The sequence below is a fragment of the Squalius cephalus genome (assembly GCF_949319135.1).
Source record: "Squalius cephalus genome assembly, chromosome: 2".
In the NCBI taxonomy this organism is placed as follows: Eukaryota; Metazoa; Chordata; class Actinopteri; order Cypriniformes; family Leuciscidae; genus Squalius; species Squalius cephalus.
Genome location: NC_137123.1, coordinates 45,883,690 through 45,955,778, shown reverse-complemented (window position 1 = coordinate 45,955,778; position 72,089 = coordinate 45,883,690). Strand labels below are relative to the sequence as shown.

The 72,089-nt window shown below is 37.8% G+C and overlaps 2 protein-coding genes across 6 annotated transcripts; both read right to left on the bottom strand.

The window, feature by feature from the left end:
- Positions 1–3,723: 3,723 nt before the first annotated feature.
- Positions 3,724–26,537, bottom strand: gpank1 (G patch domain and ankyrin repeats 1). Of its 5 annotated transcripts, none has more exons than XM_079859546.1 (5): positions 25,592–25,607; positions 25,517–25,561; positions 15,918–16,192; positions 14,993–15,108; positions 3,724–5,836 (listed from the first exon to the last, which is right to left on the bottom strand). In XM_079859546.1, exons 2-5 carry the CDS (start codon positions 25,524–25,526, stop codon positions 5,386–5,388), a joined length of 852 nt encoding a protein of 283 aa, XP_079715672.1. In that variant the 5' UTR covers positions 25,527–25,561; positions 25,592–25,607; the 3' UTR covers positions 3,724–5,385. The 5 variants fall into 5 exon arrangements, with proteins under 5 accessions (XP_079715672.1, XP_079715670.1, XP_079715671.1 ...); XM_079859544.1 differs by lacking the exons at positions 25,517–25,561; positions 25,592–25,607 and adding exons at positions 25,734–25,980; positions 26,462–26,537 and having other exon boundaries at positions 3,729–5,836; XM_079859545.1 differs by lacking the exons at positions 25,517–25,561; positions 25,592–25,607 and adding exons at positions 25,734–25,980; positions 26,366–26,441 and having other exon boundaries at positions 3,729–5,836.
- An 8,665-nt stretch (positions 26,538–35,202) lies between these two features.
- Positions 35,203–67,366, bottom strand: pdcd4a (programmed cell death 4a). Its single transcript, XM_079856877.1, has 12 exons — positions 67,136–67,366; positions 66,897–66,970; positions 62,435–62,734; positions 61,989–62,086; positions 58,181–58,294; positions 45,929–46,150; positions 45,672–45,769; positions 44,720–44,834; positions 42,554–42,661; positions 38,060–38,170; positions 36,724–36,863; positions 35,203–36,584 (listed from the first exon to the last, which is right to left on the bottom strand). Exons 2-12 carry the CDS (start codon positions 66,940–66,942, stop codon positions 36,533–36,535), a joined length of 1,404 nt encoding a protein of 467 aa, XP_079713003.1. The 5' UTR covers positions 66,943–66,970; positions 67,136–67,366; the 3' UTR covers positions 35,203–36,532.
- Positions 67,367–72,089: the final 4,723 nt, after the last annotated feature.

Genomic DNA, 72,089 nt, shown 5'->3' with positions numbered 1-72,089 from the left:
TAACTTTAGTGCTTAGAGCGCTTCAAAGTCCTCCTTTTGAGCCTTTGCTGACAGTCGAGCTTAATATCCTGTCCATTAAGACAGAGCTCCTGTTAGCATTGGCTTCCTTCAAGAGGGTGGGGGATCTGCAGGCATTTTCGGTCGACGAATCGTGCCTAGAGTTCGGGCCTGGCCTTTCTCATGTTATATTGAGACCCCGGCTCGGATATGTGCCCAAGGTTCCTACCACTCCCTTCGCGGACCAGGTAGTGAACCTGCAAGCGCTGCCCCAGGAGGAGGCAGACCCAGCCCTAGCTTTCTCTGTCCCGTCCGGGCCCTCCGGGTTTATATAGACAGAACGCAAAGCTTCAGGACCTCAGATCAGCTCTTTGTTTGTTACGGAGGCCAGCAGAAGGGGAAGGCTGTCTCCAAGCAGAGGTTAGCTCACTGGCTAGTGGATGCTATCACCAGGGCTATGAGTCCCAGGGTGAGCCCTGCCCACCCAGGTTGCGGGCTCACTCCACTAGGAGTGTTGCCGCTTCCTGGGCTCTGGCATAAGGCGCCTCGCTAACAGACATTTTTAGAGCTGCGGGCTGGGCGACACCGAACACGTTCGTTAGGTTTTATAGCCTACGTGTGGAACCTTTTTCCTCCCGAGTACTTGCTACGGCCAGTAATTAGAGGGAATAGGTGTGTCGGCTTGCGACGCCATTCCGTGAACGGATACGTGCGTCTTCTTGCTCCGTTGGTTACCCAACAAACGGCTAACCTCGTGAGTTCCTCCATCACCCCCTCCGGTGCCAGGCGTTGCGGACCGCACGACACCAGGTCTGCTACCTTCAGTAAGGAGTTGCTATCAGACTGGGTGCTTTTTCCAGTGGTCCCTGCGGCGACCCATGATTGCCACGTGCAGTTCAGCCGTGTCTTCCCCTTGATAGACTCATTCTGTCATTCCTGTTGAGTACGCTCCTCACTCCTCCGGACTGGGACTACCTTCATGGACTGCCATATGTTTCACTACCCTACGTGGTTAGTACATGTGTGTATTTGAGGGCCTTCCTCTAGGCTGCCTCAGCTTCCGCAGCGTCCCCCCCCCCCCTATTATTTCCTTGGGGTCAGGCACGCTTTCCCAGTGTTATCCAATATCCACTGATTGGGTATTGCGGAACAGCAGTGTGATTCCCTAGCTAGCTCCCGCAAAATTTCTGGAAACTGCTGCAGGGCTATAGCTTAGCTGGGCGCTGGAAGGGGCCAGCACCATGGCGTTTTGGTAGGGATCCCAATTCGTCAGGGGAACTCCCCCGACGAGGCGTCGGAGTTCCCTGCTGACGAAAGGGAACGTCTCGGTTACGTATGGTAACCCTCGTTCCCTGAGTCCAGGGAACGGAGACGCCTCGTCCCGTCGCCATGCTGCTGTACCTTCACGGAGGACTGGACACCGTTCGGCTCCTCAGCGAAAAGCGTTTGTGTATGCGCTTGCTTCCGCCTTTATACCCGCACTGGTAGGCGGGCCGCGGAATGCAAATCTTGCATGCCAATGTTCATTGGCTTGTTTTAATTCACTCGAAGGAAATCGGTCTCCCTAGCGTGATCCCAATTCGTCAGGGGAACTCCCCCGACGAGGCGTCGGAGTTCCCTGGACTCAGGGAACGAGGGTTACCATACGTAACCGAGACGTTAACTTTAAGCAAAATCATTGGGCATCAGATGGATACAGTAATCTTCTAGGAAGATAAATAGAAGATACTATTTTATTAAAACTTTAAGGATTTAAATTAAACAATCTTTTCACTTTAAGAGATCATATTTAAACTTAGACTATTATGCTTTGAAATAAATTTAGTATGAACAAAACATTTGCTCTGGAAAGGCTTTAGCAGACTAACATTACATAATAATAATTAATAATAATAATCAGAGACGGACAGAGTACACAGCTACATTACTTGAGTAAAAGTACAGATACCCCTAGCTAAATTTTACTCAAGTACAAGTAAAAGTACTACAGTCAGATGTCTACTTAAGTAAAAGTACTAAAGTACTTGTTTTTAAAGTACTTGAGTATCAAGAGTACAAGAGTACATTTTCTAAATATTGCTTTACTACTGCCACAGTGCTTACATTGGTAAACACAGCAAACACTTGAAGCGAAAACTATCATTAACTTGTTCAGAAAATTGAAATAGTCTGGCGACGTGGGGCCACGCCTTGGCACATTCCCGGGATGCAATATTTTTTTTCCCAGGATGGTAGGGGAAGACTCATGAATATTCATTAGGGAAGTCATCCCTGATTGGTCTGATGACCTACCCCTAACCCCACCCCTAAACCTACTCGTCACTGGGGGTCTTATGACCTCCCTAACCCCGCCCCTAAACCTACTCGTCACTGGGGTTAAGACCAATCAGGGATGACTTCCCTAATGAATATTCATGAGTCTTCCCCTACCATCCTGGGAAAAAAAATATGCTCCCGGGATGGACCTGCTGCGTCTTCATCCATTGTTTCGTCCATGGTTTCATCTCTTATCTAAATCTGACCATGGAGTTGACTTTGGCGGAAAGCTGAAGGTGATTGCTAGGCTGTCCCAATCAGTGGCGCCTGCACAATCCAATCACATTTGAGAGGGTTTCCGAGATGTTTCTTTTTTCCTTTTTTTTCTTTTTTTTTTTTAGAAGAAGTAACGGGTACTCACAGTTATGGATAGAAATGTAGTGGAGTAAAGAGTATAATATTTGCCTCTCAAATGTACTTGAGTAAAGTCATGAGTACTCCCCAAAAATGATACTCGAGTAAAGTACAGATCCCTCAAAATTGTACTTAAGTACTGTACTCAAGTAAATGTACTCAGTTACTGTCCGGCTCTGATAATAATAATAATAATAATAATTTGTTACATTTATATAGCGTAACATTACATTTATATTTATATTACATTTATATATATACTTTTCTGGGTACGCAAAACGCTTTACATGGAAGGGGGAATCTCCTCAACCACCACCAATGTGCAGCATCCACCTGGATGATGCGACGGCAGCCATACTGCGCCAGAATGCCCACCACACACCAGCTTATTGGTAGAGAGGAGACAGAGTGATGAAGCCAATCAGTATATGGGGATGATTATATATATATATATATATGTATGTATGTGTGTATGTATGTGTATGTGTATGTATATGTGTATATATATGCATATATTCTTTTTAATTTAGAACCTGACTCTGAGACACGCACAAGAATTCCAATGTACCTGTACATTGGATGGCTGTGTATGTGTGTATGTGTGTAGTGTACTTTAATAATGTTCAACCAAGGGAAAAAAGGCCTCTGGGGGGTGTTTTGCTCGAGGTCATGGTGCAAAGAACCAGGTTGATTTTACTCCGAACCATCCCATTAATGTATCCTTGCTGAATAAAAGTAGGCTAGGCTATTACTTTAATTTATTTCCAAAAAACAAATAAATAAATAAATCTTACTGACCCCAAACGTTTGAACTTTAATGTTACAAAAGCTTTCTATTTCAGATAAATGCTATTATTATGAATGATGATTTGTGTGTAATGTGACTCTCTTTTTTTTTTTTTTGTATGACATTAAAATTATTTTAAAAATTACATTTTAAATAATGGGTTAAGAAAAATTGTGTTTATGTCTGAGAACCTTTTATACACATAACTGCAGACACTGAAATGACATACACTGTATGAAACAGTACAAATACTTTGAATGTCCCTTATTTTCCTTTTCTGTTGGCAACCCTACTCTCAACCTATCTGTCTATTAAGCCTATAAAAAACAGTCTTCATGTATTTCACGACACTTTAGCTTGTGATTCTTATTAAGTGTAGGTCATATTTGCAGGATTTTTTACTTTTCAGTGTGTGAAGTTTTTTGGCCCATTTTACCTGTAAAAGAAAACCTGCTTATGCACACCCGAATATAAAGCATTTTTCACATCCAGCCTTCCTTAATTATATATCACTTATAAATGATTAAATACAAAATAATTAGTAGTTATTAAGAGTTATGTGGTTTGGAATTGGTAAAATGTGCTTGGATAAAAAATATTATCAGAATATCAACTTGCATAATAATAATGCACGCACTGTCTTTCTGACATGCGAAATTGTAATACAACCGACCAACTCTTAAGTAGAAGTTTTCTAAGTGCATTTGAGGGCAGCACAAGGACAAACATTTCCAATACTATAATAGTATATAGAAGGAAATATAAGAGTAATAACAATAATATGGAGGATTACCAGTCAAATGTTCATATCTAGTGTAAACCTAAAACGTTCATTGAGTGCATGTACATGCAACAACTATACACAAAAAATGAAAACTGCATAATGTTAAAATCCACCATGTAAAAAAAATAAATAAAAAAATGCTTTTACACGAGATAAAAAACTGATTTGAAATTAGATTGATTTGAAATCAAAGCATAAAGAGACATGCACACATGCCAGCAAAGGAGTTAACAGAGTAAAATCAGGGTAAAGGGCTTAAATCCATAAGCAGATCACCCGTCTGCCACTCCCTTCTGCTCCGCTGCTTTGCGCATGCGTAGAAGTATGAGAAAATAAATAATTAATATGAGAAAGTTTCTCATTCTCATTATTACAAGAAAGTTATATTATAATAATGAGAAACTTTCTCATAATCATGACTTAGAATGTCATAATAATGAAAAATGAAGTCATTATTATGAAAAACTTTCTCAATATAACGAGATACTAAGTCATAATAATGAGAACATTTCTCATTATGACTTAAAAAATCATGTTTTTTTACTCATCTGTGGCGGAAACAGGCTTCCATAGTGTATGATTGCGCATGTCAACAACTAATTTTATGGAACTTCTTGTCCTTTTTGTAGCTTAAACATTCCTATAATCACCTAGTTTTACTATAATGAAAAAAGAGAAGTTAGGAAACTCAGCTAATGTGTGAGGAGTGTCATGAGCAAGTACATACATCTGGATTTGAAACTATACTTTTATATACATATATACATTATGAATGCATTAAAACTGAATACAAAATATGACAATTCAAAATTTGAAATTGATTGCATTAAATACAAAAAAAACAATGCTTGTTTATTCATGTTTTCTAATCTAATTATGTAATTATAATTTGTTGACAAAAAATTTTTCATAAAGTGTCATCCAGTTCATGTTTATTGTCAGACAACCGTTTTGTCCTCTGTAAACATTTCTACTCTTTTTCCATTTCTAGTGTTCCATGTAGGCTGAATAAAATTTGTTACTGCCAAAACTACAGTTTGTTCAACAGATCAAGTTTCAGTTACAGCAGAAAAGTAAAAAGACCACTGAATTTCACTGAAAAATAAAAATGTTTGTGTAATGAAATTCCGCACAAGAGCATGGTAGTTCAGAAGTCAAAGTTAAATGAAGAACGGTAGTTTCTCTCCCATCTCTTTTCTCTCTCTTCTTTCCTCTCAAGTTGTTTGGCACTGAGGGTTGTTTCTCTCTCCTGTCTCAGTCTTTTTTCTTTATGTTTGTGTTGCACTGCCTGAGGATCTTTGGCCTTGAAGTGAGTGACTTTAGGCTGTGGGGTCACACCATATCCCAGTCCCGCCTGATCTCTTTTTAGTACTGTGCTTACTGGATTTTTGCGGCCAGAGTGGACAGGTCCAAGACCAGAGGAGGGGTCCCACCCCAAGCGAAGCATCATTTTATAGCTAGTGCTGGAAGAGGGCAGACAGTATTGAGGGGTGGCTGGGGGGCGGAGCTCACTGAACTGATGCATTGTGGACCTGTTGTGTGCTTCAGTGTTGTCTGTGTAATCAACAGCACACACATTGCACCACTGAGAATGAACACTGTGGAAACAGACACACACACATAAGTATAAATAGGTATATAAAAAAACTTAGACTTATTAAATGTAACAGCATTTTAGTGAAAACTTTAAATAAACATAATGGAACATCATGTCAAATACCTGTGTTATACATGGGAAATACAAAAGAAAATAAAAAAGCACAGCATTGAGCATGTTTACTGTACAATCACATTGATATGCTGATAGCTCCTAAAAATCTATTCTTTTCTTTAAAGCTACACTGTGTGATTTTTACCCCCATCTAGCGGTGAAATTGTATATGACTACCCAGTGAATATTAGTTTCTGTTCCTCTCAATTCCGAGGGCGTTTTAACTCCTACGGTGGCCGTATTATTCCAAGATTAACATGGCTTCCAGTTATCACATCGTCCATGACAATAATACATTTTTTATATATAGCTTAAAAAATTGCGCCTTTAAAACTATTCATTACCTGTGATCCGTCGCAGCACAGATTTATGTTACAAGGTAAACAATACTTTTTCACCATTGACGCGAGGATGAAGTTATACTAGAGGTCGTTCTGGCGTTATGCACAACCATGCTATGGTTAGACAAGCAACTATAAAACTTCGAATTTACACAAATGAATTACAACAGGCTGAATTACCTGTCGAGAAGAAAGCAGGCAACCTCGGCGTCCGTTTTAAAATCTTTTCTCCTCATGAGCTCTTTCCATCTGGGAAAAGTTACTCCAATATTGACTATGGTCTTGCTGATTTGTCTGTCGCGTTGACGTTTTAATTCTCTCGTTCAAATGTGAGTACGCACGCACGCACGCACACACACACACACACACACACACACACACACACACACACACACCACACTATCTTTCAAATCTGCCGGCACTCGCGAGCTCGCGAGTAATCTCCCCCTCGCATTCGTCACGGTGTCACTGAGTGAAAAACGCAAAAGGCGAAGCTTGAATTTACAGGCATGTCCCTCTTTGGCTAATGTAGTTTCAAGATGGAGGGGCAACATGGCGACCGGCATTCGAACCCCTCACCTGTATGCACTTTCAGTGGCAGATTATAAACTTAAGAGAATACTTTATTACTTGAAAGAAGTAAATATACATTAATGAGCACATATATTTTTGAAAGAACTAAGTGTTTTTTGCTAAGAATCAACTAAAAAAGTTACACAGTGTAGCTTTAATTAAACCATTGTCCTGGTTTACATGCAAACCAATTAACGCCAATGCAAGTAAATTGTGTTTACAAGACTTATTCCCTGGAAGTGACTGAGTATTCCAATTGTTATGTAAGGTTTTATGTTAAATAAATAAGCAGTATTTTGTATTATTACAACGAGGAGAATATATTTTTTATTATTATTAATTATTTCACTCTAATGTTAAAACTTTGTAAGTCAATTACTTTAGAAATTAATAAAATTTAAAATATCGTCAATGTTGGGCAGAAAACCCGTATCACCATATTGCATCTTTTTTTTTTCTTTCATAAATGTATTACTATTGGTCACCCTTTACGTCTATCTATGGGGTTTGCACATTTTTAACAAATGAAAATTATTAAAAAGAGCTTGTGACTAAACCTTGTAACTCCATTGGCTTTTCAAACTTAAGGTACACCCCTCCTCTATCATCAAAGAAGTGCTGCATGCAGTTTGCGCTGTCTCTGGTTCTTTGCAGTGCAAGAATAAATAAATAACTGGTTGTTTTTTAAATAAGTACAACATTTTCTTTACTCAAGAAACAATAAAAAGCCTGTGCATAGCACTTCATCTTTTATAACATGAGATTTTGGCCAAATGACTCTGCGCACACATAACAACAGTAAACTTTATAACCTGCAACTTGATGAAAACACAATGCGATGCACTTATTGCCTCAGATGCGGCCGTTCTAATGACGGACAAAAACATGACATTCGCTGGTCAAAAACTTTGTAACTTAACTGAGCTTGATCTTAGTCAAATGCAAGTATATAATCATATAAAAGCCACAATATCAGCTTTGACAACACAGTTTTTAATTATTTAAAGAATAGTGTTTTTCAATTTCCTGAAAAGTAGTAGTTTTAGTCATACAAGATTTCTGACCGACAGCGGGGCAAAGTTTACCTATGTCACAATATGACCACATGCATTGTCGGCTTATACACCATTTAAATTTTGACAAACAAAGAACATTGTTTTTGTTGTGCTTCGGCTGTTCTTGTTCTTGTGCGGATGAATATGGTTATCCTACTGCTCTTAAAACATTCACTACTAGGCTTAAGAGATAAAAACCAGCTTAGATGGAAAGGATCTCAAGCTGACTAGCTGAAGACTTTACAGTGGCTATATACTCATTAATAGATAAAAGCCAAGCCAATGTTGATTCTCTTATTACGAGCTCAGTTGCATTCTCTTTTTGCCAGCAGACTCTCCTCTGTTCGTTTTCTTAAACGGGTGATTCCCCAGAGGTTCGAGATTTAGCGTGCACCATCAAACAAGCAAACTTGTCGCTTGTTGTGACAAGTAACCTATGCCACTCCCACACCATACATGCATGTCAAAGTAGCCAGAGCAGCTTTTTACTATTTACAGATATGAAGAGACACTTACGGGCGAGTGATGCTGTAACGGCCACCTAGTATTAAGTAGTGTTCATGACATGAATGTTGATGTGCCTTTAAGATAACTTCTATGACGTACTTTATTGTATGCGTGCTGTTTTTATGTGAGAGCGCACACACAGTGAGAGTGAGATTTATGTACCTTTTATGTACCTTTATGCAAAATCGGGTTAAGAACATGCATGTAAATGATAATGTTAACTGCTATATTTAAAGGATAATTCCGGTATTTAGCACTTTGAGTCTCTTTTCTGGTTTGTTTTGGATGAACTAGAGTGGTGGACACAGAAATTTTGACGATGGGTCCTATCTCGACTTTTTGACTCGTTTAGAATCGCCTTTGACCGCTTCAGAGTGGCTGGCTACGGGCATGCACACACATGTCCTTAAAACAACCCTTAACGTTCACCGTGTAGGCCATGTCCTTCTACAAATAAAAACATGGAAAAAAAGTGAACTGGATGTGCTACGCTCTTTGGAATCAAGACATGACATTATTATTCACCCAGCCGACAAGGGGGGCGCTGTTGTGGTTATGGGCTTAAAGAACTATGATTGTGGTATATTTAAATTACTAAATGATGAAAAACATTATCAGCCCCTCCTTCACAATCCTACTTCCAGCACAAAAAATATGATTGATGAATTTATTGATACATCTCACAAAAAAGGCTGGATTACCGATAAAGAAAAGGCTTTTTTACTAAGTGACCATCCCAACCCAGGCTCATTGGAAATACGTTACTCTGCCTACATTTTTGCAAAACCTGAAATACGTACCTCCAGGTACGTTTCCCTGTGAAACTTCCAATAGAGGCGCTAAGTGGTATCAATTTTTCCAGCCTGGTCTCATTGTTAATACGATTAGGCTAATACGTAATTTTCAAAGATAGAAAACTTACTTTTTTGTACGTTTGGATAGATGCTGAAACGTATAATATGGACGTATCTGCAACGTTTAAACGTAACATTATTACGTTTTTACAGCTAAAAAACGTAAACTATTTACGAATATTTCATATCATAAAGATATCTGTATAATTTCCCTTTTACCATTTTATAGATTATAAATGTAAGATCCCTTAACACTACTCCCACACCTAAACATACCCATTTTATAGACAATATTAAAAGGATAAAAAGTAATGGACAGATATGTGTAGGGAAATGGCTGTTTTATTAACAATATAGCATTAAAATATAAGGTGTGTTCGACATCGGCTGCGGCTGGATGTAACCAATCAGCGAGAGTAGCCGCGTGCAGGCGGGGAGGAGCTGCAAACGGAGACGTGAAGTCGGACACTTTCTGGTTCCCGTGGTGACCGCTCACGTGGTGTTTGCATACTTTACCACAGCTGAAGTGAAATAAATGCAATATTTGCCTAATAATGCACAGATGTTTCAGAGACATTTTCATTCAATACTTTATGAAGGCTACTGCTTCATACAGCGTCTGTTTGAACAAGAATAAAGTTCAATATAAGCTACTATCAATGAAGTGGAGTCTACTTTTTTTAATCAGTTTTAATTTGATAAACATGACACAATATAACATCGCAACTACATGAAAAGAGTGTTTACTGTTATAAAAAACTGATTTGTGAGCGTTAGAGGAACTAAAGGTGTTCGGATAAACACGAAACACACGTGATCGTTGTCATGCAGTGAATCCGGCCAATCGTGGAACAGCTGTGTCGTCATCAGCCCTCGTGCAGCCCAGTGCAGCCACTCTTGAGAAGCTGCGCTGGCTGAGTTCTCCGGCTACTCTCGAATCACTCTTGCGGTACTTTGATGGCATACGTCACAGTCACGTGGCGGCGGCGCTGGATCAAGTCGGACAAAATTTCTAACCGGCATGCACTGCTTCAAGTCAGCTACCGATCGGTCTGCGCAGAGCTGCATGAAGCCGAACAAGCCTATAGTTTGAGCCACTAATCCTACCCCTACCCCTAAACCTAACAATTTCTTAAAACTACGTAACGTTAGGCTAAAGTTACAATTATAAAGAAAAACAACAGACAGACACGTATAATCATAATCATATATTTATTGAGAAAACCGGTACCAAAAGTCGTTCACATGACGATGTGTCGCAGTCCTCTCTGGCAGTATATAATAGTTTTGTATGAGGTAACGTTACAGAGCAGAATTTAAGTTATTAATCCATGAAAATGTTAATCCGGTTTCGGTTCGTTGTTCACTCTGTGAAGGCGCGCGCGCGCGCTTCTCCATTTCAGATCTAGTACACCAACTTAAACACGGCATGTCGCAATCGGTGACGAAGCATGCGAGAGCCAATGAGCGTTTGATATCACTGCCGTAAAACATGTCGTAACGCTTCGGGCGCAATTTTTGAATTTGAATTCACCATGAGCGCGGGATTGACGTTTACGGTCTCTGCTGAGAAGTGGAGATGAAGATCACTGGATAAAGGGCTGAATTTGGATCTGTTTCTTGCAAACAACGTATGGATTCTAAAGATTTGGATTACATCAAGCTAATAAAATTGATGTATTTTGTGAATTTATGTTGTGTTTTAGTGTATTATGGGTCTATAGGAGAAAACGCCTTTTGTGTCTCACGGTAAATAAACCAAATATTACAAAATGGTTAAACGATTAAATAAGGTATTTGTAAGGTTTTAAAGTGTATTCTTGTTTAACACCATGTAGGCTAATCCTCCAAAACGAGTTTGCAGCAGAAGGCACGAACAGAGCGAAATGTTATTATTTATGAGTAACGATCGCGAGTGCTGCACTGGCGATTTCTTTTTTTCTGCTTTGTTTTGTCCTGCCCTGGTTGCACCGGATTGTTGTGGATTGCAGAAGCGCAGAGAACCTTCTTTTTCATTTGAACCCTTAACGTTCGTTTTCAAAACTGTGTAACTCACCGAGTGGTTAGTGACGTTGATGTTCCAAAACAAGTAGCGTAGCGAAATACAGTTTCTGTCGTGTTTTATTTGCCATTTTGTAAAATCCCATTGATTTCTGTTGGACTCATTGCTCGTTGATATTACTGCACTACCGGAAACGGAAAAGATGCTTCAAGGCCTGTTCACACCGGGACGAATTTCGCGTGCGATATTCGCAGACATTTAACGCCTCGTGACTAAACAAAGGGCGCCAATGTGAGTGGGCACACTGACGCGAAAAACGCCACGCGTAAAAGCGGCATTTTTAAAAAAAACGCCTCGGGTTCGTTTTTTTGGTTTGACGCACCGCGTCAAAAACTATCCGACCAATGAGATTGGCGCTTTTGCTCACGTGTCTGGAGCTTCTGAAGTTACAGTAAAACACAACTTGGGGGCGCTTATACACAAAACGGTCTTGCCGAGCACACATACGTAACGGCGAAGAAGATATACGCCAAGTAGCGTCTACACTGCCGGGAAGAAATAAGACGAGGAAGATGCAAGGCAAGATGAATGTAGAGCTGCTGGTCTCGTTGGTGTCGGAACATAAAGAACTATATGACAAATGCAACATGACTTGCTCTCTTCTTCTGAGTGACAAGCGAGTGTCAGAAGCGTAAAATTGCGCAGCGCTACCTTGTGTACCGGGGTATTTCTGTTTTACATTAAGCGCCATCTAATGTCAGGGAACGAATTTGCATGTTCACTCGGCTCATCTTCAGCGAAAATCGCTTGGGTGTGAACACAAAAAACGTGTTGAAAAATGCTGGCGAATAACGCGTGCCGATATTCGTCCCGGTGTGTACGGCCCTTCAGACTCAAATATCGAGCGGAAGTTTATACACGGTTGTGAGGTATCTGAAAAAATATTTCCACTATAGCAAATAACACGGATTGAAATCATACATTGCACCGATATATTTGTTTTTAATCATCAACGAACACCACTTTAAGGAATTATCCTTTAAAGTGTAAGTTGCAGGTTAAATTTTTCACGAAGTAATGCAATGTGTTTATTAAACATAAAGATAAGAACCGCCCACCATTGTTTTTTATACCAAAATGCTGATATAATATGAAAAGTTGGCACTTTTAACAGTGGTTTTAACCGCTCCCGCGCCCTTCCACTAGATAGGGCGTGACGTCATAAGAGGAACTCACTAGTAGAGTTACCGTACGCTAGCAGCTATATTCGCCTTACATAACTTCAGAAAAGTTGGTTGTATGTTTTATTTGATAAAAAAAATTATGGATAAAATAACTCCATTGTAAACATACTCGTGTGTGCTGACTTCAAGGGGACCGTGATCCTGCCTGAAATGAGAATACGCTATTCGCAAAACAAACGGGTTCAGGCACGTCAGATCAGCCGGTCGCAGGCTGTTCCACTAAACTCCAAAACGCGTTCACCTCACGGCAGCACACACTCTCCACTGCTGATTCAACTGGCATAGCCCACACAAACACAGTGATGTGTCTTTTTCTTTTCTGACAATAAACATCGCTAATTAAATCGTGAGAAATTGATAACGCGTGGATTGAGGAAGGGTATTACATGACGTTTGAGGCGTCGATGAGACTAGCGATTGCGCCTGTGCAGTGTGTGCATCTCTAACGTTGCAGGCTTGCAGCTCTGATTTGGACTGACTTACTGTAAGTAAATAATGTCTTCAGTCGTTGTCCCTCCTTGCTATTCTACATGACGGCAATATTTTGAAAAGACTTGCTTGTTCCGTTATATTATCCGGGTTAAGTTTGCACCAGGCTAGACTAGCTCTAACGTAGCTAACGCTACTCACCAGGACACCTGGCCAACCCTCCACTAATACTCCTCACACCAAGCATTAATAACTCTTTGAGTGCCATGGCTGCCCTGAGTGCCCTCTCTCATGCCTGACCGGTTAAAAATTGTAGGGCTGTGGTCCATAAAGAATTTGATGGTTTCCCACATCCTCAGTCGTTCTCCAAATAGCCATAATACAGTAAGAATCTAGCAGATGGGTTGCGAGTTCCTCTTGTGACGTCATCACCCAGTAACTGAAAAAACACGCTACCTTTGAAGAAACCCCAATAAATGTTATTTTAACGCATTTTAAGACAGAAATAATTAAATATATACATATAGAGCACTTTAATTTACACATTAATTGGCTGTGGTGGTTAACCTGCAACTTACACTTTAAAGGTAGGGTAGGTAGGAATTGTCTAAAAAACTTCTTTTCCAAATTTGTTTAAACTTTATTTATATATCAATACATAATTAAAATGTAAGTACTCTGAAAAAGAAAGTATAAAAATCGAGTGTCTGTAGACCTCTCACGACTGTTTTAAAGACAGCTCATTATTTCCATTCACTCCACCCCCTCCCTTCTGGGCTCCTTCCAAAGCCACGCCCCCAAAACACATGAACGCGCGACTCCGACCGCTGAGCTGGAGGACGCATTATTTACCTGAGACGAGCGGAGAGGAAGGAGCACAGTGCATGTAGTGACATCATGTCAGAATCACATGTAATAAAAAAATCTAACTTTATCATTATGAATATAAACAAATAAGATGTATTTTAGTACTCACTATCAAGCTAGCATATTGATATTGGTAAAGTTTAAAATATTTTTTTTTTATTCGCTAACGAGCTAGTTATATCTATACGGCAAAGCTAAAAACAGGTTGCATTGATACACGTTTTTCCATTTCCATTAGTTACACTGTGATGAAGATGAATTTCGTGTAAGATTCATAACATATATGGTGTTCTGCATGTAAGAGTTTCCATGATGAAAACATTGTTGACTCTGATGAGGACTACACTCCAGAGACAAGTACCGCATCGTCAGCTCGAGGACAGGTCCGGGGTCGAGGGCGAAGCAGAGGAGGTCGTGCAAGAGGCCGTGCAACTTGGGTCTGAGGATATTGACACGCGTTTTATTTCTTTGTTTATCCAAAGACTTTTTGTTCATTACCTTTTCTAGTACTGTCTTCCTTTTTTGCCTTGTTTGCCTTCGCTAACTGCATATGCCGGTAATGTGAATTTTGATGTGCTCTTTCTCTGCCATTGTTTTGCTATTCCTAGGTTCCGTGCCTGTTGAATTCCTCAAATCAAACGGGTTCGCGCAAGTGGGCAGATCCTGTGTGGCAAAAGGGTGGTTGCCATGGTTGCGAGAGAGTGACAGTCGCCTAAGCCAATCCTTTGTTTCGTCCCGAATGGAAATAATGAGCTGTGTTTAATGCAGATTAAACGGTCTAGAGCAGGGTTGGCTAACCCTGCTCCTGCCGATCGACTGTCCTGCACAGTTCATCTCCAACCCTAATCAAACACACCTGCCTTTAATTTGCAAGCGATCCTGAAGACGTTAATTGGATGCTTCAGGTGTGTTTGATTAGGGTTGGAGATAAACTGTGCTGGACAGTCGATCGGCAGGAGCAGGGTTGGGCACCCCTGGTCTAGAGTCACTCGATTTTTATACTCTTTTTTTCAGAGTACTTACATTTTAATTATGTAATGATATGTATAGAAAGTTTAAACAAATTTGGAAAAAAGTTTTTTATAAAATTCCTACCTACCCTACCTTTAAGTGTGAATTTCTGTTGTGTTTGGACATCTGGACACTAAGTTATAACTGTAAACCATCTAACCTGTCTGCATTGTTTGTAGTAGGTGTGTTTGTAGTCTCTGACATGCTAAACTGCTCCAGGTCTCTCACTACATCCTGATGACCTGCCTGCAGGGCCAGATCCCGAGCATCTCTGCCCTGAGAGAGAAAGAAAAAAGGAAGGAGATAAAACTAGAAGGAATGAGACAAAACAAGACATAACCAGAGATAATGTTTAGGAAATGATTTGCAAAATATTACATCAATAGTGTTTCAGGATTTTGTGTTTGAAGTAGCAGGACTACTTCCATTAGGGATCATATAGGTTAACTTAATTAGTTTAGCTTACAGACATATAACTATTTTTTAAGTAATTTTATGAATAACAATGTATTGTGTAAATGTTTCACAGCAAATAAAACTAAAACTATTTAAAATATTTTAACTGAAATAAAGATGAAATAAAACAAAATATAAATACTAGATGAAAAACAAACTAAAATAAGCACTAAAATTACTAATTGTAAATAAATAATAATAATAATAATAATAATAATAATAATGACTAAAGCTCATACAATTACTAAAAAGTTAACTAAAATTAAATCTTAAAATATAAAAACAACAGGTAATTGAAAATAATAATAAAAATTACATTAGTACATAAATGATAGTAAAGGTTATGTCATCTGCTGTTTTAAATGCTCAAGCTCTTTAATGATTCTGATTAGCTGTCAATGCTTTTGTAGTTCATTAGACGAAAAAAAAGTTCTGAAAAGTTCTTTTGTCATAGAATTTGAATAGTTACCGCAATTATACTTAGTTATCTGTATTAATTGTCCTTGAATGGGCCTTAAAAGTACTGGTAGTGTTATAAAAGTCTGTGATACGCTAATTTGATTAGTTTTTTCCTTTAATGAAAAGAGAGATTTGGCAGAGAGATTTTTTCATAATTGAATGTTATGCACCTGTTTGTCCACTACTCCCACCCAAGCAGCGCCGTGTTGAAGAAGCAACCGAACAGCCTCTGTTTTTCCTGCCTTACTTGCACACATCACACCCGTCCAGTAAAAATCATCACGGAAGTTGACATCACAGCCACACCGCAAGAGGTCTTTCAAGGCCCGAATGTTGCCCTCCTGGGCATATCGGAGAAGTTTGTGTCCATCACGCTCTGAGGTCCTGACCGGTTGGACATTAGAAGCTTCTTGTCTTTGTGCTTCTCTTCTTCTTCGACTGGGTCCTCATGTCAAAAGATAATGGGTTATCATGATAAAACTGTAGAATAATGTGTCTTAAACAGCTACAACTATTATAAATTAAAGGGGATGTCTAATGCTATTTCATGCATACTGACTTATTTACACTGTTAAATAGTTGGATTTTCCAGCTAAACATGGCCAAAATGTTAAAATACGAGTTGAACATTATTCTGTGCCAAAATACACTCCATCAGGGTTCGTATAAGTTTCGTAAAGTTTTTTTCCTGAGTATAGCCCTGTATGAAGGGCGGAATTCCTTGTATGGGCACTTTTCCTGGAAAAGCGCACGCACACATCTCATGTCGCCGATAGCTTAGCTTAGCATAATGAATGGAATCATTTGTTGCCAGCTAGCATGTCATGAGTAAAAGTGATAAAAAAAAAAAAATGAATTACTTCTTGTGGCCTGCGTATTCACAATGAGTACAAATAGCAATGCAGATTAAGACTAGGCGATTTCCTAGGCAGATATTGACTTGGGACTATATTGGGGGGAAGCACAGGCGAAGCACTGCTACTTGGGCGCAAAGATATCACACAACACCTGAAATCCCCCAACTTCCGTCAACATACCAGCGTGAATAGTAGCCGGCTATTCTTCCTACAGTAGACATAATGAATGGCGATGAACATGGCAGATTTTGTGAGAGACGAGGAGGGTGACTTCTCAGACAGTCAAGAGCCAGAACCATACCTCTATTAACCAGAGTTTTCAGAAGAAGAGCTGCATGCTTTGGAAATAGAATGACAGGAGGAGGAGGTTGCGATCGCTCAACAGCCTGAGACGTGAGGATGAGAGTCAACACGAACTGGTGGTGAGTGTGATATCTCTGCGCCCAAGTAGCAGTGATTCGCCTCTGCTTCCCCCCAATATAGTCCATAGTCAATATAGTCAATATCTGCCTAGGAAATTGCCTAGTCTTAAAGGGATAGTTCACTTTGAAATTAAATTTTGGTATGTTTTAGCTTACCTCAAGGGCATCCAAGATGTAGGTGTCTTTTTTTCCGCAGTAGTTTCAATTTTGATATTTTTAGGTCAAACCGTTCTTGTCTGTCAGTGATTTAATGCAGGTCTGTGGTCACTGTCTCAAAGAGCATGCACAGAGTCCAAATTAAAACAATTCCCCATCGTCCAAATTAAACAATTCCCCATCGTAAGTACACATTGATGGCCTAAGACACGAAACGGTTTGTGTGAGAAAACGAACAGTATTTATATCGTTTTTACCTCTTATACACAGCCACGTCCAAGTGATCTGAGGGCACGCGCGCATCCTGGTGTGTGACGTGTACGCAGACTGGTGCATAGATATATACACTAGATGTCGCCTTGTCTACGGCAGTTCATTGGAACGAATGTCTTTAAGGTGACATCTAGTGTATATATCTATGCACCAGTCTGCGTACACGTCACACACCAGGATGCGCACGCGCCCTCAGATCACTTGGACGTGGCTGTGTATAAGAAGTAAAAACTATATAAATACTGTTCGTTTTCTCACACAAACCGCTCGTTTCGTGTCTTAGGCCATCAATGTGTACTTACGATGGGGAATTGTTTAATTTGGACGATGGGGAATTGTTTTAATTTGGACTCTGTGCATGCTCTTTGAGACAGTGACCACACACCTGCATTAAATGACTGACAGACAAGAACGGTTTGACCTAAAAATATCAAAATTGAAACTATTGCGGAAAAAAAGACACCTACATCTTGGATGCCCTTGAGGTAAGCTAAAACATACCAAAATTTAATTTCAAAGTGAACTATTCCTTTAATCTGCATTGCTATTTGTACTCGTTGTGAATATGCAGGCCACAAGAAGTAATTTTTTTTTTTTTTTTTTTATCACCTTTACTCATGACATGCTAGCTGGCAACAAAGGATTCCATTCATTATGCTAAGCTAAGCTAGCTGTGGCGCTTCCAAACTAAAACAATGCATGCACTGAGACAAAAATGTGTTTGCCCACCTATCTAAATGTAGGAAAGACGGTGAATAAGCCCTATTTCAAAAAACAGTGGAGTGTTCCTTTAATATTGAAATATTCGCCAAGGAACACTCAAGTAACATTAGAACAGCCTTCTATCTGTACCGTTTTGGCTTCTTTGCTCACTGTTTTGCTATTATACTCGTGCACTAACTCGTTCACTAAGCTGAACAGCCAACCAGAGTTCCCTCTTTCACCGACGGCCCGACGCCGATTCAACATGTCGAATCGCCCGAAAAAAAGCAGACGAGGACCAATTTTTACCGACGGAGCGGAACCGTGCGGAACACACTGAGAAAATTTAGTCGGCCGACGCACAAAAACTGCCCGTCGGCTTGGTGTGTTCCAGGCCGTTCCACCCAAATTCCACCCATTTGAACATTGTTTTTTATTTAAAGTGGGTCATATATGTAGTCGAAATGTAAAATAAATTTTGAATTTGGTGCCTTCGTGACCGAGGAAAGACAAAAAATAACTTCAGGACGCATTTGTATGAAAGACAACAACTCCCACAATGCACCACATTGCACAGCTCCGCAAGCCACTCCCACTAATCCAGAAAGGCATATCTGCCTATAAGAGAAATCACTCTTCCGTCTACAAGGCTAGCTACCACCAGAGCTTGAAATTCATTTCACATTCACACAAAATGTCTAGTTAGTTGGCGAACTCATTAGTGCATTACTCCTCATTTGTATTTCTTTCGAAAAGGTGAATTATTGCATGGTACCTGGATGTTCAGTCAGAACATATGCGGTGCGAAACTAGGATAGTTCTCAACACAAACGTCCGTGTCCTCGTCTGATTCAGAGATTTCGTCCAGGAGAAATTGTCATCGTTGAAATTCTTTGCCGCAGACGGACTCTATCTCTGTGTTCGTAGTTGCATCTTACAGTCTATGAGTTGCATAGTGAGATCACCGGCGCCACCAGTCCGCCCTAACTCGAGCCAGTCCGGGCTCCTCGTCCGCGGCAGGCAGGTCTTCTGCCTCGGCTGCTCTTCGCTATAATGCGGCTTGTAAAGGTAGCCACAAACACCTGATTCAAGCATCAGACTTCCGAAATCCTCTTCTTCTATATCATATTGAGCACTCTCCTCCGCTATTGTCATTACTTTACATCTGTCTCCACAGCGCCTGTTAGCTTAGCTTCAAACAAGATGGAGGATATTGCTTTCAGTTTCAGAGAGTAAAGTCCCACCCACTGATCTGTAATGGGTCTGTAGCGTGAGCGTGTCCCGCCTCCTGGGAAAGAAGAGGAACTAGTGCTTGTAGTCTCAACAGAAATCCCCCCCTCTTACACTTCCTCCTACAATGACGCAAAATGACGATTTTTGCGTCATTGTAGGAGGAAGTGTAAAAGGTAAATAACGGATTTCTCCCGTCTCAGGGGAAAATGAGAGAGTGTTGCACGACCATTCAATAGTATGACTGGGTTTCTAACAATGCAAAGCTTAATGCAAATGGGTGGAGTGTCCCTTTAAGAGCACGCCCATCAACGTGCTTCGTTTGGGTTACGGAAGTCGTCTGCAGTGCTGCACGGCATGCGTCCAAGACCTCAACTGTTTTCGGAAAGAAGCAGTACAGCTGTATCTGTTTTTTATAAAACTGATAAAACTAAAGACTCTTTGGAGATATGAAGGATGCAGTACTACTCTATAGGTACTTACGATTAACATGAGATTGGCAGAAACTGTGTGTTATGTCCCCTTTAAACTCTGAAGGAATGCAAAGATTAAATTTCTTAATGAAGACTACTCATACTGTATAGGATTTTGAAGGGCACAATTACTGTATAGCCTAGACTTTATGCACCAGAGAAACAAGCCCACAACCATCTACCTCGCCGATTTAGTAATGGTCTATCAACCACCCAGAACTCTCCTTTCCTCTGAACACACCTCTCTGGTCACTCCCAAATTCAAATATAAAAAGTTTGGAGGCCGGTCATTTGCCGTCCAGGGCCCTAATCTGTGGAACGCTTTACCAACACTCCTACGAAGCATCACCGTGTTGAGTGTTTTTAAATCGCAGTTGAAAACACATCTGTTCAGACAAGCTTTTAACATGTAACCTCTGACTCTGACTGATATTTGTGTTTTATTTTCTGTTGTCTATTGATGCTTTTACTGTTACCTTTTGGCTGTTGTAAGGCGCTATAAAAATAAAATTTGATTGATTGATTTAAAATTTTGTGTTTAAACTTCCAGTTTTGCGGTAGCTCTATATATTACTATGGCATTGCTCTGGAACGCTGGTTCTATGAATGGTGGAAGACCACCAGAGATGGTCAGTACATGGTGGAAGGAGTTGCATCTTGCACATCACATCGAGAATCTCGTATTAATTCAGTCACACGTGACTATGACCAATGACAGGTTGGATGCTATATGAGTTCTGACTATGTTACGGTCGGTCTCTTAGTCATTCTCAATCAGAGTGACTAGAGACTCCGGCAGTCTTCCACCATTCATAGAACAACGGTTACACAAGTAACCAGCATTCTATTTCACTGTTGCAGACCACCAGAGACGATCAGTACATGGAGGAAGATGAATACAGCCATACAGCCAAGTCACGAGGATAAAATAACTTAAACGTTATCTGGCAACACAGGGGAGACAATCAAAGGCATAGGAGCCACATTAAGCATATGAAACCTTGTGAACGTGCAAGATGATTCCTATGTGGCTGTCACACATATCTCTGAGAGGGGCACGCCACGTAATGCTGCCCAAGAAGTAGCCACAGCCTTGTCCTCCTTTCTAAACACCTCCAGCTGAATAGGCTGATTTGTGAACTGAGATGACAATACCTTGGGCTGGAAAGCTGGGTTTGGCCAAAGTGTAACTTGATTGCTCTCTGGCCCCCACCTGAGACACTGCGGACTCTCCATCTGTCCAGCAATCCCTTGCAAATCCCACTGGGAACACACTAAGCTTAAGCCGCATAGCTCCTTTAAGAAAAGCCACCACTAGCCTATTTGCACTGATTGACACCTGCCCCATAGGATCTCAATGGGCTGACAGGGCTGCCACAAACACCTTAAGAGTGGCTGGAGAGTGTCAAATAAGTACTGCAGAAAGTCCAAGACTACACTGATAGGGCAATCAATTGAAAACCATAAGAGGCTATGTGTCGTTGCCTTGCTGGCAAGAGGTCCACGGCTGCTGTTCCATAAATTATCCAGATTGACCGGACAACCTCCTTGTGCAGACACTACTCCCCTGGTTTCGGCCTTGAACGGAAAGTGAGTCTGCCACACTGTTGCAGCAACCGGAATGTGTGCTGCTCTGACTGACAGGAAGTGTTTGTTTGCCCACAATGGAAGCACTCTCGTCAACTGGAGACAGTATAGGGACCTCGTGCCTCCCTGGTGGTTGTTTAAAAATACCACTGTGTATTGTCCGTCCTTACCAGAATGTGTCTCCCTGAGAGTTCCTGCCTGAAATGTCTCAGGGTAAAGAGTACTGCCCACAGCTCCAGGAGTTTGATGTGAGGTGCCCCCAACTGAGGGTCCCAACTGCCCCGTATACCTCGGTGTTGCCAAAGTCCTTCCCAGGCATCTACAGTCTGTAACATGCAGAAAGGAAGACGGTCAAGGCTCTTGAGGTCCAGGATGGGCATGAAGCTCCCATCTTTCTTAAAGATAAGAAAATATTTTGAGTGGAATCCCCCGGGGTGGATGTGGGGATCTATTGGCTCTATCGGATCCTTCAAATGTTTTGGACCTCCATCGGGCAAGGGCACTGACAAAGGTCCTGGACCACTGTAGAATGGACCTGGGTGCTCACTAGGGGTCTGTGACGGAACTGAAGACAATAGCCCAGTCCAGTCCAGTCAGTGCAGGATGGTTCACACTGCACCCAATATGCTGAGATCGGGATTCTGCTGCTAGAGGTAACTGACGAAGGTTGTTACGGCATGCCACTGAAAGCTTGGACTGAGCAAAGCACACTTGACACCTGGTCTGCGTAATAAGCCCAATAGACTTTCCACTGGAGATGGCAATCGATCCAAAGGCCTGCTGAGAAGCGTCACCAGCAACAGATGAGCCATTGAATACCCCACACGACTCAACCCTGAGACAGTGTTCTAAATACGCACTAATAAGTCATAAATAAGTACTAATAAGCAAGAGGTTTGAAGGACCCAACACAGGAAGAGGTGTGTCCAAGTTCAGCCTAGCAACGGCCATCTTGATTGTGTCCTGCAGCGAGAACACTACTGAAGAATCAGCACCTTGAAGACCTGAGCCCTCATCACTATGAGAGTGTTGAGACGGAGAATGTAAAGATGAAGTCTCCTCTAAAGGTGCAAAACACTCCTGCTCATGAGCAATGAATCCGATGCTGCTAAAGACAAGGTGCCCAGATCCTCCATGGAACATTCAGCTGCTGGTTTGAACCTGGGCAATGAGGAGGTAGATACGGATCCCCCCCATTTCCTCATTTACATTCAGAGTGGCAGAAGGAAATTACATTGCCAATAGAGCTTGAATGCCCTGCACAGCATTATAGTTCAGCCACCTGGTGGGATAGTGTCGTAGATGTGGTCTGTTTCTTCCTTGGAGGCCCTTCAGTTTTGCTAGCTGAACACTTACTACCAGTCTGAACCTTGGCTCTGGCTGGTGCTGATGAATTTTGAACTTCAGGCCAGTCTGTTGCCTAACCTCAAGAGGCATCAAATTACATTCTGGGAAAGGATCAACAAAGGCCTCCCTGAGATGCTTGATGCCTAGACAGACAGGACATTGGGCATCCATAAGATCCATAGGACCTGAACATGTGGTACATGAGGCAGCCATATCACCTAAACGTTGAGAAAATAAACCCTGGTAAACCAATGGGTTAATTAACAGAGCTGAATATGGCACTGCAATGATAGGTGCAATAATTGGTTGTCACGGTAACCACACACAATGACTGACGCCATGGTTTACCAGTGAGTGCATCTACGGCCAATGAGTTTTAATACAAACACTCACCTCAATTTCTCTGACAGGAACAGGCGCTAAGTGAAGACCCTGGATAACTAATGGGTCCAAAACATACAAACAATATAAATCCAATAGCGAAACCAACGACGAATCCAGTGTTGTTTTGCTTTCTCGAGACACAGCTATAACAGGAGACACAGCTATAACAGGGAACAAATGCCAACCAAAGAGCTGTGCACACTCGAGCAAGATCTCTTTGCGAGAATGACAAAGAGACCGACCGTGACGTAATCAGAACTGAAATAGCTTCCATTAAGTCAAAGTCACAAGTAACTGAATTAATACGAGATTCTTGATGTGATGCATGAGGCGCAACTCCTTCCACCATGTACTGACCGTCTCTGGCGGTCTGGAACAGTGAAATAGAAGAGTAATTAGCGGGTGAAGTGGATTTACTTATTATAGAGTTTACAAAAGTTACCATGAGCATTATAATGTTTAAAGCGGATGTCTTAAAAAATGTCAGTTGACTGAGAAGATTTTAAAACAAGCGGTTAATTTATAAGATCTGTAAGAAAACAAAGAGCGCAAAGAGGTCTATAGATTAGGGGTGTGCCATATCATACCGTCCACGATAATACCGGTATAAATTTTTACATGATAAAAAAGTGTCATATCGCGATATCACTGATATAGCGATGCAATGACGTATGGCGCATTACGTTCCTTAGCACGCACAATAACAACACCTGTCTGAGCGCGAGAGCAGCAAGTCAGCCTCCAATGACGATTTAGTACCTAAAAAGGAGCTACTTCAATAGTATTTTAATAATTCCCGCAGGTCTACCACTTATAATGCGGGAAATTCCCCCGCAAATATTGATTTTACCAACCGCGTGAGTTTTCAGCGGTGCCGCGTCTTCTCTCTCTCTCGCTTTCAAAATGGGTTGCACAAGTCAAGCGTCGATACCACACTCTTGTGTTTAGCAGTCAGGACATGACGGAATTGTCTTTTGTCACTTGCATCGTAACTAAAGTTTATCATTTTCACTTCTTTTTAAGTCTTATCAGTTTAAACATTTGCGATTTTAAACTATTCAGTACTCTCGCGCGCTCTCTGAGAGATGTTTACTCTGCGTGCATACAGTAAAGCCGCCTCACAAACAGCTCGCGAGTAACAAAAGTTCCATTTCGCGGATTATATTGCTTTAACGGGGGAAAAAACACGCAAAATTGTGTAAAAATTCCGGTCATGGTTAGTATATTCGTAAACAGTCGGTTATGTCTGAAATAACCATAAAACGTGCGTGACAGTGTGACAGACAGTATAACAGTAATGGATCCGGGCACTAGCTCTAAAAGTGACAGCAGCCATGTGTCTGTCATTAATGTTGTCGTCAAAACAACAAAAGATAGCTTTCATTGTAAGGAATCAGAATTAGCCTAATAGCCTTTAATTTAATTTAGTCAGGACTAGTGTTATTTTACATTTGATTACCTTATTCAGTTTCTGTAGTATTTCTGAATAGTGTTAGACCTACCCAAAAACGTTTCTCTTTATTTGTATCTTTATTATTTTGTATATGTTTTGCTACTTTTTTCAATTTAATTCAAAGATTGAAATCAAGCTTCCTTGTGTTGTGTAAACTCTGAAATACAAAATTACCCAATTGTAAAAACACAATGAGTGAGCAAACATTTAGGTGAGATAAATGTAATAAAAAAAATTGTCAAATTTTTTTTTTATATCGTCATAAATATCATTATCGCAAATATTCTTGAAATATCGTGATATAATTTTGAGGCTATATCGCCCACCCCTACTATAGATTATAGTTTTATGAAAAAGGCAGTTTAGTAGAAGCCACACTGTGCCAATAATTATATAAATACATTTGTGACAAATATCAGTGCAACTTAAAAAAAATGTGCAATCTATTTATGGAATCATACTTTAAGACATAATTTAAACATATATGCTTGTAGTCAAAGCCCAAATTTCAGTTTGAATGTTCTAACAGTTATGAAGTAACAAGAGCAATTACAGCAATACCATGGTTTAGGCCTATGATTTTATTTCCTTCTTTCATTTTCCCACCCTACCAAAATGCAAAGACATTCAGAATAAATTATGGAAACTAGGTCTGTCAAAGTTTAGTTTTTCATGACCATTTCCCGCTTTTTGGTGCTGTGTCTTTAAAGCATAACTGGTTGCCGCAGGTGCTAACATATTTAGGGGAAAATATATGGTAAGCTGACTCTTATCAGTTTTATAAATAATAAATGTGTAAATATTGGTGGTCATGGTAATGTATTTATCAGCTTTTTTGCAAAAAAGTGTTACAGAATATTTTCATAACACCACTATTATTTTTACTTTCAATCATCAGTTGTATCAATGTAACAATGTGCCAGCTGATAACTAGATTTTTCATTTGACCGCTTTCAATACTTTTAAATCATGCAAAAAAGGATTCCAACTTCAGCTGAGTTGTGACCAGGAGAACTGGGAAGGAAATAAAATCAAAATGAAACAATATTTTTTTAGATGCTGTGATCATAATTCTCAATCTGCGTATTATCTTCATCTCTACCTGCTCTTCTTCTCACTCTCCTTATGGTTGCTGCTTCTCCCTCTTTTGGCCTTTCTCCATCTCTCTCTTGTAGCAGGGTTTGGTAGAAGTCTCTGGCCTCCTCCCCAGAAAGTGTTTGCTTGTCTTCTCTCTTTCTTTCTATCCAGAGATTTTCCTCCTCTTTACCTCTGGTAAAGTAGACTGGTTTGCTCATCTTTAACACAGTATCTGCTAAAGAGGAAATATCTGATGGGGCTGCTGCTCATGTCTTTGAGACTAAAACCAAGAGAATAAAAAAAAAGCTTTAAAATATTTAAATAGAATAAAAGCTTTAAAATATTCAATGCCTTCTCATTCTTAGGTCAGTTAAATGTCTTGCTTTATATGGGCAGCTAAACATTATCTCTGAAATAAATTCATTAACAGCAAATGATTAAATCAAAGAAGCTTGATCAAGACTAGAACAAATCAGTAATGGGTAAACACAGAGTTCTTATTTTCTAAATAAATGGATTTACATCCTTTGATACTGATAGTGTAATTATAGTCACTGTGCCATTTAGCATTCCACAAATCAGAGAGATGTACAATAGTTACACAGCCACAATCTGTATAATTACAAAACATAAATCAAAGGAAAGAAATAACAATACACTTTTAATTGCGCGTGAATTTGGGACTATAATTCCCACTCTGTGTGAGCACATCCAGAAAAATAAAACAAACGATTAAAAAAAAAACCTACATACGGTAAACAAACACTGTGCTCCTCTTCTTGTTGTGATGTTTATTGGCGACCAAAGTGAACTGTTGCCACCAACTGGTCTGGAGTATGAAGTGTTTGGTTTAAACCATAGAACTGATGGGAGAAACAATGACCGAAACAACCATAGCAAAATGATTCACTGTTTTGAAGCTCTCTGAACGCCAAACAGGCTGGTGACGCCTGCTGGTCAGAATTGTGTAAATGCATCGAAAACTCAGTGAAAAACATTTTACAAAGCAATTGCAAATGTTTTATTGAAAGTGTAATCTATTAAATGCAATTAACAAATAATCTAATACCATTAAATATGAAATGTCGGTATAAATGTGTTATTTTTATTAAATTGTTGTTACTAAATTGTTCTTGTTTGTTTGTTTTTTTATGGAGAGATTGGCAAATCAGGCCAATAAGAGACAACAATTCTTCCTTTGTATTATACAAATGTGTCAACAAAAATGTCCACTGGTTTGGTTAATCATTGAACCATTGAAATTTCTAAACAGTTATGACGTCATGAAGCCTCGTTTACTGAAATCACGTGACTCTTGCATTTTGATACGAGCTCCGAATCACTGGTTCGAAACAAAAGATTCACAAAGGTTCCGAAGCTTCACTAAGCAGTGTTTCGAAAACGCCCATCACTATTTAAATTGTGAATAATAGTTATTTTGAGATATGCATAATATGCATGGCATGCAATGATCACATGCTAACAGCCTCTTGGTGTATGGCAAGCCGTTTTAACATTTAATCCTTAAAACCTACTAGTCTCTAGCCTGGCAAGCCAGACCTACATCAAGATGTTAGGTCTGGCAACTCACCATAGACACGGCTCAATCCAAGGGGCGGGATAAACGGCTGTCTTTCAAATTCCCTCTGCACGCAATAGGACAGCGCTTCAACCAACCAGAGCGTTTTCCCAACAGCTGAGCTAATGTTAGTTGATAGATTCAACTTTTGAATCTGGCCGGCAAAACTACGAACACATCTTCCTTTTTTAAGAATGACTTAAGTGCCGTTCTTTGCTCTTTTCTCAAAAAAAACTTAACTTTCCTCAGTCTTGAACAGTTCCAGATTTGAAAGACTGTTCGCCAGAAGCAGCAACTCTTCTTTGTTTTCAAGTAGTAGGGAACCGTTGCAACTCTGTTGTCATTATGTTAAGCCCGCCCCGCCTACTCTATACGCGATGTGACTGACTTAATTTAGGTTTTTACAGCTCCGAAAGTCAACAGAGAGTTGCTAGACTACCCTGGCTGCAAAATACATTTTGCTGCCGCTAGGGTGCGTCTAGATTTCTAGGCTAACTAGTCTCTATTTTCATGCTACTACTAGTAGCCTACTTATTTTTTAGATACTAGTATCTATTCCATTAAGTACTAGTACTTATTCATTAGATTCTAGTGCCTATTAAATTGGTACTAGTACATATTTATTATATACCACCAGTACTTATTCATTAGTTACTAGTAGGCTACTTATTATTAGATACTAGTAATAATTAATTAGATACTAGTACATATTAAATAGATACTACTTATTCATTAGACACTAGTACTTATTTCAGTAGTGACTAGTAACTATTCTTTTGTTACTAGAGACAAATTATTATTATTTTGCCATTGACTTCTATGGGGATCTGTCATTCAAATATCAACTATTATGGCAAGCCGTTTTAACATTTAATCCTTAAAACCTACTAGTATCTATTTTCATGCTACTAGTACTTATTTTTTTAGATACTAGTATCTATTCCATTAAGTACTAGTACTTATTCATTAGCTACTAGTGCTTATTCATTAAATTATAGTGCCTATTAAATTGGTACTATACTTATTCATTAGATACTAGTACTTATTCATTAGTTACTAGTATTTATTATTAGATACTACTTATTAATTAGATACTAGTAACTATTAAATAGATACTAGTACTTATTTCAATAGTGACTAGTAACTATTCTTTTGTTAACAATTTGGTTTTTTTTTTGCCATTGACTTCTATGGGCATCTGTCATTCAGATATCAACTATTCAATTCTGACTAGTATGTATTCCAGTTGTGACTAGTACATATACAGTATATTTGATACTAGTAGTTATTCATTAGTACTTATTTTTTTAGATACCAATACCTATTACTAGATTCAATAAATACTAGTACTAAGTCATTAGATACTTTAGGTACTAGTGCCCAAGGCCACATTAATGCACGGGCTTACCTTGGCTGAAGCCCAGGGGCCTCCCAAGTTCAGGTTCATGATGAGCTGAAAAGGTCATATTGTTTTGTAACTTGTCAGGTTTTCTGTCAATCACTCTAATCGCACGTTACATGTCTGCTGATTGAGTGAACCACGTGGCCCCATAAGCCCCGTTCACACAGTCACGGCGCTGATCCACTTTTGCGACACGACTGTCGCGTGGTGTCGCGACTCCTCCCCACATTGGTACATTGATGGGCGTTTACCGCTATGGGCGTGGATTTGACCGAGCGGGAAATGTAGCGTATCAGAACAGAGGACCTGCGAGAGACTTCCCTCCATCTCCATATGCTCTACTTCTATTGGATAGACGCGTCACGTTTAACGGAATTCATTGCATAAAGATGAGCATCGGCCAGCTTTTTGACGCGCAGCACTTTTTCAAATGAAGCGCCGCCTTCCCGGAATGCTTTGCGGGCGCGTCAAAGTCGCTTGACGTCACCCTTAGGAATATAGTGGAGAGCGGCGCGACAGAAGTGTCGCATGGACAAGTGGATCAGCGCCGTCAGCGATTTTGTCGCTGTATGTCGCTAGTCTCTATACTAACGGCGTTGATCCACTTTTGCGACACGACTGTCGCGTGGTGTCGCGACGCCTCCCCACATTGGTACGTTGATGGCCGTTTACCGCTATGGGCGTGGTTTTGACCGAGCGGGAAATGTAGCGTATCAGAACAGAGGACCTGCGAGAAACTTCCCTCCGTCTCCATATGCTCTACTTCTATTGGATAGACGCGTCACGTTTAACGGAATTCATTTGCATAAAGATGAGCATCGGCCAGCTTTTCGATGCGCAGCACTTTTTCAAATGAAGCGCCGCCTTCCCGGAATGCTTTGCGGGCGCGTCAAAGTCGCTTGGCGTCACCCATAGGAATATAGTGGAGAGTGGCGCGACAGAAGTGTAGCACCGTAACGGCGCTGATCCACTTTTGCGACTCCCCACACAACATATGTTCACATTCATGGCACAATTCAAACTGGACCAGAAAATAATTATTTTCTCACATTCACTTGCATTGACGACTTTTCAATCTAGAGGTATAGTGGGGTTTTACGGATGGGCGGGACTTACCAGCTCTATAGGTTCGCGATTGGCCAATCAAGCGAGCCTTCAGCTGATAAGGCTAATGTGAATGAGACATCCCTTATGAAAAACAACTACAGGAATACTATAGTATTTTGGGACAAGTATTTTCTTGACCTAGTAAGAACTCTAGCAGCTGCATTTTGGACTAACTGTAGCTTGTTTATTGAGGATGCAGGACAACCAGCTAATAAAGCATTACAGTAATCTAGTCTCGAGGTCATGAATGCATGAACTAACTTTTCTGCACCAGAAACAGATAGCATGTTATGTAGCTTAGCAATGTTTCTAAGGTGGAAAAAGGCTGTTCTTGTAACATATGAAATATGATTTTCGAAAGACAAGTTGCGGTCTAGTATAACACCCAGGTCTTTTACTGTAGTGGATAAAGTAACAGGACATCCTTCTAAATTAAATTGCAAGAGGTTTTGTGGGCAGTTTTTTTGACCAATAAGTAATACCTCCATTTTATCTGAATTTAATAGCAGAAAATTACACGTCATCCAGTATTTTATATCTTTAACACACTCTGTCAATTTAGATAATTTTGTGTTTTCATCTGGTCGTGATGAAATATATAATTGAGTGTCATCAGCATAACAGTGGAAACTAATTCCATGTTTTCTTATAATATTACCAAGTGGCAGCATATATATTGAGAATAGCAGAGGGCCTAACACAGATCCTTGCGGCACTCCATAGTTTACTGACGTTATCTTCGATTTTTCCCCATTTAAACAGACAAAATGGTAGCAGTCTGATAGGTACGATCTAAACCAGTTTAATGCCTGTCCCTGAACACCAGTGTAATTTTGGAGTCGATCTAAGAGTATTTTGTGATCTATAGTGTGGAACGCAGCGCTAAGATCTAGTAAAACTAGTATTGAGATACAGCCTTGGTCAGAATCTAGAAGTAAATCATTTGTAATTTTAACGAGCGCAGTTTCTGTGCTATGATTCGGTCTGAATCCTGACTGAAATTTTTCATAGATATCATTTTCTTGCAAGAAAGAGCACAATTGAGCAGACACAACTTTTTCTAGTATTTTAGACATAAATGGAAGATTTGAAATGGGTCTGTAATTTGCTAGGCTATTATGATCTAATTGTGGTTTCTTAATGAGCGGTTTTATTACTGCCAACTTGAATATTCTTGGAACATGACCTAAAGTTAAAGACAAGTTAATAATATTGAGAAGAGGCTCTTCCACTACAGGTAACACTCCTTTCAGTAGTTTAGTGGGTATTGGATCTAATAAACATGTTGTTGGTTTAGATGCAATGATAAGTTTATTTAGCTCTTCCTGTCCTATAGTTGTAAAGCGCTGTAGTTGTTCTTGAGGGGCGTTAATTGAGGCTGAATCATAAGACACCATTAAAGATTGTACATTTACAATTGTGTTTCTGATGCTTTCTATTTTCTCAGTGAAGAAATTCATAAAATCATTACTTCTAAACTGTAACGGAATATTTTGCTCAGGTGATGTCTGTTTATTTGTTAGTCTAGCCACGGTGTTAAATAAAAACCTTGGATTATTTTAGTTATTTTCTATTAGTTTGCGGAGATGCTCAGCCCTGGCTGCTTTTAGGGCCTTTTTATAATGTGACATACTGTCTTTCCACGCAATTCTAAAGACCTCTAAATTAGTTTGTTTTTATTTACGCTCTAAATTATGAGTTTCTCTCTTGATAACATGCGTAGCACTGTTGTACCATGGTGCTTTAGTTTTCTCTCTAACCTTTTTTAATCTAATTGGTGCAACAATGTCTAATGTACTAGAGAAAATGGTGCTCATAGTGCTAGTCATTTCCTCTAGTTCATCTGTTTGTTTGGGTTCACTGAGCAGCTGAGATAGATCAGGTAAGCTATTTGAGAATCTATAGTGGTTGGAAGGATTGTTCTGCCTGGTCGATAGCATGGCGCAACATGACAAATTTCAGCAGTACGTAGTATGCAAGTTACCATGTAATGGTCAGTGACATCATCACTTTGCGGTATAATATCTACAGTATATCGGTTGGATTGGTTCCATGTGATATAATTAAATCTAGTGTATGATTAAGACGATGAGTGGGACCAGTGACGTTTTGCTTGACCCCAAAGGAGTTTAATAAATCTGTAAACGCAGCCCCTAACGCATCCTAAGGATGTAGAACTTCAATTCATAATTTATTTGTTTATTGGCGGTACAGAAAACATTTCCATAGCAACATAGCAACTCTTCGGCATGATTGTCCCGTGTATTTCAATGAGCGCCAAGGCAATGTTTTCCCCCACGGGCTAAATTCACATCACGTGACGGGGTGTTCCCGGGGGCGTTCCCAGACAACCGTCTGTATCTATAACGAGAAAGACTACATGTCGCCTATGTGACATCACCCCATAACACATTTTCCCTCCACTTGTCAAATCACGGTGCTAATGCTGCGATAATCTATGGAGACAGATCGAGATGCCTGTGTGTTTTGTACCCAAATGTCACCATTCAAACCAAATGAGCTGTTCTTTCTTCAGATTCGCGTCGAAAGCAGCGAAGAGTTGTAGTCCACAAAGTGCTCTCACACAAAGTCTAACCGTATCAAACTTCTACCCGCTAAATTGTAGCATTCTTCACACGAAAATTTATATTAAAAATTCACAGACAACATATGTTCACATTCATGGCAAAATTCAAACGGGACCAGAAAATAATTATTTTCTCACATTCACTTGCATTGACGATTTTTCAACCTAGAGGTCCAGTGGGGTTAGCGGAAGGGGCGGGACTTACCAGCTCTATGCTCAAGTGGGCTCAGCGATATGTTAATAACAATATTATGGTGTTTTCTGGCTCAGAGAGGGAAAACTCACTGTTGTATGTCTCGAAAGAAACTAATGCATTTTGTGATACCTTTGTGATATTACACTTTTTTTTAAATGAGACTCTATAAATCGAGGGGATGGGGGGCCTACAAAACCTCTCAGCCCTGGGGCCTAACATTAGGTTAAGGCAGCTCTGCTAGTGCCTATTCTTTAGATACTACCTTTTTAAAAGATACTAGTAGTTATTCATTACATTCTAGGGCCTATTAAATAGGTACTAGTATTTGTTTATTAGATACTAGTGCTTATTCAGTAGTTACTAGTACTTGTTCATTAGATTCTAGTGCCTATTAAATTGCTACGTATTTATTATATAGGCCTACTAGTACTTATTCATTAGTCAATAGTACTTATTGTTAGATACTACTTATTCATTAGATACTATTACGTATTTCAATAGTGACTAGTAGTAACTATTCTTTTGTTACTAGTAACAATTTTTTATTTTATTTTTTTTATTATTTTTTTGCCATTGACTTCTGGGGATCTGTCATTCAGATATCAACTATTCAGTTCTGATTTGTTGTATGTACTCCAATTGTGACTAGTACATATTTATTAGATACTAGCTGTTATTCATTATGTAGTACTTTTTAGATACCAGTACCTATTACTAGATAGTATTTATTCAATAAATACTAGTAAGTCATTAGATACTAGTACCTATTAAATAGATACTAGCACTTATTCATTAGCTACTTATTAATTAGATACTAGTACTTATTCAATATATACTAGTACCTATTTATTAGATACTAGTATTTATTCCAAATGTTACTAATAAGATTTTTTATTTTACTAGTAAGAGACTAGTATAGTATTTACTAGTATGACTAGTCATAACATAAGACGAGTAAAAAAGCAGTTGTGACAAGTAAAATAAGAATAGTTAACTTACTAGTAACAATTACAAGTGTCTAATAAATAAGTTGTATCTATTGAATAAGTACTAGTAGCTAATTAATAAGTACTAGTATCTATTTAATAGGAACTAGAATCTATTTAATAGGTATAGTATCTAATGAATAAGTACTAGTATCTTATTGAATAAGTACTAGTAGCTAATGAATAAGTAGTATCTATTTAATAGGTCCTAGTATCTAATGACTAAGTACTAGTATCTATTGAACAAGAACTAGTATCTAGTAATAGGTAGGTATCTAAAAAATAAGTATAGTACCTACTGTATGAATAACTACTAGTATCTAATAAATACATACTAGTCACAATTGGAATACAGTCAGAACTAAATAGTTGATATCTGAATGACAGATTCCCATAGAAGTCAATGGCAAAAAATTTAAATGTGTCACTAGTAACAAAATAATAGTTACTAGTCACTATTGAAATAAACATAGTATCATGAATACATAGTATCTAATAAGGACTAGTAACTAATGAATAAGTACTAGTATCTAATAAATAAGTACTAGAATCTAATAAATAAGTACTTGTACCAATTTAATAGGCACTAGAATCTAATTAATAAGTACTAGTGTCTATTTAATAGGTAGGCCTACTAGGATCTAATGAATGAGAACCAGTCTCTAAAAAACATAAGAACTAGTATCTAATGAATAACTACTAGTATCTTTTAAAAAGGTACTAGTATCTAAAGAATAGGCACTAGTACCTAAAGAATAAGCACTAGTACTTAATGGAAATAGATACTATAGGTTTTAAGGATTAAATGGTGTGTCCATACTCCACAACATGTTCATTTTTGTCGATGCCCTGTTTGAATAATGAACGGTTTAAACCACGATGCCGTATGCGTTATTAATAAGAAATGTTTCTTGCAACAAATTAGACAGGAGAATGATTTCTGAAGGGTGCTGGTGGATAGTAATTATATCTGAATTATGTAATCAGATTCCTAAAATGAAATAGGTTACAAGTCCTACTTGTAATTACTTTACTTGAAACAAGTAAAAAAAATGTTTAGTTAGTGTTTTATTTTTATTTAAAGACAATTCTTTAAATTTAACATTTTTAAGATTTAATTATTAGCTTTTCATTAATTTACGAACCCCCTAGTTACACAATCCCCAGTTTGAGAAACCCAGACATATGTTTAATGTTAACAAAGAGTGGAATACATTTTCTTTCTCTTTGCATTTTTATATCAATATGCTACAAGATTATTCTATACAAATCAATGTGATAAATGAGTTAGGTCAAAAGTAATCAGATTATTTTACCTAAAATGTGTAATGTAATAGATTATGTTATCACGATTTTCATCATGTAATTTGTATTCAGTAATGGATTCATTTGTAAGTAATCTACTCAGCACTGCTGAAGTACACGTAACACATGGTGTAATGGCTGCTGAATATTCAGCTTTACATCGGCATTTTACAATTGTTATTTTAAATTGTAGTATTTCAAAATATTACTGCTATTACAGTATTCTGAATCAAACAAATGTAGTCTTAGTGAGCATAAGAGACTTCTTTCAATCAAATAACATTTAAAAAAACATTCCCAGTCCTACAATTTTGAAAGGTAATGTGCAATATAAGCAGATAAGTGATTTTATTACTAGTTTCATGTTATAACATAATTTTAGGTCTTGTAGCCAGTTTCAAATCAGTACTGTATTTTGACATCTACATATAAATTGACTGGAAAATTTGACTGGGGGAGTGTAAAACTATCACAAAGAAACAGGAATATGAGCATTATGAATTTTATTGAAATAATTAGTGTCAAAATGTATTCAATGCTGGAACTCTGGAACTGCTGGTTGACAAAAATAATGTTTTTGCTTTGAAAAAGTGTCCCATGAACAAGCAGACACAAAGACTGATCGCATGACAAAAGTAAAAAAAAGTTCACCCAACATATTATAACTGAGACTAAGTATTGATTGCTGAAAAGTTTACCACTTCAAAGATGATAGACATTTTCATTAATTGTCTCAGCTGGCTTCTCTTTGTCCAAATAAATACAAGGACTAAATATGAAAATGGATGTTCTGAACTTCATCAAACAGGGGTACAAAACTTTAGGCTGCTATGAAGATGGGAGACAAAAGTCTCACAGGCATCAGCCTGACTGAGAGGTGATGATGCTCTCTCTCTCCTCCATTCCTTGGCAGCTAAAACATTCAAAGATGTCAAAACTAGCCAGAAACATTAGAATTTCTTGACATGCATTTGGCATAAACCATGAATAAGCATTGAGAAAAAAAGAAGAAGAAAAAAGTCTGTATGCAGCTAACCAAAAATCTACCAGATCTTTGTGAATCTGTAAATGTATGGTTTCTTTATGCAATAAGACAAATTTGAAGATAAACATGCAATCAAATGAAAACAATTAGAAGTGACCCCAATCGTTTAATAAAATATTGTATTTTGGCCCAACAGTTAGATTAAGCACTTCCGTTGAATAGCACAAATTCTTTTAATACCTTATTCTAAATACTTCATATTTTATGCATTACATTGCAAAAATTGGGAGATCACTGTGAACACTAACAAGTGAACACTTGTGAACAAAAACAGAAAAACAACTTAAGCTAAAAAGGATAAAGCAAAATTAATCCCTCAACCCAAACTGTATTTCATGGCCATCTGAAACTGCTGATTTCCCCTCACTTCTTTTTTTCACTGCAGCATTTATGCTGCATACAAACGCACATAAATTCACAAACAAATGAAACAAAGCCTGTAATAGAGGAGAGAACAGCATTTCTCAGTTGTCACTCTTCTACATGATATCATTTCTGAGGCTGAATATTTCTGTGTACTCGGAAGATGAGCAAGACAGTGAGGACAGACTCCCATGGAAGTGCAGGAGATCCCAGCCTGCTCAGCATCAGGGTCCTGCGGAGCTCTCCTGATTCTTTTAGCTTTTCACGATCCCTCCGTCACCCTCACTCACAAAGCGCTTACGCCCCCTGTTGGCCACAGGAATACATTTGTTATAATGCTAGTGTTCACAGGAAGAGAATTACCATCAAATATCAGACAGTAACAAATTAAAAATCCTTATTCTCTAAAGAACATCGATAAACAGGGAAGATGCAAGTCTCTGACCTGGTTGGACAGAAATCCCTCAGCTGCTTAGTGATGACTGACTCCTGGTAACAAAGGTCCACAAAGGTTTCCATAATGGAGTGTGCATGAGGCACATCCAGGTTAATCTCTGGCAGCTCGTCATATACACGCTGGAAGCCCTGTGTATAACACGCAAACCCATGAATTCTCTCACAAACAACTAGATGGAAAATGTTGCCAACCATGTTGGAGCAATTCCATATTTAACCTGGTCAGATCCAAATTATTGAATTATGTGGAATTCAATTATTGACTTGAAAGTCATTGTTATGAGCAGATAAAGCTAAAATATTACAACTGTAACAAGTTTAATGCCAGATTATTAAAAATATGGAAAATGAATAAATAAAGACTACTTTGTGACTACTATGTGGGTTTATGTCACTTGCTCACAAGCACAATAATAATGGCTCTCAGACTTTCCTCTGCATGGTTTGAACCTGCAACCTTCAAATGACCAGGTCAAGTTGGATATCAATACAACAAGCTTTGCTGAGAAACTTCTGCTGACGTTACAAAAGCAAACCATTTTGAATACAACCATGATCCAAAGATTAACAGACCCAAATTTAGTGATGACTGGAAAAAGCTTGGAATAAATCACCATCCACTATCGTAGTGAATCGTGGGAAATTTTGGGCACCGCACTATCCGATTATGATTCCAATTCTAGGAATCACAATTCAATTCTAAAACGGTACTTTTTTTCCGATTGATAAATTCGTTTTTTAAATGCATTTTATTTTAAAAAAACATACACATACTCAAATCAAAACAATTGTATGTTAAGTTCATTATTACATATAGCTTTAAAACAAAGTTAATACAAAGTAATTTGTAACAATTTCAAATGGCATAAATGATGCCTTGTTAGAGAATTTGGAATACCAGCAGGTGAAACCGCACATATCCTGTGCAATGAAGTCCACGATTGCCGTTTAATTTGGTTTGGACCATGAAACCTTATGCAAGTTTATATACTCATTCAACGGTTTTGTGTGTGTGCGTGTGTAACTGGCAGCAAGCAGAACACAGCTGTCTCTAGCACATATGTGGAAAAAACAAATTTTCAGAATAGATCTAGAATCACCGAAGACACATTTCTCTGTGATGTCAATGGTTTTACGCCATTATAAACAGTACCATCTGTTTGCTAATAATTAAAATAACAATAATAGTAAGCAATCATTAGGATCTGAAATTACTAGAAGAATAATGGTAGAATGTTTAGACAGTTTTAGCTAATTGGTAACAGTATATCACCCAGTTGCATAATAGCTTCAAAAAAAAAGAAAGAAGTCAAGTTTGTACAAACCCTGTTCATCTGGTCCAGAGTGATTAGGCCAGTTTGCCACAACACCTTGAGGAGTTTGACCATCATCTGTATGGCTGTGTCACCTGTAGACTCTAGTACCATAATCACAGCCTATATCAACCAGACAGAAAAGCAGGTGAGAGAAATCAGAATGAACAGGAATGAGAGGAATCATACAAAATGCTATGTTAGCATAAAATGTTAAAAAATGTTATTTTTAAGTTGGCTTGAGAAAGCCAACTTACTGAAATCCTATTTAAACTTATTATTCTTCTTTTTCTGACCGCAAATTTTTAGACACTAACTCCTCCTAGACCGTTCAAGCTACATACTCCAAACTTGGGTCAGACCTTCAGACTGTTCTGACTTGGTGTGATATATCTTTTCAGACTGATTTGACTTTCAGTTTTCTTAAAAAATAATATTAAAAATCATAAAAACCCCATAGACTTTCATTGCAGACTGCTCAAATTGAGCCAAGACTACGGTGGCCCATTAGTGCACAACCCAAAAACTCAAACCTAAATTCTCTGAAGCCCTAGACTCAATTAAACTACCATTATCTATCTATCTATCTATCTATCTATCTATCTATCTATCTATCTATCTATCTATCTATCTATCTATCTATCTATCTATCTATCTATCTATCTATATTCAAACCTTATCTATCTATCTATCTATCTATCTATCTATCTATCTATCTATCTATCTATCTATCTATCTATCTATCTATCTATCTATCTATATTCAAACCTTATCTATCTATCTATCTATCTATCTATCTATCTATCTATCTATCTATCTATCTATCTATCTATCTATCAATCTATCTATCCATATTCAAACCTTATCTATCTATCTATCTATCTATCTATCTATCTATCTATCTATCTATCTATCTATCTATCTATCTATCTATCTATCTATCTATCCATATTCAAACCTTATCTATCTATCTATCTATCTATCTATCTATCTATCTATCTATCTATCTATCTATCCATATTCAAACCTTATCTATCTATCTATCTATCTATCTATCTATCTATCTATCTATCTATCTATCTATCTATCTATCTATCTACAAACCTTTTCTATCTATCTATCTATCTATCTATCTATCTATCTATCTATTCATATTCAAACCTTTTCTATCTATCTATCTATCTATCTATCTATCTATCTATCTATCTATCTATCTATCTATCTATCTATCTATCTATCCATATTCAAACCTTTTCTATCTATCTATCTATCTATCTATCTATCTATCTATCTATCTATCTATCTATCTATCTATCTATTCATATTCAAACCTTTTCTATCTATCTATCTATCTATCTATCTATCTATCTATCCATATTCAAACCTTTTCTATCTATCTATCTATCTATCTATCTATCTATCTATCTATCTATCTATCTATCTTCAAACATTTTCTATCTATCTATCCATATTCAAACCTTTTCTATCTATCTATCTATCTATCTATCTATCTATCTATCTATCTATCTATCTATCTATCTATCTATCTATCTATCTATCTTCAAACATTTTCTATCTATCTATCCATATTCAAACCTTTTCTATCTATCTATCTATCTATCTATCTATCTATCTATCTATCTATCTATCTATCTATCTATCTATCTATCTATCTTCAAACCTTTTCTATCTATCTATCTATCTATCTATCTATCTATCTATCTATCTATCTATCTATCTATCTATCTATCTATCTATCTATCTATCTTCAAACCATTTCTATCTATCTATCTATCTATCTATCTATCTATCTATCTATCTATCTATCTATCTATCTATCTATCTATCTATCTATCTATCTATCTTCAAACCATTTCTATCTATCTATCTATCTATCTATCTATCTATCTATCTATCTATCTATCTATCTATCTATCTATATTCAAACCTTTTCTATCTATCTATCTATCTATCTATCTATCTATCTATCTATCTATCTATCTATCTATCTATCTATCTATATTCAAACCTTTTCTATCTATCTATCTATCTATCTATCTATCTATCTATCTATCTATCTATCTATATATATTCAAACCTTATCTATCTATCTATCTATCTATCTATCTATCTATCTATCTATCTATCTATCTATCTTTCATCTATCTATCTATCATCTATCCATCCATCCATCCATCCATCCATCCATCCATCCATCCATCTATCTTTTCAAACTGTTTATATCTATCTATATTTTCAAACTGTTTATATCTATCTATATTTTCAAACTATCTATCTAGCCTATCTATCTATCTTCAAACTAAAACTATTTCAATCTGAAAACCTTTCTTTAAACTAAAAGCTTTTAAAACTACTTCAAAATCTCTGGTCCGGCTTTCTCAAGCCAACTTAAAGTTTGTCTCAACAAACTTTTTTTTCTAGTTTTATTTAGTACTGTCCTGAATAAGATATTTTACAGAAGGAAACACAATGCATTTAGAGCCGGGAAATTAAAACTTTTGAACAGGATGAAGATGTCCAAATTTTCTTATTTTGTTTAAATATAAAAAAAATATTTTAGCACTGCTCTTCGAAAGCAGCAGAAGATACTTGTATTTTTCACGGACAACAAATTAATTAGTATTTAAATTAATTGTAAATTTGTAAAATTTTATTACAATCTACCTTGATCTTCAAATGCAAAAGTTTTCATCCCTGGCCTTTAATGCATCATGTTTCCTTCTGGAGCATCAGTGAATGTTTGAACCTTTTTTAACAGTTGTGTTTGAATCCCTCAATTGTGCTCAATGTGAAAAGAATCTCAAAATCATACAGTCACTGCTGGAAAATGTTCAAATATGCAAAAGATACTGAAACTGAAGAATTTGCAGGACTTGAGGGATTTTTCTCAAGAACATTGGGCAGTAGGGCTGTCACTTTACGTTCGAAAATCGATTGCACAATCGATCGGACCAACCAACACAAGTTTCGAAAACGAAAATAGGGAATCGATTTTAACGGTCTTTTCTCGGAACGCGTCCAGCTCGTCACGATATGCCCGCAGCGAACGCGCATCACACATCAACTCTGATAAACACACATTATACTTCTGCATAATGTTTCTATTTTTACTACAAAAATGTGAATTCTGCCGGTATTCAGACAGTCTCATGCATACAGATACAGATTCAGGCTACGGTCAACAATCGCCTACGTAGACAACATTTGTTTGACTTTTCTAACCGTAAACACAGGCATGTTGAAGACTGCAGTAGTTTTCATTGATGTTATGGCAGTCCACTCTGCTTATTGCTTTTCGAGAATGTTGCACTCCTGTTTGTCATTGTGCACGAAACTTCACGCCAATAATCAATAATAATACGTCAACAGGAATATTGCTGACTTGTTGTGCGCGTCTCAAGCGCCCTCTTTACGTTCGTCCTAATGCCTGTTAGTTGTCCGTGGATTTGCCCATATTTGGCGTTTAAAATGGAAACGTCTTTAGACATAGAAAATCGATTTTACAATCGATTCAATGAACACATATGTCTCAAAAATCGAACAGGATTTTTTCACAAAAGTGACAGCCCTATTGGGCAGTTTAATTCCTCAGGACAAACGTAAAAAAAAGTTGTGGATCATCCAGGTAACGACACACAGTATTAAAGGAGAACTCGGCAACTCTAGCGAACTCTAGTCACTTCTTCGCTGATTTTCCCTTTTGTTGTCGCATGTTTTCCCCACGAGCTCCCCCTACAGATGTGGGGGGGCGTATATGTCACAACACGGTCGTAAAAAACTCACTTGCGGCGGCCTCCTCCCCCTCTCTACCGCTGCTCATGTGCGTTTGTTTTGATCGGAGCAAGCCAACTGTATCGTGTGGAGCTATGTCTACCGAGGTGGGTAATCTGGTAATACATCATACATGCGTGTGTGTTTATGTCGAATTGCCGTAAAGCGATTCGTGTTTCGCGCTCGTTCTCGTTCTCGCTTCTCAAGAGACTTCCAATTTCTATTTTGCCGGGACGGTTGTCCCCAAGTTGCAAGGTTGGTTTTCCGCCTGGGAACGCTGGGGGGAGCGGGGAAAGTCACCAATATCACCAGAACAGGTTGTTTAACCATCCAAATGATTTCTAGACAGTTTTATTAAGTTAAAAAAGTTACCAAGTTCTCCTTTAAGAATCAAGGACACATAAACTTTGAAAAGGGTTATTTTTATAAATTCAGCTATTTTTTTGTCTTGTGGACTTTATGTAAACATCTTTTATGTAAAATATCTTATTTAGGACAGTACTAAATAAAAAATAAAATGCATTTTGTATGATCTCTCTTTTTTATTTTTAATAATTAACATTTTGAAGATTCTGCAAGGGGTATGTAAGCTTTTGAGCACAACTGTATATAGTAATTTTTATATATTGTCATATATGACAATGATGACAAAGATGACAATCTATGTGCATTCAATATATTGACTATTTTAGTATGTGGAATGTTCATCCATACCTCATAGACCAGTTCATGATGAAAGTGTGGCACTTCTAGATCTCGCAGACAGTGCTCAGCCTCAGAGAGCACACCTGACACCAGGTACTCCTTTAGCAGCAGGTTCATCTGTAAAACAAATAGCAACAGAATATATAAACAGCAAATAAGGTGTAGGATGTTGAACAAAATTTGAGTTTCTTCATTTACATGTTTTGTGCTCAAGAAGTTTGAAGATAGCGTCACCTAGCCTTCAAGGGATAGTGTTTTTACCAAAACGTTTTTGTTTTCTTTGTCTCACTATATTCCATGGGTTATGCTGATTCCAACAATATTCTATTTATAATTTTCTGTAATTTTGCTTGTCTGCCATTTTAAAGTTTTGTTGTCAACTCCTACTACAAATCTTGTCCAATTTTGTCCAAAATCGGCTCAGATGATCTTTGGACTGAGCCACACAGAAAGGACCAAATAGATGTTTGATTATTGCTACTGTTACAGTAAAACAACATTCCAAAATTTGTATTTGTTGTCTTATGCTATGTAGTTTACTATGCTAACCATTAGTCATTCTATCTAATGTGGCTCTTCAGCTATAAAACTAATAGTAAACTTTGTTAATGGTTAATACTCTAATTTAGCATACTAATCAGTTAGCATTACTAATGCTTTTGTATGTACATTCTCACCTTGGAAGCTCTCCTTTGCACCGAGACAAATGTGTCCTCAATGTGGCAAACAAGCACAATAAGCAGCAAGCTCCCGAACTGAAGGTTCTTATTCTAGCATGCTACAATGTTCAAATTGATTGTGATATGCTAAGTACATTGTATTCTGTTCTTCTTTTACATGTATTCTTTTGGCTCAGCACTGCACTAATTTTTGGCAAAATATTTTTTTGTGCCTGTTCATTCTCATCTTAAATGTCTCCAGATACTGGCATTTTGACATCATTTTTTGTTTTTGTTCATTCAAGTGAGATAAAAGACAACTCAAATCAGTACTGGCAGGCTATCTAAGAAGTGGCTTTCTGTGCGCAAATTTCATAGACAGCACGCCAGTACTGAATTTAGTTTGCGTCATTAAAAAAGCCTTTATCACAGTCCGTGTGTCGTCAAATTCTGCTCCGATTAGTAGCATAAAGGAATTTCCCCCTGTATTATTGTCAATGGACGGACGGCAGTTTTGAGAAGAAAATTATACTCATTTAGTTTCACTTAACAAAAAAAGTCAATGTTCAAAACTGTTTATTTAGACTTACATGATACCCCACACCATGCATGTCATCTTTCATTCTAATGTGTAACATGATCTGAGAGACGCGATTGTCAGCGCTGCCGAGATTAACGAGCAGCGCGCAACTCAAGTTACTGCCAGAGGAATGATTTCATTTTATTTTTAATGTTATTTAGTTTATTTTTTGCATTATATTACCACCCATTATTGTCTACAGTATCACTGCACTCAAACACGGATGATACGTTTACGATGATCAAAACAGTTATTTTTGAATAATAATCTATGGGCTGGAAAATTTCTTTTATTTAAACTACGGTACTTCAATTTGAAGAAAGCATCATACAGTAAGTGCATGAAAAATGTGAACATTATGGTTTAATACAATAAGTTTTCCCCAACCTTTAATTGAATCCACATAAAATAGACTTCAGTCATAATTAATATTTTAAGATTTGCCTAATTCTAATGCTCTTTAATGTGATACAGTATGTTGTTTGTATTCTATTCTTGTAGTTCTGCAGTAAAATAAGGTGATTGGATTCTGAAGTATTGCGCTCACACATACAGTATGGCTTGCGTGCTCCCCTTTAAATCACAAAATATGCGTCAGAATATTATGACACATTTTTTCTTTGTTTCACAATACTCAATTAATGATTGTAAACTAAGGCTGGTGACTTTAGAAGAGGTATCTGTGCTGAATTTTACAAAAACAAAATCAAACCAATTCCATGCTATGGGTACAGCCATTGATACAGGCTGGAGTGGAAGTTTTTTTACGCTCCTATTTGAAGCTTCCGCTTTTCAAACACGGAAGTGTGATAAAGCCCTATTGCGCTTGAATTGTTTAAAAGTACTTGAATTAATGATTGGCTGATCATTGGATAAGCCTACATTAATACCATTCTCGGTAATGATGGAGGGATTTGAAATCCGGCCTCACTTTACCTCTTTGATGAGATGTTTGACAGGCCTCTGTCCGCCACCAACTCCCCACACATTATCAAGCCGCATAATTTCCCTCTTCATGGAGAGCAGAACTGATGCTCTGTCCAGTGCAGCTCTAACAGTAATAAAGGCATGAACACACAAACATGGGAACAGCATATCAGTGGGTCAGAAGCAGATAATACAGAAAATAGAACAAAAAGAATGATTTCACAATTCACACATTAGATAAAACTGCATATTCAATCTAGGGCCCCATGGCATGTAGGGTGGGAAATTACCTTCATTGCCCACAAGCCACAATGACTGGTAAAAGCACAATTTACCACTTTAGTTCTAATAGTAGCCATTTTAACTTTTTAATTCAAATACACACCATTCATAAATCCCTATTAGGAATGTGCAAACTGCTTGAGTGACTAGTCGACAAGTAGCCCTAGTCGATTAGGCTGCTTGTGGGTTCACTCTTATTGGGATGTGCTTCTTTCCATCTGTGCTACAAGATAATAAAATGCTACTTCTACAAACATGCTTCATTGTTACAAAGCAAAAGCATGCTTCATCAAGGGCCAATCAGAGGCAGTCTCCACCGTTACGTAGTGACAAGGCAAATCTTTCTGCCACTGTAATCACATTTGGCTGGTGGCAGATGGTAAATTCCCACCCCAAATCCCACTCTGACCCAAAATCCCATTATCATCGTGACTCCCTGAATTTAACTAAAAATGGTCGTCAAAACCTTGAAACCTTAAAGCACCTCACAATTCTAAGGGCTGCATTCAACACTTTTCATGTTAATTACAATTTGGTTTGTGATGCAATGAAGGTTCTGCATAAAATTTAGGTTTATGTACTGAGTAACAGAATACTTATTCATAATCTGGACACAAGACTGCCTGGTGAATATCCAAGCAAATTACCCAAATGACCAAGACTGTCACATCAAGCTCACCTGGCATGGTCACAATCTACCTTGCCTTTGTAACAGTCAAGGAAACTCATGGGTAAAGCGTGGTCAGCAATGGCTCGTGCAATAAATTGACCAAGCATCTGAAGAAAAGGAAGGAACCAGGTATGATAGAGAATGTGCTCATACAGGATGAATAAATAAATAAATGAGTGAAATAAAAAGTGAACTTGATTGAACTCTTTTAATAATATTATCCTTTTTATGGAATTTTTCATTGTCAAATGACATTTTTCCCTTACCTGTGGGGCCTCCGGTGTGTCCAGGATGAGGTCTGGCAGTTCTTTAAGTATTTTGTCAAATGCACGTGACATGTCCCTTTCAGAGAGCACCTTTCCAGATAAGTCTGAGAGAAGACGTGATGTAAGCTCTCTTTGGCTGGCCTTGCCTTCCAGAGACAGAGAAACAGCCAGAGAGGAGAACTCATATCTGTGATGGCCTAAGTTCAGCTCTTTGAGAAGCATCTACCAGACAAAGAAGGAAGCAGAAATATAAGTTTAGATCAACAACTTACAAAGACTGTGGAAAATTGCTGGGAGGTGAATTAACCCTCTGGGGTCTAAGGTGTTTTTGGGGTCCTTGAGATGCTTTGACATGCCCTGACATTTGTGCTTTTTTCAGTTGCTTATAAACATATTAATGGCAAAGGTGTCATTACACTCTAATCAGCACAAACAGGGCTACCATAATATGTGAGCGACATGTATGTACATGTTTGTATTTTTGAGAGAATAATGTTTATGCATGGTTATTGAAAAAAAAAAAAAAAGAAAGTTTTTTAAGGCCACAAAACACATACTAAATATGTATCCACAAGACTTTTGACTAATGGATGTTGTCGCCTAGAGTTTTTGCTTCAAAATGATCTGAAAATCATCCTGCCTAATCATTCACATAAAACAATACATTGATTTACATTTTGTAAGACACTTTTTGTTTGGAAAGGCAATATGCGTGGGAGCGTGAATGATCATGAAAAATTCTCTGATTCACATCTGAGAAGACAATGACCCGCATAATGAGCTCCATAATGAGCCTTTCAGTCAGGTATGTCACTGAGAGGGTACCACAAGAAAGAATGCGAGGACAAAAGAAATATATATATATATATTAGGGGTGTCGCAATATACCGGTATTGACGATAATCGTGATATTCAAAGCATGAAATATCGACATCGTGTTAATTTAGAGCAATACAATATACCGGTATTGGCGATATTGGCGTTTTCTAGACGCAGCGCTCGTCCGCGCCCGCGCAGCTAGAGTGAAACACTCTGTCCACACCCGAAAAAAGTAAGCTGAGCTCGCCAGTATTAACAACAGAGTTCTTCGGCTTCAAAGAAAACAGCACCATAGAGGTGTTCGCACACCGGACGAGAAGCGCAGTGCCACGTCTTTAAAATTCGAACACATTCTGTATGAGTCTACACACACCGGACGAGAAGCACAGCGCGGTTCTATTCGGCGTCTGTCCGCGTCGCCCAGCAACGGCTCAGGACCGTGTTCAAAATCCTGCCGCGACACAGAGCGCAGAAAAAAGTGTTCAGATCACAGACTCAGCAACTATTGTATTTAATTGTACAGTATAATCATAACATAGTACAGACATTATCTCAATTCCATAATGTCCTTAAACATAATGATATTGCTGGCCATAAACTGAGAAAGTGCGTGTCCGGTGTGCAATACCTCGAGTTGTCATAGACACGACGCGGCTATTATTTTACTAGTCATCATGGAATGGGAAACGTGACATTAACTGTTAACAGGGGGTTTCTGTGTTCATATATTTAATAAAGGGTGATTATTAAAATGAAGAACCCCGTTTTCTTTACTCATCTTATTAGGGCCCAAGCCCTGAAAGGGCGAAGGCCCTATTGTTTTCGTAAGGATTATTTTTTTTCTTTTTCTTTTTCTTTTTCTTCATTATTTTTTTTTTTTGCCTTTTTGCCACTTTTGGGGCCCTTAACATGCTCAAAAACTCTTGAAACTTTGCACACAGGTCAGAACCCGCGGCCATCAGGGCCGGACTGAAGCTGGTACCCGGGCGTGGCAGGGGGGCTCGACAGCGCCCCCTGGAATGGGGTCCGAAATCTTGGTCCATATATCAAACATGCTTGCATGTAATAATATGAAACTCAGTACACATATAGATCTCATCGGGCCGCACAACTTTCGTGCTCTAAGTTTTACAAAAGCCCAACAGGAAGTCGGTTATTATACGTTGTTTGGAAAACGCATACAATGGAATGTGAAATACTCCTCCTAGGGAATTCATCCGATCGCCGCCAAACTCGTTGTGAATGAAGTCAAGACATTGAGGATGAATTCTTGCGAACAGATTTTTGATATCTCGAACGGTTTGGCCGTGACGAGGAAACAAATTTATGGCGAATAATGGGACACAGGAAGTGTGTTATAACTTCTGCATACATTATCTGATCTTGCTGAAACTTCAGCAGTGTATTCGTTGTAAGAGGCCAATCACATGGATGTGACCTTTGTGAGTCAAAGTTATAGCGCCACCAACTGCCCAAAAAATCTTTAAACTTTCCACACAGGTCAGGACCCACGGTCATCAGAGCCGGGCTGAAGCTGGTACCCGGGCGTGGCAGGGGGGCTCAACAGCGCCCCCTTGGACACGGTCTGAAAACTTGGTCCATATATCAAACACGCTTGCATGAATTAATATGAAACTCGGTACACATATAGATCTCATCGGGCCGAACAACTTCCGCACTCTAAGTTATTAGCTCCGCCCAACAGGAAGTCGGCTATTATGGGTTGTTTGAAAAACGCATGCTGTGGAATTTAATGTACTCATCCTAGAGAATTCATCCGATCGCCTCCAAACTCGGTCAGCATGAAGTCAAGACATTGAGGACGATAAATTCCGGACGGATTTTTGATATCTCGAACGGTTTGGCCGTGGCGAGGAAACAATGGCGAGAAAAGAGAAACACGAAGTAATATAACTTCTGCATACGTTAACTGATCTTGATGAAACTTCAGCAGTGTGTTCGTGGTAAGAGGCCGATCAGATGGATGTAACTATTGTGAGTCAAAGTTATAGCGCCACCAACTGGCATATATATATATATATATATATATATATATATATATATATATATATATATATATATATATATATATATATATATATATATATTAGGGCTGTCAATCGATTAAATTTTTTAATCGCGATTAATCGCATATTGTCATGAGTTAACTCGCGATTAATCGCATTTAATCGCACATTTTTTTATTTGTTCTAAATGTACCTTAAATTAATACTTTTCAAGTTTGTAATACTCTAATCAACGTGGGCATGGATACATATAGATGCTTTATGCAAATGTAGCCTATGTTTATTATTGAAAACATAGTCAATATAGAGCATAAAGACGAGACATGTTTCAAAGGTCATAGATGTTTTTCAAAGAACTCGTTCATGTCTATTAGACACGTAGAAAGAACAAAAAAAATGCCAGGTTACCATTACTTCTCTTTCTTTGCACTGAGCAATTTACTAACACAAACATGTTTAGATTTTTGCATGACAGGGCAGCTCTTCTGAAAATGCTAAATGTACATTTGTTATTTATTAGCCTATTACATAGTTTGTCTCTCTCTGTGCCAATTTTGATGAAGCTAAATTCTCAATAAAACTGTTTTCATTGGTATATTTTACTGTTTCTGTTGTCAAACAACGGAATGAATTTGAAATGGTGACTGAAACGCGACCCAATAAACATAACCAGCTCTCCCTTCCAAAATGTTAAGTTAATCTGCACAAAAATTCTGATAATCGAGCCGTCGTCTGGTGAAATCAAATTCACATAAGATAAAGACTATATCTGTGCTCTGATTTCGGCTATACTTGTAAAATTAGAGAAGCAACATAATATCTGTGCTTAACTGAATAAAGCGCTGCTCCTCCGCGCGAGACGCAGAGAGAGAGAGAGAAAGAGAGAGAGAGAGAGAGAGAGAGAGAGAGAGAGAGAGAGAGAGCGAGCGAGAGGTGCGCGCACGTGCTGGAAGAGCAGCCTACCGGCGATTCTCAGAAACTAAATAAGGTTTAGTTTTTTACTCAGAAACTAAACTAAATAAGCGTTCTAAATAACGCTTTGTTGAAGGGAAAAAAATCGCTAAAGGGGTCTGCAATGTCGCTAAGTTGGCAACACTGTATCTCCATTTCTCCAACTGGGGTTGGGCCACGGGTCAAACAGAAAATACGCGCTGCGTTAATCGCGCGTTAAAAAAATTAGTGCCGTTATTATGATTTTGCGTTAACGCGTTATTAACGCGCTAACTTTGACAGCCCTAATATATATATATATATATATATATATATATATATATATATATATATATATATATACACACAGGTGCTGGTCATAAAATTAGAATATCATCAAAAAGTTGATTTATTTCAAGAATTCAACTTAACAGGTGAAACTAATATATTATATAGACTCATTACATGCAAAGTGAGATATTTCAAGCCTTTATTTGTTATAATTTTGATGATTATGGCTTACAGCTTATGAAACCCACGAAATCAAAATCCCAAAAAAATAGAATATTACATGAAATCACACAGTAATTACACAGTGATACCATGGTCATTGAACCAGGTTTTGGTTCTTTTGGCAGTGTGGGCAGGTGCAAATCCTGCTGGAAAATGAAGGAAGCATCTCCATAAAGCTTGTCTGCTGAAGGAAGCATGAAGTGCTCTGGAAATGTCCTGGTAGACGGCTGCGTTGAGTGGACAGCACAGTGGACCAACACCAGCCGATGACATGGCTCCCCAAACCAACACAGACTGTGGGAACTTCACACTGGACTTCAAGCATCTTGGATTGTGTGCCTCTCCATTCTTCCTCCAGACTCTGGGACCTTGGTTTCCAAATGAGATGCAAAATTTGCTCTCATCAGAAAAGAGGACTTTGGTCCACTGTGCTTTACTAAATCCAGAGTCGACGCAGCCGTCTACCAGGACATTTCCAGAGCACTTCATGCTTCCTTCATTTTCCAGCAGGATTTGCACCTGCCCACACTGCCAAAAGAACCAAAACCTGGTTCAATGACCATGGTATCACTGTGTAATTACTGTGTGATTTCATGTAATATTCTAATTTTCTGGGATTTTTATTTCGTGGGTTTCATAAGCTGTAAGCCATAATCATCAAAATTATAACACATAAAGGCTTGAAATATCTCACTTTGCATGTAATGAGTCTATATAATATATTAGTTTCATCTGTTAAGTTGAATTCTTGAAATAAATCAACTTTTTGATGATATTCTAATTTTATGACCAGCACCTGTATATATATATTATATATATATATATATATATATATATATATATATATATATATATATATATATATATATATATATATATATATAAATATAGCTGCGAGCAGCGATGGAGGGCCCAAGCTGGTGACACCGCCACCCCGGTGGCTTTAGTGTAACTAAAGGCACCAGGGTGGCGGTGCCACCGGCTTGGGCCCGCAATCGCTGCTCGCAGCTATATTTATATATATATTTTGTATTTGTATTTGCACTTGATTTTTTTATTCAAATCTGCTATCTGCATGACTTTATTGGCGCTGGTGCAACAATAGGTTTAAGAGCTTTTCAGTTCTTCAGGAAACCTCCAGACAGTGTTTGGCTTCAGTTTGAAACCAGATAAACTTCACATGCTTGTCTTCCTTCACAAAAAATTGCCATAGATTGAGTACGAAAGAAGTAAAGATGCATGTGCCTTGTTGTTTATCAGTATCCTTATGTTTGTTGGGTAAAAAAGAAAAACTATATAAACAAAGTAAAAATTAATTTGACTGATAACTACCCCCCCCATCCCCCCCATCCCATATATATATATATATATATTAGTGTTGTCAAAAATATCGATATTTCAATAAACATCGATACTGAAATACCTGAACGGTACCAATACTAATTTCCCGAAGTATCGATACACCAATACTAGCCGAGCTGTCACTTTCACTTCTCTCCAAAGGCACATTGACAAACACCACACACGCACTTGTCTCATTCGCTCAGGTTAAATAGCAAAACGGGCCTTCCGTTTTAGTGATGAAAGCTAATTGCTTGAACGCCCGGAGAATGCGATGATGGAGGATAAACTTGTGGTGCTCTCGCAGATTACCAGGAGCTTAACGACTTCACAAACCGTAACTACCACAATGTTAACAGAAAGTAAATAAAGTTAATAAAAGGCTGATTTGACGTTTACTTGACTGACAGGACAGCTGTTTCAGTGGTTGCCTAGCAACATAAAAAACGCAGCGCACTGCTCGTTCTGTGTGATGGTAAGTGCTGTGCACCTCGCGTTTTCGAACCTGAAAAACGCGTTAGGTGTGATCGGGGCCTAATATAGCAAAGCACCTGAAAAACCGACACCCGGATCTATATAAATAATTTCGAGAGGTTGGTAACTCTTCTCATTTTAACATTTCTGAGACATTAACCAAGATGGCCTAGTATTGTTGTTGATATGAGTGTGTGTTGTCTCGTTTTTTCACCGTAATTCTTAAAGTTAATATAATCTGACTGAGGAATCTTAGACAAGTAAATATTTTAACTGTGGTCAAATGTAAATTAACTTGTGCTTATTTAACTTTATTCAAAAAAATATTATTTAATTCTGCAATTTGCCTTCATTAGCGATTATCATCAATTTGATTACACAGATACTAATTAAACTAAACTGAGCTAGACAATGACATATCTGAATTCAATAATGAAATGCCTTTAACTGAAAATTGAATGTATAATCTTATTATTATACATTACTGACACTCTATCCTACAATTTGATACTGTTAAGTGCTTTGACACAATCTGTATTGTTAAAAGCACTATATAAATAAAGGTGGCTTGACTTGATGTCGATCCAGTGAACATTGTTTTCATGTGTGATGCACGCACGTTTGCGTTTAAATCTGTTCATCCAATAACGTTAATGTATTAACCAGCATTTATGCTTTTGAACAAGTGCACTACCTCAGGACATTTTTGTTCATGTAAAATATACCTCATCGTCATGTTCTAGACTTGTTATATTTAGCTTTAAATAAAAAAAATACCCCCTTAATATTGTGGCAGTTTTTTTCTCTCCGTGGTATCGAAAATGGTATCGAATATCGATATTTTTCAAGGTATCGTATCGAAGTTAGAAATTCTAGTATCGTGACAACACTAATATATATATATATATATATATATATATATATATATATATATATATATATATATATATATATATATATATATATATATATATATATATATTAGGGCTGGGCAAAAAATATCGATTTCTCGATTTTAATCGATTCTCATTTTTACGAAACGATATCGATTCTTAAATCCCAAGAATCGATTAGTCATCCTGTTTTCAGTTGATGAATGAATGGAACATTGTTGCGCGCATCCAATCCAATAAATCGCAATCATCTTTATGCTTTGTTATTATTGATATGAAACAAAGTCTCAGATTTCAAATTACGTCCATTTTCTTACGAAATTCAAAAACATAATTAACGTTTTGGCGCTGTGGCGTGAGATTGCTCTGGCGCAGCTCAGCTCAAGAGAAGCAGCAGCGCGAGCGCACATGATCTTCTCTTCCGCCTTAACACCAGTTACAGCGCGAAATAAACATGAATGAGCATCTGAAAGTGTGTTAAAAGATAGAGTACAACTTATCGAAGTCCGTATCATGTCACATGGAATCGCTCAATCACTGTTTCAACCGTGGAAAGACGTTAGTAAACAATGTCATGTAACGTCACATTTACCTCAGAAAAAACATATATCCAGTGACCATAAAAAAATTTACTCTAGAGAGGAGCATTTTGTTAAATATACGCACCATATTACATATTCATTATAATGTTTAATGTTCTTCAATATTTAATGCATGTTTGAATAAATCTGGAAAGTTTTTTATGACAGCCACCATTAAAATTTTTATATAATTTCATATAACTTTATTATTATAAAAATAAATAAAAGTGTATTTTAAGTGTTTGTATACAAATCAGTTCATTTTTACCTTCAATATAATAGTAGGCTAATGAAGCCTATAGGCTACAACTGACTCCGTTACAATAAGAGATTTGTTTTCCTTGAGAAAATTTGCAATGTATTTTACCTGATATCCAAAATAATCGATATTGAATCGAATCGAATCGTAATCGAAATCGAATCGAATTGCAAGCTTGTGAATCGAAATCGAATCGAATTGTGAAATTTGTGTCAATACCCAGCCCTAATATATATATATATATATATATATATATATATATATATATATATATATATATATATATATATATATATATATATACACTCACCTAAAGGATTATTAGGAACACCATACTAATACTGTGTTTGACCCCCTTTCGCCTTCAGAACTGCCTTAATTATACGTGGCATTGATTCAACAAGGTGCTGAAAGCATTCTTTAGAAATGTTGGCCCATATTGATAGGATAGCATCTTGCAGTTGATGGAAATTTGTGGGATGCACATCCAGGGCACGAAGCTCCCGTTCCACCACATCCCAAAGATGCTCTATTGGGTTGAGATCTGGTGACTGTGGGGGCCATTTTAGTACAGTGAACTCATTGTCATGTTCAAGAAACCAATTTGAAATGATTCGAGCTTTGTGACATGGTGCATTATCCTGCTGGAAGTAGCCATCAGAGGATGGGTACATGGTGGTCATAAAGGGATGGACATGGTCAGAAACAATGCTCAGGTAGGCCGTGGCATTTAAACGATGCCCAATTGGCACTAAGGGGCCTAAAGTGTGCCAAGAAAACATCCCCCACACCATTACACCACCACCACCAGCCTGCACAGTGGTAACAAGGCATGATGGATCCATGTTCTCATTCTGTTTACGCCAAATTCTGACTCTACCATCTGAATGTCTCAACAGAAATCGAGACTCATCAGACCAGGCAACATTTTTCCAGTCTTCAACTGTCCAATTTTGGTGAGCTCGTGCAAATTGTAGCCTCTTTTTCCTATTTGTAGTGGAGATGATTGGTACCCGGTGGGGTCTTCTGCTGTTGTAGCCCATTCGCCTCAAGGTTGTGTGTGTTGTGGCTTCACAAATGCTTTGCTGCATACCTCGGCTGTAACGAGTGGTTATTTCAGTCAAAGTTGCTCTTCTATCAGCTTGAATCAGTCGGCCCATTCTCCTCTGACCTCTAGCATCAACAAGGCATTTTCGCCCACAGGACTGCCGCAAACTGGATGTTTTTCCCTTTTCACACCATTCTTTGTAAACCCTAGAAATGGTTGTGCGTGAAAATCCCAGTAACTGAGCAGATTGTGAAATACTCAGACCGGCCCGTCTGGCACCAACAACCATGCCACGCTCAAAATTGCTTAAATCACCTTTCTTTCCCATTCTGACATTCAGTTTGGAGTTCAGGAGATTGTCTTGACCAGGACCACACCCCTAAATGCATTGAAGCAACTGCCATGTGATTGGTTGATTAGATAATTGCATTAAAGAGAAATTGAACAGGTGTTCCTAATAATCCTTTAGGTGAGTGTATATATATATATATATATATATATATATATATATATATATATATATATATTTTGATACTTTGCAGTCACGTGATATCTGGCTGGCAACAAACGCGGTTAGTGCATCCAATCGCACAACAACTATCTGGCATGTCGTGTACACCTCAAAACACCAACTTTTGTATATTAAAACTGGCAACGTCCTGGCAAGATCCTTAATTAGTTTACTGGTTTCCGTTGCTAGAGAATGACGTTCTTGCCCGCCAGCCAGTACAACTGACGTCACGTGCAAAGTATCAATATGTATATAAAATCCAAATATAAATGAAAGTCAAAAGCACATTTTTAGTATATAGTCATACCTGGAAACAAATCCTGTTCAAATAGGCTATATGGGCCATTCTACAGAATTGGTTCAAAGTTAAACATCTTGAATTGTTTTTGTCTTTTTCCACAAATTTTGTATGCATGCAAATTGTATAATAGTAAACATTTCTAGTAATTGTGCCATTAATTCCCATACTGTATTTTCAGAAAGTCTTGGAATATATCCTCTCCCCAAATTTGTCACTAATAAAACACAGTAATAAATAGTTTAATGAGAAGGCTTATATTGACCTATTAAGGTTTTGTTTACATCTACCTTGTAAATATTTTTTTTTACTATAATAGCATCTTAGTTGATGACTTTATTTTTTACAAAACATACTATATATTTAACATATGAGCAGAAATTGGCGAACAAAAGCTTATTTGATGTGGCAGTAGTCTATTTTACAGTAAAAACTTTAAATCTATCCAAAACTAGTCAACGAAATGTTGTCTTTCATATTTCGTCTGTAAAATATCGTTTTTAGGATATTTTAGAGCAGGGTTCACCAATCTTGGTCCTGGAGGGCCGCTGTCCTGCAGAGTTTAGCTCCAACCCCAATTAAACACACCTGAACCAGCTAATCAAGGTCTCACTAGGCATACTAGAAACTTTCAAACAGGTGTGTTAGAGCTGGTTGGAGCTAAACTCTGCAGGACAGCGGCCCTCCAGGACCGAGATTGGTGAACCCTGTTTTAGAGCATATAAATGTTAATTTGCAGTTTAATACGTTGCTTATACAAAGATATTTTATTTCAACATATTTCAGTTGATTTTTACTCATCTCAGTATAGCAATATAGTTTGGTAAAAGCTAAACTAGTAGATGTGTTTATGTAAAAATAACATGTTTACTAATGTAAGTGCGAGTGTGAATGAACTGCACAGATGCCCGCTGCACTGATGCCCGCTCCTCCAAATGAAACTAAACCAGCACTTCTGAGGTAAATTTTTCCAGGATTATATTACTATAATGATATTATTATTCCTCACAGTATCGCAAGATGACGTAAAGTACATGATTCTTATTTAAACTTGATGTGTTTTATCCAGCTGATGTGGGCGTTGATAGGTTTGCAATGATTGCCTCAGATCATTTGCGTTTGAATAGTGCGTGCTCTCCGTGGGCATGTTCACATTAGCAGGTAATGATTTGTAATGAGCTGTAATGAGAACGACTGACATCTCTCCCTTTTCATACAGTTTACATAAACAGAGAATATTTGTTTTCGTTTTGAATTAGATCTTTAAAAAAGTAGACACTTAAATGATTATAAAGATATATAGCTCATGCCTGGGTGAATAGTATTCGCTGAGTTTTAAGTTTAGAGACGTGCTCCAGAAAAAAGTTCACGAAGAGGCAGAAAGCACACCCTGTTTATTTTCTTTACTTTACAAAAGCACAATGTTTTTTCAATTGTAAGTGGACACAAAAAAAGTAGACATTTTACAGTTTATTTTTTCATATTTCTTAAGTCTGTATGACCATAAATGAGTATTTTAAGTCTATTTTGCTGCTATGTGAAAAAAAATCGAGCAAAATGCGCCAGCGTGTTTGCTGACCCCAGAGGTTTAAAGGAAAGGTTGACCCAAAAATGAAAATTATCCCATAATTTACTCTCTTGTGAATGTGTGTACAGCCGTTGCCGGTTTTATAAAAACCCATCGCTTCGCTACAGAAGGCATTTATTAACCCACTGGAGTCGTATGGATTACTTTTATGATGGATGGATGTGCTTTTTGGAGCTTGAAATCGGGCACTATTCAATGCCATTACAAAGCTGGGAAGTGCCAGGATATTATTTAATTTAACTCTGTGTTTGGCTGAAAGAAGAAAGTCATATACACCTAGGATGGCTTGAAGGGGAGTAAATTATGCAATAATTTTTGGGTGAACTATTCATTTAACTGGTTTAAATTCTGAGGAGTAATTAGAATACTGTATATTAGACCAGTATGATGCTCTAATGTAGTGGTTCTTAACTTTTTTGACTTCAATATTTAAAGGCCCGACAGTTCTGTAAATTAAATTTCAGGATTCCAGACATCCTAAGAGATTAATGTTCTTCACGGATGCAGCCCAGGTATGTGTGTTGGAGCAGGTTTGGAACTAAACTCTACAGGACTGTGTGGACCTGACTGTGTTTTGCACCCCTGAATTAACAGGTAAACAAATTAATTCAGTGTGTAAGCTCAAAAAAATATCAAAGTTCAACCAGGAGAGGAGCTTGCACACATTATCGTAGAAAATGTCTTATACAAAAAAAAAAATTTAGATTTCAAATACAAAGACAAAACATTTTTGATTTACATCATCAGTGTGAACAGGGGGTGAATTATAAATAAGTAATATTTTGATTTATCTTTTTTGCATCTTTTTTTAAGGCTTGGTTTAATTTCACCTAGTGGGCCCCAGCTTCCTGGATGAGAAGCATTGCTCTAATGGTATTCAATGAATGGGAATGGAATGTTTAGCAACTAATACTACTGAAACAAAGTTTCTGTTATTTGGCATCTGGCTTTGTGATAAGCTATAGCTCACCTCCACCTCTTTGGTGTCTCCATGCTCAAAGTACTCCTGCACAATGGGGTTGATGGTCTTCTCGAGTTCTCTCTCGTCCAGCTCCGGTACTACTGTAGCATATACCGTGTCTCCCTGATAAACAAACAAGAGTCTGACACTAGAAAAACACCTTTAACATAAAGGGATAACAAATCAATTAAACAAATACTAAATCATTAAAAAAAAAAAAATCTTTTATTTTCCCTAGTAGATCTCTCCAGTAAACTGTCATTGTTGCAGCCCATCTGTGTTTGTTAAACACTTGGGTGATAAAGTGCACTGATTAGCATAACAGCAGTATTCAAACAGCATGAATATCAGCAGGGCTGCCAGAACCACTTTTAGCTCACATCCCACTCAACTGAACAAGAGAAACACTGACTCACTGACTCTGATTCTTAAAGGATTGGTTAAAAAAAATTAAATGCTGTCATTATTTACTTGCCCTCATGCCATTCAAAACATCAAACCTCATTGGTGGTCATGTCATGACACAGGAATGATATTATTGACATCACCATATTTGATTTGGACTCTATATACATGAGCTGTGTCTGAAATTGCATTCTGTATAGCAAGTGCTACATTTGGTTTGAAATGTACTTCATGACCATTAAAGGGGTCCTACTACGCCCTTTTACAAAGTCTTGATTTTGTTTTTGAGGTGTACTAGAATATACTTTCATGCTTGATTGTTCAAAAAAACACAGTATTTTTCACATATTTTTATTATATATACATTATTTTAGCACCTCTTTCCCCAGTCTGGCCTGAACACGCTGATGTTTCAATGAAGCCCCTCCTTCTTAAATACGAAATGTGTTGTGATTGGTTGGCTGGCCCAGTGTTGTGATTGGCACCGCTAAGCGCGTGTTCAGGAAATGCCACGCCCCTTACCATGAGCTACTTGACTCAGATGTAAATATTAAAGGCAGGGTAGGTAGGATTTGTCTAAAAAACTTTTTTCCAAATTTGTTTAAACTTTCTTTATATATCAATACATAATTAAAATGTAAGTACTCTGAAAAAAAGAGTATAAAAATCGAGTGACTCTAGACCGTTTAATCTGCATTAAACACAGCTCATTATTTCCATTCGGGATGAAACAAAGGATTGGCTTAGGCGACTGTCACTCTCTCTCGCAACCATGGCAACCACCCTGTTGCTACAGGATCTGCCCACATGCGCGCACCCGTTTGATTTGAGGAGTTCAAGAGGCACAGAACCTAGGAATAGCAAAATAATGGCAGAGAAAGAGCATTTAAAATTCACATTACCAGCATATGCAGTTAGCGAAGGCAAACAAGGCAAAAAAAAGAAGACAGTACTAGAAAAGGCAATGAACAAAAAGTCTTTGGATAAACAAAGAAATAAAACGCGAGTCAATATCGGCGTGGCTTTCCAGCGATGGCGAGAACTGAGGGACCTCAAGGGGCTGAAAAGTGACTCCTTGATGGCTTTATTTCTGCTGGACAGGTAATCTTTCTTTTTGTAATTTGATTATACATATTTTTTTTTGTTTATGTTTTCATGAAGCATGTATCACTAGCACACGTAGCTGCCTAATATAGCTAACATAACATTACTTAGCGAGCCATAGTAGAGACGAAAAATAATCAATAGGCCTAGCTCAAGTTGATAGCTGTCGTGTTGAATTGTGCAAAATTTAACTTTACATAACAAAATACATGTTTAACAGCTAGTTGTCCTCGAGCTGACGATGCGGTACTTGTCTCTGGAGTGTAGTCCTCATCAGAGTCAACAATGCTTTCATCATGGAAACTCTTACATGCAGAACACCATATATGTTATGAATCTTACACGAAATTCATCTTCATCACAGTGTAACTAATGGAAATGGAAAAACGTGTATCAATGCAACCTGTTTTGCCTGCTTTGCCTTATAGTTATAACTAGCTCGTTACTAGCGAATCAAAACAAATATATTTTAAACTTCACCAATATCGATATGCTAGCTTGATAGTGAGTACTAAAATACATCTTATTTGTTTATATTCATAATGATAAAGTTAGATTTTTTTATTACAAGTGATTCTGACATGATGTCACTACATGCACTGCGCTCCTTCCTCTCCGCTCGTCTCAGGTAAATAATGCGTCTTCCAGCTCAGCGGTCGGAGTCGCGCGTTCATGTGTTTTGGGGGCGTGGCTTTGGAAGGAGCCCAGAAGGGAGAGGGTGGAGTGAATGGAAATAATGAGCTGTCTTTAAAACAGTCGTGAGAGGTCTACATACACTCGATTTTTATACTTTATTTTTCAGAGTACTTACATTTTAATTATGTATTGATATATACATAAAGTTTAAACAAATTTGAAAAAGAAGTTTTTTAGACAATTCCTACCTACCCCCACCTTTAAGGAGTAGATCTAAAAAAAGATATACACTTTTCGGCAACACCGCTTCTTCAGGACAGTCCTGAAGAAGGATGTGTTGCCGAAACGCGTAGATCTACTTTCAACTGGTTTGAATGATTTAGCCCAGTTTATTAAAGGCCATTTACTTTACCATGTGAGTGCCTTGGAGTATTTCATCTACATCGTCTACATCACAGGTGTCAAACTCAGTTCCTGGAGGGCCACAGCCCTACAGAGTTTTGTTCCAACCCTGCTTCGACACACACACCTGCAGTTTTCAAATAAGCCTGAAGGACTTGATTAGCTGATCAGGTGTGTTTAATTAGGGTTGAAGCTAAACTCTGCAGGGCTGTGGCCCTCCAGGAACTGAGTTTGACACCCCTGGTCTACATCATGATACTTGTCAGAAAACTATGGCAATACAAAGAGTAATCGATCACAAAACCATGGTTAATTTTCCTAAGGGGGGGGTGAACAACCATACAAAAGCGAGAGCTTACAAATGCTACATTAAACAATATATAAACACTAATTTTGGCTAGCAGGCGAGCGGAGCTAAAGAGCTTTGCCCTTTGTTTACATTGTAGCAACAACATAAAACTTATAATTGGAACTGTTGGTACAAAACGCAACTAGAAATAATAAGACATACTTGCAAGTTGTTATCCAAAAACAACAGATTGTCCCGACAAAGTGAGAACTGCTCCATTTCAGGGGAAGCTTTTGTGCGTAGCCTGCATTGTACTCTCTTAGTTTCTGGAAGCTGTTCTCCATTAAATGTGCAGCACACAGATAAACGTTGGGGTTATAATGTTCAGGAACAGTGTTTAAAATTATTTTAACCACTCTAAGTTCGTCAGCTTTAGGAAGGTCAAACAAATGAGTTTTGGAAACGGATGGAAAAAACAGTGTCTCTTTGACATAGCGACAACACTGTCTTCTCTAATGCAGCTCAACCAGGCACCTTTTTTGCACATTCCATGGGAGGAGATTATTTAAATGAGTAACGTTATGATTTCATAAGATCCGGAAAAAACGTGTTGTAGTCAAAACGAGCCGTTCATTGTAATTCTTGGAAAGTGGATTCTGTTAAATAAAATATCTCCCTTTAGAACTAACTTAAGCTGAAAAAGCATAATAGGACCCCTTCAAAAAAAAGCAAAGTATAGATAGTAAAGTGTCCAGTGGATACACACTTCAGAACATTTGTCGGAAGTAGTAGATAATCCAAGTACTTTTCGCCTACTGTTATATGGTATTATAAATTTGGACAAACTACTTGCATTTGGCAAACATTTGCTGACAAATAAACAGGGATATCTGGGTGCAGGTGCATGTGTTGACTGGCACGAAAGTGTACTAGTATTCTTCACGTATAGGCTGCAAAGGTAAATAGTAGGTGTACTCTTACCTGTGCAGATTCATCATAGTTGGGGTCCTTTGCGTCAGGTTCCTCCACCTCATATACCATACCAGCTGCTCCCCACACACCTTTACCACCTGCTCCACCTATTCATAGGGGCAATAAGAATAAAACAGCTATAAGAAAAACGCAAAAGGTAGGGAGGAAGGAATTTGAAATATAAAACATTTATCCAATAGAAACTAGAACATAAGAGGCGACTTTTATACCTGTTACCATATTTTTTGGTTTGGATCCATTAAATGAATATATCATGATGATAAAAACTGTAACAGTGATGTAAGATTTTGGTCATACCACACAAATAACCAAAGTTACTAAATGGTGGTTTGTGGTTTATATTAACATCTAAATTTGGTATCCATCTATCTTTAATTAACTGATATATTGGAAAAACAAATAATTAGAGAACAATTCATATTTCACAATCTCACCTTTTTTGGGCAGTCCTCGACCTTTACCAGTCCGTGACTTTCGATCATTTACAGCATTTTTACCCTTGGGGCTGTGTGGATCGGTAGAAAGCTCTCCAGAAACCGATTCAGAAAGTGATTCCCGAGTGGAATCCCGGGAGGATGATTTACGCAGGCGCCGTTTAGCCTTAGCTTTCAGTCTGGCCTCATGCAGGGCCTTTTCCTGAGGGGTCCAGTTCCCATTCACCTCCAACTCATTCAGATCCTCACTGCCATAAGTCCCATCCACCCCATCCTGCTCTTTCTCAAGTGAGAACACACCTGTACCAGACAGACAGAATCGACAACTATTAAGATACTCCTAGCTTGTGCACTAATCTAGCTTATACTTCAAAACTCGGCACTGTGTACTATGAATATTGTTGGTTTTCATTTTTTATAAACTACTTTAAATGTAAATATACAATTAAGGCTTCTGAAAAATACAAGCCCAAAAGAAAATTCACAATTTGTCATTTAAATGCATCAAAAAATGTTTTAAACATCAATCAGGCATACCACTTTAAGGCCTGGTTTTTACAGTCAGGGTTTAGATAAAGCAAGGATTAGGCCTTAATTCAATTAGGGCATTTAAGTAGCTTTTATAAATATGCCTTCGAAAAAAACATTACTGGTATGCATTTTGAGACAGAACAATGGCACTTGACCTTTTAAGATATGTCAATGCAAGTTGCTTTCAGTTAAAACAGCTCTGGGACTAGGCTTAAACCTTGTATGTGAAACCGGGGATAAGAGAACTAAACATAAAAAAAAAAAAAAAAATAAAAAAAAAAAACCTTAAGAATATTGACATTTTCAAGTGACATTATATATGTACCACCCCAAGCATTTTAATCATCAATCAGCTTTAATTTCTTTAGCTTTAATTTCATCATGCAGAAATGTTTATCTTTCCTGCACACCTGGTCATGTCTCATATTCACCTCCGATAAACCTTAAAAAAAAGTTCTAGTTATCAGCCCTAAAAGCAAGCAAACATCTTAATTCAAGAGGTTTCATTTGCTGAATTTCAGGCTCTGGAACTGTCAGCCAATATTCTTGCACAATCTTTGGCGTTTAAAATAATGTGGGGGGAAAAACTATACACATTATTGTCATTTACTGAGCAGCAGATTTTAAACAATGCACTGCGTCTTGTGTCACCAATATGGAAGGAGAAGGTACCACATTCAAGGAATAATTCACTCAAAAATAAATTGCCATTTTTTTACACCAAAAAGGAATATGAAGAAACTTCAACTGGTCATACTTTCAAGGTTCGCTGTACCCATACAGATACTATAGCAAAAACTATCGTAAATGCTATTGAACTTTGTTTTCTCCCGTTCATTGTTTTGGTTATTACAATCAGTCATGAATTTAGGTGCATATAAACTTACTGACATGTTTACACTGAGATAAGGTGGCATGCAACAAAAAGAGCATGTGTTATGAAGGTGCAATTTAATAACGTGATATTATATCCCAATACTTGTAGTGAAAACATGCATGAAATGCAGTACTTCTCATAATGTAAAAAATTATTACAGAACACAATGTAAAAAGTGAGCCCACTTTCAAGTCAATGTCTCAAAGCTAATCTCAGAGCTGCAATAAATATGAGCTGAGGTTCATCCAAAAACAGATGTCTTGACAAAGCATATGCTACTCTGTTTTAAAGGGATAGACTCAAAATAAAAATGCATACAGGTTTGAAACAACATTAGAGTGTAAAAGTGTTTTTTTTCTGCTTTCACTGGACTACACAAAAGGACAAGCAAATGAATAGATAAAGAGGGCAGCAGCAGCACAAGGAGGCAGAAAAGCTGACTTTGCTTTTTCTGATGCCTCTCTGGTGCTCTTGCCAAGCCTGACTACATATGGCAGTGTACAGTCTACATGGGGGGGGGGATGGGTTAGAAGGAGGAATAGGAGTGGCCTTCATGGTAATAAATACTCCCGTCCAAAAATACTAGCTCTGATCAGACGAGAAACCACACTGTAGTTACTACTGTGTTTAAACCTGTTAAAAGTGCCAGGAACAGCAACACAAAATGGGCACAGCAGGGCCAAATCAAAAGTGTTACTTCAAAATGTTGTAGCTATGTTCTGTAAAAGTCTTTGACTAGGCCACCATGGGTCTACACTACATAACAAAAAAAAAAAAAAAAAAATTGCTCAATATTAACAATGTTGATTCATTTTGGTATTAAGTATTAAGCAAGCAGGAGAACAGGAGGTGTGGTGGGTGTGTTTAACCAGCAGTTTAACTGTCAATAAGGAAAATGTGACATGATAAAAGGAAAACGTCTTATCTATTTTGACAACTATGGCTTATTCACCTCTGACATCTTCTGGGGGTGTACATTAGACCCACTTTACAACAAATACAGTCAGTAGTGCAAATTTGCCTTTCTAGTCTGTGCATTACATATTATGCAGTATGATTGTTAAACAATTATAGGGATCCAAAAATTGGCTGGTATTCATAGTATGGGGTCAAAAATATCTCATTTGTTTGTTGCAAGCTGAACAAAGACACACATTCAACATACTTTTTTTTTTTTTTGTAATACATGTGTCTTTCCAACAGAGATGCTCTGATGTATCAGCCATTTTTTAATCAAATTAAAATTTCATCAATTAGAAAAAAGTTATAGATGGGTAGGTACACTAAAAAAATATTACTAATTTATCATTAGTTTATGTGCATTTATTGTCTAAGCTATAATCAGCTTGTTTTCCTCCAGAACTGCACATGGTGACACGTGATATACTTTCATAAATGTTTGACGTTTTACTGTCTGCTGAAAATATGCAAGGAAAAAACAGCTAAATAATAACAGTATCATAGAGACAAAATATATAAATATTACAAATGTATCATATTGTGTCATATTAGAATATTTATTATATATTTATACTATATATATTTCTGTATTGTAATGTAGGCCTACGCCTGATTTTTAAATTAATAGAACCAATCCAGTAATGAATATGACTGAAGGTGAACACAGCATTAAAAATGTTCTCTTGTATCTCTATGTATTTGTGTAATTGACTTGTGTTTAACTCAATAAAATACATAATTTAAAAGGCATAAAAAGTGACATGACAAGTAGGGATGCACCGATAGCACTTTTTCCAGAACGAGTCCGATACCTATACTTTTAGTACTTGCCAATGCTGAGTACCGACTTGTACTTGTTATACTTGTATTTTCATTGTATTTTTAATTATAAATTTAAATTTTGAAAAATATTGGGCAGAGAAACCAAAAGAATATGAATCAAATTAGTTGGCTTAGCAAATAGATATGTCCTTTGGTTATTTTCATGTCTAATTATGCCTGTTATAATTTGTTGTAAGAGCTAATGTTACATTCACTGTTCATATTATTGTTCTATAATATTTTATGTGGGGGGGGGGGGGGGGTATCAGAATCAGCACATCTGTATGATTCTGTAGTTTGTGTGTGTATGTACGTGTCAAAGATTTCCAAAACTTTTTAACATTTCAATTTAATTTAAATTTAGTTTACGCACTATATAACAATACAAATATTACATAAACACACATGTGGTCGGTTCATATGCTAATGTCATCAGATAAGAGAAATGCATGGAAGCCAATCTGTGCGCAATCAAAAACAAAGACCATGTCACGTACTTATGATAACAGTACTTTTATAGCACTGATCTGGACGCTGTTTTTATGAAAATCGCGACAAAAAAAATAAATATTCACATGCAAACTCATGTGGCAAGAAAAAAAAAAAAACATCCGGGTATCTCAGCAAGGGGGCGTATGTTTTAATATTGTGGCAAATTTCCCCTAACAAAGAAGCTTAATGATTGTATCGCGTAGGCTACAAGATCAAATATAAATAGATGTAATTAGAAAAGAAACGTATTTAATGACACAATTGGTCATTCCATATTGGTTTGTTCATAAGCCAAATTTGCAGCAATAAACATGACAATCTTACATGCTAGCTCGCTTTGCGGTTAGCTGGTTTGGTACCAAGTTGTAGAGTTCATATTATTAACGATAGTTAATTTGTGTAAAATATGGGGAAATAATGTTTCTTGTACTTGACCACTTTATTTGTATCAGAGAAATTATTAAAAAATAAAATGCTTATCCGCAAAAAGTTTTGCATGAAATAGTTATCTTGCTTATATGTGTTCACAATAACAAACAGTGAAATCTTGGTATTAATGCAATAATGCACCGATTATTTTTCTAGACGTTTGTACCACACATGCGATATACAAGCCTTTCTGCCAGAGCACATGGTGGAACATGAGTGCAACTAAAGCCCATGTCGTCTGCAAAAACGACACCGTAAAAGACCAACTACCATATGCATTGATTAGCCAAATGCAGGCTGAATACATAAATGAGCAGTTGTTAAGGCAATCAGAGGTTTAAATGTTCGTACCATCGTTTCGGGTGGCAGTGGTCCAGGCTTCAATCTCAGTCGCCATTATACGCTTGTTTACCGTCCTCCTAAGCCTGCAGATCACGGAAACAAGTAGTAACCACATCAGTATCAAACGTGCGAAATCCCGTGATGACATAAATAACAATAACAAAAAGATATATAGTATCTGACCATAGCGAATGATCTGACCGCTGTAATTTACATTTCAGTCGTAAATGCATTCAGCTTAACCTCACCTTAAACTGAAGGCTCGCTTATCACTTAAAATCTAGCAGTAACGTTAGCTGGTAGAGTAAACAGTCCTTGAGGAAAATTAGATTCGGCAAAAATATCCTGTTTAATAATAATAAATTCAAGTCAAAAATGTCTACAAAAATATATATATTTGCATTAGAAGTGCACGTTGCAGAGAGGAAGCAATAACATGGACAGTGTTTTCAACTTCAGACAGCTCAGAGCACGTCACATGAGTAGCGTGAGCCTCATGCATATTAATTACGCAACGTGTCTTTCGTCTAGTAGGACTGTTCTAAAGTGGACGAATGAACGTGACTTGTGACTCATGAATATTAAATATGTTACGTGACTGGTCCGACTGGTCCAACGCTCCAGTAAGCCTACTAAGCAACGTCAGCATCACTAAATTTATATTCATGAGAGAAGCAATTTCGCCGTAGTGTTGCATTTGTAATGGGGAGTGGATGGAGGGGCTGGAATTAAACCGTTTGTCCAATCTCATAGCAATGGCAAACTAGGCGGAGTTTGACGAGTTTGTTTCTTTGGTAAACACAATTCAATGTGTGGAGTTGTTGATACCAGTGTGTTGTAGCCATAGACTGTAAAAATAAAATAAAAGTGGTAGCCTATACTAAATTACTTACTTAAATTACTTAAAACGTAAAATATTAGGCCATAGTGTAATTTGGTTAATCTGCACATTTTAGCCGTAGGCTAAATTGCAGGATTTTATATATCTATGACGCTTTCTGGACATCAAACATACTAACTGTGATGATTGATATTTCAATCTTTTTGCACGCCTCCACACATTCTGTCTGATGTGTAATAAGTCACCTCTCTCTCTCTCTCTCTCTCTCTCTCTCTCTCTCTCTCTCTCTCTCTCTCTCTCTCTCTCTCTCTCTCTCTCTCCTTGTAAGTAGCGATCTATGTGTTTTTCAAGTAAATACTGTTGAATACAAGAATGCATTGAAAAGGAAAACTAAAGATTTAAAGCTGTATTATAATATGTTTGTAGACTTCCGCCTTCTACTAAATACAAGAGCCTTTAAATTTCCCAGTACGCCACTAGATGTCGCTGTCACCACAATAGTGATGTTTCCACTACAACTTTCCCACCTTATTCCAGATGGAAAATTAACATCATGAAATACACTGGTATATGAATTGCTCTTTAATTGTGTTTTTAAAATATTGTGTTACCTGTATTGTTTAAAATTTTATATTTTGTAACTGTTTTGCATTGTTGTATTTTTTTTCTTCACACTTGTATTTTTAATTCATCATCAAAATCAGTTTGACCTTAGATCTCATGTTTGTTTGGTTAATACTTTTTGATTTTAATTTTTTACCACATGCACCCCATTATTATAAAATATTTATTATAAATTAAAATGTATTATTATAATTATTTTACAAGAATTAATTTAGGTTAAGCGTTTAATAGTGCGTGGAATGCTAATAAAAAAAATCATGTTATCAGTGATATGTTGCATATCAGAAACAGTTTTCTATTCACTTGCACTATTGATATAAATATGTCTGACTATAATTCAGAAGTTCAGCGAATGAGGTGTCTCTCTATTTAAATGACTTAGCAATTGGCCCAATTTGAAGCAGACCTCTTCATTATGTAATTAACCTATTTATTTATTTATTTGAAAATGAAGATTTCTGAAGCATGATAATGAAGCATTATCCAAAGTTTGTGTGTGATTTTCCATTGCACTCAACTAGAAGTATAAACTTCATAGAATTTTAAAAAATATGGTTGTCTATAAGTTTATGTGCACATTTATGTGCTGTCTTCTTTTTATTTTTTTTGAGTCCATTAAGTTGACTCCACCCCTATTTGGTGATGTGCACAGCTGCACTTGTGGGCTGCGGAAACACATTCCCAGGCACGCAAAGCCTGTGGGGCTCTAGCTCTCTTTTCATTCTCACTTACAACAAGTCTTCCTATGATTGGAATTTTTTTAAAAATGTTTTTTAATTTATTTATTTTTTGCTCTAATTTGTCAGCATTGAGTAAATTAATATTTACAAGCAGTAAATTAATATTTACAAGCATAATTGGCCCAGACTGGTTAAATTGTATGGTTATATAATATAATATAATATAATATATAACGTGTATATATATATATATATATATATATATATATATATATATATATATATATATATAATCATGAGTGTAATTATAAAAGTGTAAACTTTTTCTTTTTTCTTTTGAAGTTTCACTTTTAAATGGCTTCTCATTTTGCAAATCACAGTTTGAGACCTATTTGTCTAGAGATTACTGATTACTGGACACCTTGCTCTCATCTATGCACACAGAACAAAAATAACCCCCTAACATTTCTTTGCATGGTTACAATACAATAACATACAGCAACCCTTTCGATTGACCTGATTTCTGCAGAAATTAGTCATAAAAATGTCACAGCGACAGACAAAACATACCATACCATACATGTCTGCTTACATACCATACCACCACACAAACAGTGTGTTTTCGTGTTTTTATTGAACCCACTGGGTGAACAGTGCACAATGGAAAAAATTCTGTGACGTAAAAAAGGCTAATGACTTCTCCAAAAGCTAAATGGAATCAGGACTCATCATTCAATCAATGAGATTACATATTGAAGGTGTTGGGCAGAGCCTGCACTGTACAACACATATTTTTAGTTTGCTATTTGCGGGAAGCATAGCCTTATGTTAACCATGTGTCAAAAACAAAAGAGTTCTTAGAACACATTCAGAGTTACAGTATCTTTAAAAGCCTCAATGTTCATCAGTCCACAATAAAACTAATAGTCTATAAATACAGAAAGTTCAGGACTGTTGCTTCTCTCTTTATGAGTGGGCGTCCTGCAAAGACAACTGCAAGAGCACAGTGCAGAATTTATGTGAAGACTTGCTAATATCTATGTTGGTTTACAAAAACACTAAACTCAGATATGCTCCTACAGTAGTCACACTCAAATCCAGACTCAAAACATATCTGTTTAGCTGTGCATTTACTGAATGAGCACTGTGCCACTGTTCGTCCAACCAACTGATTACACTGTATTTTATCTCTGCATTCTCCATTTGATTCTAAACTACTGTATTCTTCCTTTTGATAAACTGAGCTCAAATGTTTTGTGATAGTTGGGGGCCTTAAGCACATTTTCGCGCAAATTCATCTAAAAGCGCCAAATTTGGCACAGATGTAGCTCAAGTCATACCGAAATGATTTAGCTAGGGCGCCGGAGCCAGCGACCCTCGGGGCCAAGATGGCGGCCAAATCCAATTTGGCCGCTGCCCGAAAATTTAAGGGTATTGTAGTAGTGGGGAAACCATGATGGTCCTGATGACCAAATTTGTGAACAAGTGCTCACCTTTCTATGGTGGAGTTTGATAGGGATTGACTCATGATGGTCAAGGGAACACTGTGGTGACTAGTACAGACTACTGGTCTGGATTGGTATAGATTACTAATCTGGTGGGCTCAGACAATCCACGGTATATGAAAATCCACAGAAGAATACTGACCGTCATGGGGAAATCTCAGAGTCAAAATAAGACACACCAGTGTTTTGCCAGATGAGAAGTTTATTTACTATTTTAATTCATTTTACTCTAATTAATTTTATAACTGTATCATTTATCTCTTTTAATTCCTTTTATAACTGTTTTAATTTCCCCTGCTTTTATTTTGTGTCTATTTTCTATGCAAAGCTCTATGAGTTGCTATAGTGTGATTATTATAATTCCTTTCTATGTAAAGCTTTTGAATAACTGCTTTTATTTTGTGATTATTTTATTCCTCTCTATGTAAACTAACTAACTAACTAACTAACAAATAAATAAATAAACCTCATCCCAACTGTAAAATATGGTTGGAAGGCCATATAACTGTAATTATTATTATTATTATTATTATTATTATTATGCAGATTTATAATAATAATAATAATAATTAATAATAATATAAGCAGATTGTTGGTCCCTTTTCATCTGCCGACGAGACCAATGACAACGGCGAGCGATTCCGGCTTTTTTGTAGCCTTAATGGCCTCTTCATCAGCAACACCGGCTTCCAACACAAGGCCATTCACAAAAAGACCTGGAGGGCACCTGGGGGTCGCTTCTCTAATGAGATTGACTACATCTGCATCAACAGGTGATGGAGATCGGCATTACATGACGTGCGCGTGTACCGAGCAGCAGATGTTGGATCTGACCATTTCCTGCTGCGAGGACCCTCCAGTTGAAGCTCAAGCCGAAGAAACGTCCGCAGCCCATACGCCCATTTGCAGTGGAGAAGTTCAAGGATCCCCAAGTCATAGCCGGATTCATCCTACACATTCAAAATCGGTTCCAGCCGTTGCAGGATCTGGACGATATCGAAGGTCAATGGGGCAGCTTCAAGCAGGTGGTCACAGAAGCTGCGCAGGCAATTGTTGGCCGAAGGCGTGGGAGGCGTATAGGAGCAGTGGATTCAGGACCGGACATGGGCCATCATCGATGAGCGAAAGGAGGCGAAGAAGCGACATGAGCAGGTCCGTACGGAAGATCAGCTGAACATCGAAGCACGGCGATACGCTGAATTGGGCCGAGCGGTCAAGAGGAGCTGCAGAGCCGATAAGAAGAAATGGCTGGAGAACAAATGCATCGAAGCTCAGGAAGCCGCCAATAGGAATGATACCAAGACCCTGTATCGCATCGTACGAGTAGCTCTAGAATCCCGATCAAAGATAAACACGGGAAACTACTTCTAAGCAAAGAAGAGCAGGACGCCCATTGGATTGAGCACTTCCAAGAAACCCTGAACCAGTCAGAACCAACATCCACCTATGATTTCGACAGTGAGCCAGGGCAGCCCGAACTCGAGGTCAACATCGGCGATATCACCACTACAGAGGTCAATGCGGCAATCAAAGCGCTCAAGAGGAGTAAAGC

Bases quoted from the DNA above. Each gene is read 5' to 3' on its own strand.
- gpank1 (XM_079859544.1), bottom strand. From the start codon at position 25,926: ATGAGCAAACCAGTCTACTTTACCAGAGGTAAAGAGGAGGAAAATCTC. The intron at 16,193-25,733 runs GTAGAGATGAAG...TTTTGACATGAG, and splicing joins GAGAGTGAGAAGAAGAGCAG to GACCCAGTCGAAGAAGAAGA. The intron at 15,109-15,917 runs GTGCATAACATT...TTTCTCTCTCAG, and splicing joins TGGGAGTAGTGGACAAACAG to GGCAGAGATGCTCGGGATCT.
- pdcd4a (XM_079856877.1), bottom strand. From the start codon at position 66,942: ATGGCGACTGAGATTGAAGCCTGGACCACTGCCACCCGAAACGATG. The intron at 42,662-44,719 runs GTAAAGTGAGGC...TTTGTTTTACAG, and splicing joins TCAAACATCTCATCAAAGAG to ATGAACCTGCTGCTAAAGGA. The intron at 36,864-38,059 runs GTTTGTACAAAC...TGTTATACACAG, and splicing joins CTCTGGACCAGATGAACAGG to GGCTTCCAGCGTGTATATGA.